Below are 72,089 nucleotides of genomic sequence, written 5' to 3' on the forward strand. Positions count from 1 at the left end.
CATGAAATAAGGAAGAATGTTTGTCTCAACTAGTCCAGACAGACATTTTTTCCCATGACTTTGTTACAAAATACCTTTCATTTTCCCTTACTTACCATCAATTCCTTTCAAGTTCAACTAGTAGTCAGAATAAATTCAGCAATATGATTTTGCGTTGTACTGTAGATTTCTGAATAATTGAGATGTTCATATTTAATTCAGTATCATGTGTTTAATTAACTTTTATTTTTGGGCTGTGATTTCTTTGGTACATAAAACTCCCTTAATCAATTCAAATTAACAACTGCTTCATACTTTATAGTCTTAGAGTTGTCTGGTGCATAGAAAGGTTAAATGACTTTCCCAAGGTAATAGAACCAGGATGTGTAGGAAGTGGGACTTGAATCTCAATCTTCTAGACTTCCAGGTGGGCTATCTACTATGCCATGGTGCCTCTCAATTAACCACTATACACTATTATATATATATATATATATATATATATATACACACATATACTATATAGTACATACTATACTATGTATACATACACTATACTATATATACTATAACTTTTTTTCTGCCTTAAGTCCTAGATTAATTTGAAATAAATTATTTTAAAATCTTCAGAAATGTCAGGCTGTATTATTGTGTGTGTATGTGTGTATACCTTAAGCAAAGGGAGGTGCTACTTATGTATACATAAAAGAACAATACAAAGATCTTCAATGAAATAATTGGATATATCATCTATGATGAATTTATGGGAAAACATGAAGAAGAATTATACAGGATGTTAAGGGGGCAGAGGGACAAGTGACTGCTGCACTGAAGGAGGGAAATTTCATAGCAGTGAAATCAGGATCCTACCAAGGTCAATCCGAATAACAAAGAGTAAGGAACAAAAGGAGGGAAGTCATAGGAAATAGAGAAGGATGAGGAAGAAGAGCCTTGCCAACATGATGTCATCAAATTTTGATAGGAACAAAAGGTAGGTGTGACTCTTTAGAAACAAACAGATGATAGCATAATATATGTGTAATTAAGTAGGTCACAGAATCACATAATTTGAGATAAATACCTGTAATGGAAATGGGAATTTGAAGATCTTCCCTGACCCTCCCTCAATAGACGTGAGGGGAGTTTGAAGACCTCCCCTGCTTTGAAAGTAAACTCTGCCTCCTAATAGGCTGAATGTAATCACATGGAGCCTGTGATGGAAAGAATTTCCTAAAGGATGGAGCAGAGCCCACAGGAAGCTTTCCTGCTATGAAGATAAACTCTATCCCCTCATAGGCTAAATATAGTCACATGGAGCCTGTGGTGGGAGGAGTTTGCTGAAGGGAAACAGAGCCCACAGGAAGCTGGTAAGAGCTAGCCAGATGGTAGGGGACAGAGGAGCTCAGGCAAGGAGACAGAGAGGTTTGTGAGTAAATATTGATCTTGTATTGGTTTGTGGGGAGGCTGAAGGATGGCATGGCTCTCAGTGTTATGGCTTCTGAATATCTTTGGTACTATGATGGAATTGGCTCCATGGTTTTGGGATTCTGTTTTCTGGTGTTTATTTCAGTTCTGTCCTCCATCTGGAGAGTTTGGTATATTTTGCTGATACTTATAGTCATGGTCTTTATTGTGATTGTGGGTGCTGTAAATATTACATTGGCACTACAATATCATATTCTCTTTCCTTTCCCTTCTCTTTCCCTAGATTTCAATGGTATACTTGTGGAATTAGATGATAGATGTAGAACTAAGTTATAAATAGAGTCCCACTAGGTTCTCTAAGCATATGGTCAGGGAGTTTATACCATGATGGGAAGAGGACCTCCCTCTAAGGGAGGGAGGCTCATTTCAAATAGGCTGAATATTAGGTGACTAATTCTTTGGTCATAACAACTCATGATACTCAAATTGGTCTGTGATTTCATCAATTCATATTTCCCACAATAATGCATATCATACTCTATCCATGCCTATCCCTCCTATACAACTTTTGTCCATGTTCTCCCATATTCATGGTGTCTAAATAATGTTTTGAGGGCCTTCCTTAATTTCTTCTAACATTCTGAGGTCTCCATCTAGGTGGTGCAGTGAGTAAAGTGGTGTGCCTGGAATCATGAAGTTGCTTTGTTGTTGTCATCTGTCATTTCAGTCCTATTTCAGTCTTCATAACTGAGATCCTATTTGGGGTTTTCTGAGCAAATATCCTGGAGTGTTTTGCCATTTCCTTCTGCAGCTCATTTTACAGATGAGGAAACTGAAGCAAACAGGGTTAAGTGACTTGCCCAGGGTCACATAGCTATATGTGTTTGTTAATTCAGACAAACATATTTATTAAACCAGGAATGGTGGAGAGCCAGAGAAAATGAATAGAGCCAAGAGCTAGAGTGGCTTGTTCATGAAATAGCAAAGAGGCCCATGCCACTAGGTCAAAAAGTGCGTGGGGGAGTATAAAATATAAGAAGACTGGAAAGGTGTGTGTGTGGGGGGAAGGGGAACTTAACAATATTAACAATTGTTAATATGTTTGTCTCAATTTCTTTGACTGCAAAAATCCTGATGATATCAACATCTACCTTCCAGGGTTTCTATGTGTATTAAAAGATATGATATTTGTAAGGTACTTAGCATAGCATCTGGAAAATAGTAGGTGCTATGTAAAGTCTTATTCTCTTTCTCTCCCCCTTGTCCTTCCTCCCCTGAGTTGAGCACTCTGTCTTCCCTCACCATGTGATCAACCCATATTCTCTTTTCATACAATTCCTTGGTGACATCTTTTATCTCCCCTTTCTCCATTTAGATTTCCTAGTTGTTGTTTTTTTGGTTGTAGCCTGCTCATATTCACCTCTCCATTGCCCTCTGTGTAATATTCCTTTTTAATTCCTTGGAGATTGTTGTAGTCAATGTCTCTTTCTAAACCTTGAGTCCTCTGTGGTACAATTATGACTGTGGAATGGTAGGAAAGGGGTAGAGGGCAGTTGTTTTAAATCACAGTTTTTAGATTGTATAATTATTCACAGTTGATATTCTGAGCGTGACATCTTTGTCTAATGACCAACAAATAGAGCTACTTTGGGGGAACTGAATATTAGTATTGATAGTCTCATGATAAATGAAATTAGGAAAAAGAAAATTGCTGCTAAATACAATCACTTTCAAGTTCTCCTTAGAGAGGAAAATGAAGGATTTCATAGAGTTGGTTTCATCACAAGCCCAAAGGCAATAAGAAATGTCATTTTATGGGTCATCTCATCTTGCATTGCTTGCAATGAACATAGGAAAAGGAACACCATGAAGATAATTGCGGCTTATTTCCAACATCTGTTGCAGGGCGTAATAGATAGAAAAATTCTATACAGAAGTTAATGAAATGTTTTAAACCAACTGAATATATAGCTTGATACTTGGGAACTTCTTGCAAAAGTGGGCAAAAGGAGAGGTAAAGGACCTGTAGACTACTCAGAAATTTCACATTTATACATCATAATACTTTCTTTCAGAAGAGTCAGCCTGTGTTGTATACATCAAGTACTGGAAAACATAGCAAAATATGAAATTGGCTATAGCTAATAGATGTGGTAGTAATATCCAAATAAGCTGGAAGTGTGTAGTCATACCATCAATTAATTAGATTAAGACTCAAAATCAATGTAAAATTATATGAAAGGTTAAAGATAAAATGATTATATATTGAACAATTGCATGAACGATTGCATGAGCAATACTTGAGGCATCCGAAAGCATCATGGATGAATGATTCCTTCTCAAGCCATGAAAACGCTACCTTCAATGAGTCTTTCTTCATTCTCATTTTGTATTTATTCTCTTTATATTAATTCTGCATATACTAATATTTGTTCCTGTTATCACTTGTATTTGAATCCTGAGGATCTAACAGTGCTTAGCACATGGTAGCACTAGGAATAAAGATAAGGATCTATAATTTTATTGACTTAGGTCCATATTTAGTCACAGAATTGACTGAAAGGGGCATAGAATAGGAATTCTCATTGTGGTTATTGTATGCTAATTACAAAAAAAATTTATAACTCAGTAGAGCAAAATAGTCTTAAAGGTTCTTTATCAAGAATAGTTTTACCTACATGTTCATATCAAACATGATTCCAATGAGAAAACTATGCAGTGATCCTTTAGTTATTAACATCAAGTGAGAATTGTAGAATAAGAGCTAGAACAGACCTTTGTGGTCATCCAGTCTAAACCCCTCCTTTTATAGTTAGGAAACTGAATCTTGAAGAGGTTGAATGAATAGTGCAAAGCCACATAGGAAGTAAACTAGGCCATGATTTGAATTTGGTTCATTTAATTTCAAATCTAGCACTTTCCACCATAGCCACAAAACATAGAATTGAGGGCTTGCTATAGTGTTCACAACTATAACTGGGAAATATTCAAATGGAAGGGGTATTCCCTAAATGTTGAATTCTTCCATATGTTTCTCTAAAATGATTGCCTCAAGTCCCTAAACATGACAGGTCTAGAGCTTATAATGCCCATGTTGAATTCCAAACACAAAATCTTACATATATATTAAAAAAACATGAATAGATCATAAATATAGAGCTTCCCTAAATCAAAGACTTTTCATAAGTTAGGGAATTGATTTGGTGTGAGTTTGTACATCTTTGTATGTATACCTGCCTATGCCAAATATTTTTTAACAGAGTGGTGACATTACAACCCATCTTTCAAATGGGGACATTATCAAGGAGTAATATGGATAGGGAATGGACCAGGAATTTCTTACTCAGAAACTTCCAGGTCAGGAAACTCCCTCTAAGGTAAAGGGCAGTACCTGCTAAGCAGTGAAGTCTTGCAGAGCTCCCTGAGGCACTAAGAGGTAAGGTGAATTTCTCTGGGTCGTAAAGCCAATATAATGAGAGACCTAACTTGAACCCAGATCTTTCTGGATCAGAAACCAGCTCTCTGTTCATTATGTGACACTGTCAAGATGTGATTATTTATGTTTTCTATTTTACAAAAAAATAGTTATGTAACATTAACCTGTTTTAATGTGAACCTCCACATTTGGAATAAAAAACAAACAAGTAAACAAATTCAACTGGATACCTTGCCTTCTGTCATCTGGGCCAAACTGTGGGAAAATTTCCACTTCTCTCACCCCCATGCCTGGACAGCCAATGGGTGATACAACAGCAGGGTAGAGTCAGTACTATTCCCAAGGCACATTTCCATATCTGGATATTTCTTTGCTGTTTTTGTTAATATGAGCTACACTTATTCTCTGCCAAAAGAAGTAGAATCTATCTAAGCCTCCAACTTCACTCTCTTTGCATCCTTACATTAATCTCTAAAAAGGGAGATGTTACTCATTCCTTCCTGTTGCAGAATGCTCAAGCACTCCAGATCATAGATCTGAGACAGGAAGAGAGTCTCTCCTATCCTAATTAATGTGCTTGGACTTCATACACAGGCACCCCATTGGGGAATGAGGTTTGATATTATTTCCCCAACAGAAAACTATTTTGCTAAATTGGCACTTCATAGCATAGCACAGCTGTCATTTGAAATCCAAGGCTAGGATAAAGTAAGTTCTTATATCTTCCTTAAAGGCAAAAATCTAGCTGTTTTTATGTGGTCACAAGAATTTCACACTAAGTAGCAAAAATGATTGATTTCTTCCCCCCCCATAACTTTTTTGAAAGTGGGGGTGGATGGAAGGAGGAAACAAGGGATGGGGAGAGGCAGTAAGACCGCCTGTGTCCTACAGCCTTGTCTGTTAAATAAAAACCATTCATTGCCTGAATCTTTCTCCTTTACACACACGCGGGTTGGGCTTATGGGTATGAATCATAGGATTCCAAGTAACAAGTGCCAACTACATTTTATTAAAAAAAAAAAAGTGAACCCTGCAACCCAGCCTTCCACCCATCCTGCCCCTCCCCGTCCCTCTCTCTCTCTCTTCCCTTCTCCTCCCCTCCTATTCCCTCCCCTCCCTATCAAGCTCCAGTCTGACTAGCCCAAGGGGGGAGCAGTGGAGGAGCTATTAAATCAGTTCCCAGGAGGTTTAACACTTGCAGCAATTTGTAGTGAAATTACCAGCTGAACTCGGTTTGGAGCCTGGCTCTAACCCTCCTTGAAGGGTGTGGTGCCAGAGCAGAGTAATTTGCTGTCTGTAAATGCCTTGAATTTGATTATTGTGCAGAGTATGAAGCTAAAGCAGACAGGAGAATGTAGCCGACCAGCCCTTAAGTTCAAGGCACTGTGGTTAAGGTCACCCTGGCTCCTTTCCCTGCCTTATGAAATGCATTGTTGTTAACTTTGGCTAATCTACAAGATGTGCCAACTGCCTGGCCAGTAAAAAACTGTATGCGACCCTATTTGCTTGGGATAAAGCTGTCTCCTGTAAAACCAGTGTACACAGGGTGCCTCTGTATCTACCTTCTCCTTGGAGTTGGAGAGGCACAATCTCCCTTCTAATGCAATGAAGAAGTAATGTTTCCAACAGACTGGGATGCTTATGTAACTGAAAAGGACTGTTGGAAATTGTTGCAAACTCTGTTGCCCTTGCTTCTTATAAGGAATCCTTGCCGGGAAGTACACCAGCGTACTTTCCTCTGCTGCTCCCCCACCCCCCTTCTTTCTCTTGCAATATAATGGGAGTGTTGTTGTTCAGTCATGTCCAACTCTTAGTGACCCCATTTGGGGTTGTCTTGGCAAAGATATTGAGGTAGTTTGCCACTTCCTTCTCTATCTTATTTTACAGGTAAGGAAACTGAGGCAAATAGGGTTAAATGACTTGCCCAGGGTTTCACAGCTAGTATGTGTCTGAAGTCAGATCTGTACTCAAGAAAATGTCTTCCTGAATCCAGGAGCATTCTATCCTCTGTGCCACTTAGCTGCCCATAATGAGAATGCACATTTGTATGACCTTTTTTAGGGGTCTTTCTCCATCCAGCTACTCTAGGAGGGAGGTTGAACAAGTAATATTATCTTCCCATTTACAGATGGGGAATATGGGGTTGAGAGAGAGTTAAGCAACTTGTTCACAGTCATAGGGCTATTAATTGTCAGAACCAGAAAGGGAACTCATTGAATTCTCCAACTTAAACTGCTTTTGTCAGTCCTGGGCTCTTGCTACTAGAAAGAATGACTGGGCTGTGACTGCTTTGGTTTGTTATTATAGCTGTGCTTTGGACAGGGTGGGGGGGGGTAGGGTAGGTTTAGGGAAGAGTGGTTACTTATGCCAACAGGTCAAGCCTACAGTTGATTTATCATGGACATCTGGTCTAGGAGTGGTTGATTGCCTGGAATTGATTTGCTTTATTAGAATAAAACCCTTATATCCGTTCATTTAGTTTTATGTCAATCTATATGTACATTTTTATAAATACATATTTACATGAAATTTGTAATTATATAGAAAAATAAAAGGCAATATTATACATATTCAGTCAATTATTAGGTCAATTCAATCATTTTGTTTGTACAAATGAAGGTATCATTTTTGGAAGGGTCTTTAGTATTTTCAAAGCAGTTTCATTTTTTTTTTTTACTCTATCTCCCAGTTCTGTTGGCTATAGTCTTTAATCCTCAATTCAAGTCTTAAATAGCTGTTTGACATGTCTGAATTTTATTTCCATAAATGAGATTTTGCTTAAACCCTCTTATAATCACTGAGCATCTGTAGAGCAGATATTTTGCTGGCTGCTGTTTTGAGGGTAGAACCACATTACTCCACACAAACTACTGTTGATAAAATTCTGCCTTTTATGAAAACATCAACAACTCTGGTGGTAGGACTGGGTTGTGGGTGAACCTAGACCTAAGCCAGAATATCAGAGCGGAGGAGTTAATGAGGAATGCTCATTTTGTTATACCTGGTTCTTTTAATGACTAGAAATCGGGGCATGATTGGAAGACAAATGATCTTATCGAAATACCCTTTAATGTTGGATACTTGGTCCTAGTAAGTATGTCAAGTGATGTCCACCAAGAAAAGTTACAACCGAAAAATTTCTCTCTGTTTAGGGATAAAATTCATCACCCAAGATATCTTGACTTTTCAGTTATATTTTTGTCTCCATTCATGTTTAAGCTCCTTGTAAACAGAACAATAACTAAGAAGGATGCAAGCAGCAAGCACCATAGAAACTCCACCAATCCTGTCTTCACATCAATGTACTTATTAAAATATGCATCTATGAAAAGCTTTAGTTATCCCACTAGGGGAAAAACCCTGCTTCATTATCTGGGCTGGTAGACTGTCCAGTTTGACAGCTAGGAATTTCTTTTCTCTAAGTAGTATTGAAAGCGATGTCTTGGATGACATCTTGTTACCTTGGAGTCAGATAAGTCTGGGACTCTGAGCTGGGTCTGGTGGTAAAGACAGCATTCCTTTTTAATATCAATCAAGTAATTTCTTTCTTTTCTCACTTCAATTTCCACTTATTCCACTCTCTCCAAATCCATCCTGAACATAGTCACCTGAAGAGTCTTCCTAAAGCATAATTTTTGTCAAGATTACCCCACTCAAAAATCTTCAGTGACTCCCCTTGTGGCATTAAAGATAATTCACAACAATCTGGCTCCTTACTGGTTTCTTAAACACATCAAAACCTTTGCTCCAATCAGACTGGTGTCCCCATACTAGGACATATACTTTCAATCCCTAGTTCATGGTGATAGTCACTAAGCTATTCTTATTCTAAAAGATTTAATAAGAGGCAAATTAGAAATTCACTCTGATGACTATGCAATTAGCCTTGCTGGCTGGAATTGTTAAGGAAGTCCCATAATCTTGATAGTTACCACAGAGAAGTTTGTCAGCTATTCCTGGTTCTATCTCTCTGGTGGTTGGGTCAACTTGCTATCTAAAGAGTATGGATTAACCATCAGAATGAAATTTTGATTCCTTACCTTTGGTAAACTCTACCTCTTCTATATTCTTACTATATTTTCCTGAACCCTAAGCATCTGATCTTGGCAAAATGGTGTTTAGGAGCAAGCACCCTACATACCCAGGATGGCTCCTAGCACAGGTTCTTTGAGCTGCTTTTCTAAAGGAAAGCAACTCAAAAAGTGTTAACAATCTTAGTTTAATCAAACATATATCTTTTACCTAGTTCAGGGGGAAAAGTCAGCACCCTGAACTTCAGAGAAAATACAAACAGAAGTTACAACCAGACAAAAATACAGACAGAGAAAATAATACAATTAAGCAGACCAACAGACAGGGTTTTTAGCTGTCTGATCATCACATACATACAGTTGGTCACCAGAGAAAGAACCACCAACATCTGGGTTTTCAAAGTTGGGTGTCTCAATGGCTTCCCAGTGTCTCATCTGGTCAAATCACACAACTCTTTCCAAAGTGAGCCCCAAAGTAAAACCTCCTCTCAGAGGTTTAAATAGCCTTCTCCAGGGTCAGAGAACATTACAACCCTCATGACCCACTTGACTACAAAGTAACCAAACTTGTGCCTTCCTGAAAAACAAGCCTTCCTCACAGCCAGCTTCTCCTATAGGTTCTGCTCCACCCTTCAGCAAACTCTTCCAGGCACAGGCTCCATGTGACCACATGCAGCCTATTAGGGGGCAGAGTACATTTTCAAATCAGGAAGGTCCTCAAGTTCAATTTAGGCTTATTAAGGGGCAGGGAAGATCTTCAAATTCCCATTCCCATTACACTCCCAGAAAGAGTAAGTACAATTATGTAGAGTTCTTTTGACATAGAAGCTATACAATATGAAAAACAAAACCCTTATCAAAAAATTCAATTTCCTCCCCCTAATTCTCCACACACCCTTGTTAACCTCTCTAAGACAATATAGAAGCTGTTCACCCCAGAAAATGCACAGATCAGTTTATTTACTATCCCTCTGTCTACATGAATCAGAATTCAAAATTGATCTTCAACTTGTAACTCAGTAACAGTAACTAGGAATTGATATGTGGGACATAAGGATAAGATAGAGACTCCTGTGGCCAATGTGTCTCTCAGGTTCAGTTATTTTGTCACAGGTAACAAGCTCTAATTTCTTCTCACTCTGGCTAGTTCATCTTCAAGAAGCAAGGATATAGATAAAAGCAGGCCATGCAGAGAGGGGAAAAAAAACCACATACACACACACACATCCACATACACACCCCTGATACAAGCCACCTATATCCTGTTGCCATATGACAACATTCCCCCTCAATCTACCTAGCTACCATTAGTAGCATAAGCCTGAATTATCTTAACACTAGTTGGAGGGGGCTGCTACTACTGCTACATCATTTATATAATGATTTACGGTTGACAAAGTGCTTCACATATGTTATCTAGTTTGATTCTCAAAACATCCTTGTGAAGTAGGTACTCTTATTATTCCCATTTTATAGGTAAGGAAGTTGAGGTAGAGAAGATACAAGTGATTTGCCCAAGGTCAAATATCTAGTAAATATCTGAGTCAGTATTTGAACCCAGGTCTTCCAGACTCTGAGTGCAATTTGTCAATGGACATTCATAAAATGCCTTCTATGTGCAGGAACTCTGCTTAGTGTTTGAGGAAAAACACACACACACACACACACACATACACACCTGTCCCTTTACTCCATGTTCTTAGAATCTAATGGGGAAGAGAAAATGCAAATTCTGTATTAAAAGATTTAGAAAGGAAAAACTGGAGATACTCAACAGAAGGAAGGCAGTTTTAAGAGACTTAGGGGAAAAGGGTGAGGTTTTCACCAGGACTTAAAGGAAGCCTAAAAGTCAGCAGATGGAGAGGAAGAGGAAGAGTTTTCCAGGCATGTGAAGAGTCAGTGAAAATGCCAGACATCAGAAAATGGAGGATAGTGTTTGAGGAATTGCAAAGAGGTCTACCTCAAAGGATCACAAATGAAATGCAAGGGAGCAAGGTGTAGGAAGAATAGAAAGGGAGGGGGTCAGGTTATGGAGCTCATTGAACTCCAAATAGAGAACCGTATGTCTGATTTTACATAGTGGTAGGGATAATGATAAGGAACCACTGGAGTTTATCAAATGGTGATGATGTGGGGAGAATTGTGACATAGTCAACTTGCTGTCCTTGAGGGCAGGGATTATTTTTGGCCTCTTTTTGTATCCCCAGCACTTAGTACAGTGTCTGGCACATAATAAGGACTTGATATGTGTCTATTAAATACACGAATGGTAGCTGAATGAAGGATATATTGAATTGGGGAGATATTTGAGGCAGGGAGGCCAATCAATGGGCCACTGAAATAGGCCAATGTCCATTGCTATTCTCAATATGTTAGATTCAAAGTCCTGGGCTGTTTCTATCCAGAACTGAGGGGACATGATGTTCAAGGTCCTGGCAGTGTTTGGTGGTTTGATTTTCCTGGTATATAATGCATCCTGTCTCTCCCTCAAGGTGTCTTGTTAACATCAGCTAGGTTAGTTTTCCTGCCTTGGAGGGGAAGGCAATTTATCACCTTTTTCTTATCCCCAGTGCTTAATACAGCTGTCTGACACCTAGTAAGCACTTAATAAATGCATGTTGACTGACTTTGTTGTTGAGCTTTTAAAGGCCTCACAACTTATTATTTATACCATAAAATCATATTTTAGCAGTCCCCCATTTATGAATAAATTGTTTCTTAAAGTCAATTTCTAAGTCACTTGTTTAGAAATTGGAATACTCATTCTCCCTGTGAAGGAATAATGTTAAACCTAGTGCCTAAAGCTCCCATACTAGGTCATAAAAGCCCATCTAGTCTGTAATGAACCTTTGGGCCTTGAGCCAAAAGTTCTATTTCAAAACCCTCATTATGGCATGGAAGCAAGCCGGGGTTTTGAAAGTAGAGAGCAATTTCTGCCAGATCCAACAAATTAAAATGGCTTCACATTGAGCAAAGCTATCTATAGTCATATGAAAAAATGCTCTAAATCACTATTGATCAGAGAAATTCAAATTAAAACAACTCTGAAATACTGTGCTACACATATCAGAGTGCTAATATGATAAAAAAAAAAAAGGAAAATGTTGGATGTTGAAGGGGATGTGGTAAAACTGGGATGCTAATGCATTGTTGGTGGAGTTGTGAACTAATCTAACCTTTCTGAAGAACATTTTGGAACTATGCACAAAGGACTATAAAACTGTGCATACCCTTTGATCAACAATACTGCTGCTAGATCTATATCTCAAAGACATCCAAAAAAGGGGAAAGGACCTATTTCTTTTTCTTTTCCTTTCTTTTCTTTTTTTTGCATTTTGGAGGGCAATTGGGGTTAAGTGACTTGCCCAAAGTCACATGGCTAGTAAGTGTGTCAAGTGTCTGAAGCTGGATTTGAACTCACATTCTCCTGACTTCAGGGCTGGTGCTCTATTCACTGTGCCCCCTAGCCACCCCTGAAAAGGACCTATTAGTACAAAAATATTTATAGAAGCTCTTTTTGTGATGGCTAAGAATTGCCAAAGGAATGCCCAAAGGAATGGCTGAGCAAACTGTCATATATGGTTGTACCGGAATATTGATTTTGTGCTATGAGAAATGACAAGTAGAATGATTTCAAATAGCTGGAAAGCTATTACACAAACTGATGTATAATGAAGTGGGCAGAATAAGGAGAACATTGTATACAGTAACAGCAAAATTTTAAGATGAAAAACTGTGAATGACTTAGTTTTCTCAGCAAAACAATGGTACAAGATGATCCCAAAATATTGATGATGAAGCACACTATCTGCCTCTAGAGAAAGAACTGATATTGAAAAAATATCAAATGAAGCATGCTATTTTTCACTTTCGTTTTTTCTTTAATTTGAGTCTTCTTGTACAAAACGACTAATATGGAAATGCTTTACACAATTGCACATGTATAATATATATCTGATTGTTTACCATCTCGGGGGGAGAGAAGGGAGGAACAGAATTTGGAACTCAAAACTTCAAATAAAAATGTTTAAACAACTGGAAATATAGCTTCACTTTGGAACAAGGACCATGAACTTTTGTATCTGTCATCTACAGATGAGACTACATTGGGTGACAAAGGCTGTTTATGAAGAGGAAGAATATTATGGAGAGGAAGCAATCCTGCTTGGGGGAGCACCCCAGGATATAGGAAGAAGCAATCTAGAAGCAGGTTTGCCAGCTATTGAGGATAAGCTGAGGGAGCCAGTTCTTGGCAATAGAGTAAATGCCAAAAATGCTTGTTGATTGATGCTGTCCTAATCCCAGTCTACTGTCCCCTCCCTGACAATGGTCTCCATGAAATATCTTGGAATCTTTATATTTTGCTTCCTGTGGGTCAGTGTCACAGAGTTTCTCTCCTCTTCCTGTAGAATTTGTCGTTAAAAGATGATTTTAGGTTGCACTTTATACCACTTGAGAAATCTCATGGAATAGTTGGTAGAGTCTAGCCTGATTCAGAAATACTTGGGGATAACCCCATCTTCTGGCAAATACAGGCTGAATTAACTGAGGATGTCAATTAGACTCTCAGAGCTATAGGCCCCTAAGATTATGAATTACAGAGAAGATAGCAACCTGTATGGATGGAGGGAGTTTTCTCACTTGGAAGTTGTCTATATCAGTGAAATTAGAGATGCACTACCTCATTCATACTGCTTCTCTTGGGTATATCTTGTGATGCTTTTCCAGTGTTAAAAAATACTTATTTTTTCTCTGTCTAGTATATTATAGAATCACAAAATTTGGGAGTTGCAAAGGACTTTGGGTATCCATCTCTTCCAATTCATACATGAAAGGAATCCCATCTACAATATACATGACAAGTCCCCATTCAGTCTCTGTCTGTGGGTCAATAAGGAGGAGGAAACCACTAGCTCTTGGGGTAACCTAAGTCATGTTTGGAATAATTCTAATATAAGGTTTGTTCTGACATTTCACCTACATTAGCTTCTTTGTAAATTCTACCCAGCGGCAGTTAGGTTGCCATAGTAGATAGATTCTATGGCTTGAAGTCAGGAATATTCATGTTCCTGAGTTTGAATATGGCCTTGGACACTTACTAGCTCTGTGACCCTGTTTGCCTCAGTTTCCTCATCTATAAAATGAGCTAAAGAAGGAAATGGAAAACCACACTAGTATCTTTCCCAAGAAAACCCCACAAGGGTAATGAAGCATAAGACAGGATTGAAATAATTGAACAACAAAACAAAAATCTTCTACCCATTAACCCTTGTTTCACTTTCTTGGGCGAAAAAAAATGAATTAAATCTCGTCTCCATATGACAATCCTTCAGTTGCTTACAGATATCTGTCAGCTCCCTTACTCCTTCTCACCACATATGTCTTGTTTTTTTCAAGCTAAAGATTTCTAGTTCCTTCAAACAATTCTGTTATGACACGGGCTCAAAGTCCTTCACTATTCTTCTTGTCCTCCAGACATTGTCCTGAATGTTTTTTCCCACTATAGTCCATCCTTCACTCACCTACCAAAGAAATATTCCTAAAGGGTAAGTCTAACCATGTCACCCTTCTCCCTGCCTCCCCCCTCCTCATTCAGTAAACTATTACCTCCTGCCACATTGCAGGCACTTAATAACTGAATGTCAACTAACTCTCTTGTTTAGCAATGTCCTTAAATTGTGTCACTCAGAAAGGAGTGGGGTACTCCCCATGAGGTCTGATGAAGGCAGAGTAGTAAGTTGGGACTATCACCTCCAGTTTCTGGAAGCTCTGCATCTCTTAAAGCTTCCCAGAGAGCACATTAGATTTTATAGCTTTCATGTCTCACTTCTGACTTGCTGAACATGTAGTTCATTAAAAACTCCAGACTTTTTCAAACTGTTATAGGGACTAGAAGGTCTACAGCCCAGGGACTCTAGCAGGACCTGGCAAAGTTGTGATCTCCTTAAGGGCAGGAACAGTGTTTTCTATCCCTTTAATACTCTTCACCACTCCTGGATAAATTCAGCTCCTAATAAATGACTACTAATTATCAGCAGAGAAGATAATAGAAGATTCCCAGATATTTGTCTGTAGACTTATACCAATCATACATAGAAAGGGGATAATTGAAATTAAGATAGATTTGGTTAGGGTAGGGAAATTTGAGTGTAATTACAAGGTCTTCAAATGACTCATTGTATGTCCTTGGTTGTTCGTGGTGATGGTGACTCACGTTTTTTTTTAATTGAACTTTAAGGTTTATAGAGAGCACTTTTCTCACAACCACCCTGTGAGAAAGGAAATAGAAGTACTATGACCCCTATTTTGTAGATGAAGAAACTGAGGCAAAGACAGGTTAAATTACCCAAAGCCACACAACTTGTTATTGGATGAGCTAATAGTTGAACTCAGGCCTCTGACTTCAAATTCATTGCTTTTGACTTCTTTTGCCAAAATAACTTTAAAATGGAAAGCTCTCATTACCCCCTTTCTCAGATTCATTTTCACTGCTACCATCTGGGATTTAAAAAGATTTTAAATATATATATATATATATGTGTGTGTGTGTGTGTGTGTGTGTGTGTGTGTGTGTATGTATACATATACATACACATACACACATATGTGTGTGTGCATTTCTCCCTTCCCAAGTCTATACCCCTGGCTTAAATTTGTTCCCACACTTTTTCTCCTTCCCTGGCAGTATCTCTTTTCCATATGTACACTTCAATATAGTATCTTCAAAGCCCATTCAAGCATATGCCTAATTGTCATGATGAAAATCTTGAGATTATGCAGTTGAAAGTTATTACAAAATCTGACATTATTCAATTGTATTTCCACAGATTTAAAGGCCCTTCTTCCTGACATGGTCTCAGAGACCTTTCCTAACCTATTTGTCTTCTAATTACTCTCCAGAGTGTCTTTCCCCACTCTAGTCCATGGTGCACTCAGATTTCATTTTACCATTCCAGTTCCCTTTAAATAACCCCACTTTAGCTCCAAACTAATAATTCATTCTCCTTTCTTATGAGATCCCCCTACACAGGACTAGGTTGAACTCTTTCCATTTTCAAGGTTCCTGAGGAATGGAAATCTTTCCCTGCATGAGCTCCAGGTCTACCCCACTTTGCCTTCAAGTCAAAACTCTTTTTCCAAGTAGCCACATGATTCATTAATATGACTGGCATCCCTAGAACTTTGCACAATGGAAATCTCAAATTGTAGACATTCAGCCCTTTATTTAATTTATCTTAATTACCTAACCATTTCCATCAAAGCATCCTGGGTTCCCTTTTTGCCATTAATTGGGTAGTTTCATAGAATTATGGAGTATTATAGCTGACAGAATCTTAGATTTCATCTAGCCCAACTCTCCCTCCCATTTTACCCACAAACAGAGCAAATAAAAGCTCCAAGAAGTTAAAAAAATAATCCCTATTATAGTCACCTTACCCAAGATGACACACTAGTTAGTTATAGTCAGTATCAGACCTCAAGTAAGTTTATTTATTCCCTCCTTGCTTACCTTTTATTTTAAATCTTTTTCTTACCCTACTTGACTCATCCCAGCTTTGCTTAGAACTCCCACTTCTCCACTTAAACTTCTTAAATTCATGATATTTTTTTTCCATTCAGTTCTATCTCATCCTATCTCAGATCGCCTGGTAGAATGTTGAGGGTTCCTTCCCGCCCCCAATACAGAGCATGAATCAGTTATGGCCCATCGGTACCTAATTATCAGATTAATGAACTTCCTTTTTAATCCATGTGTATACAATATTAGTTTCTAACACCAATTACTTTGAATCCCTGCCTTTGCCAAACTGTTAGGACTTTTGAATAGGGGGTTTTGCCTTATTGCTAAACAGTGACATAATGCATACTTCATAAAGTTTTCAAAGCCAGCAAAACTAAAGTCATCTTAAAACAGTCTACCGACTACAACCAGGAGTCACTTACCTGGAGAAATTGAGCATGATACTTCAAACTTAAAAAATGGTCATTCAATGAATTAGAAAGATTTCAAGTTTTCAAATGGGAAGATCAGAATGGAAGAAAAAAATCAACCTCCAATATCAAGACCCAGAGAAGCCTAAACAAGGGAAAAAGGGAAAAGGAAACATAAGGGATTTAATGGAGCTAAACAGTTTTCCTACTTGGGTTTTCCTATGGGGGAAGATTATACTTGTATTTCTTAAAAATTATAGCACTAATAGTATAACTAGAAAGAATACACAAAGACAAAGGACATGGGTATAAGGTGAACTTGAGGGAATGACATATAAATAATTAAGGGATGAGACAGAGGAATACACTGGGTGCAGAAGGAAGGAAAAGGTAGGATGGAGTAAATTATATTGCATGAAGAGGTATGAAAAACCTATTATAGTGGAGGGAAAGATGGGAGGGCAGGTGATGGGCATCCCTTGAACCACACTCTTATCATTATTGACTTAAAGAGGGAATAATATATGCTATCAGTTGAATATAGAAAATCTATCATATCTGACAGGAAAATAGGAGGGGAGAAGACTCAGTAAAACAGTAGCGGTGGTGGGGATTGACAGAAGAGAAAGCAGACTGGGGCAGGTGTGATTCACAGAAGTGAATCACTGTCAGGGATGGAAAGGGTGAAAGGAGAGACAGGACAAAGAGGAGGAAGAATAGGATGGAGGGAAATACAGTTAGTAATCATAATAGTTAGTGTGAATGGGATGAACTCTCTCATAAAATGGAAGCAGATAACAGAGTGGATCAAAAACCAGAATCTTACAATATGTTGTTTATAAGAAATTCACTTGAAACAGAGAGACACACAGAGTAAAGGTAAGGGGTTAGAGCAAAATCTATTAAGCTTCAGCTGAAGTGTAAAAAAACAAAAAAGCAGGGGTAGTAATCCTGATCTCAGACAAAGAAAAAGCAAAAATAGACCTAATTAAAGTAGATAAGGAAGGAAAGTGCATCTTGCTAAAAGTTACCATGGACAACGAAGTAATATCAGTACTAAAAATATATGCACCAAGTGGCATAGCATTCAAATTCTTTTTTTTTTTTTTGGCTTTTTGGAGGGGGGAAGGCAGGGCAATTGGGTTAAGTGACTTGCCCAAGGTCACATGGCTAGTAAGTGTTAAGTGTCTGAAGACAGATTTGAAATCAGGTCTTCCAGGGCTGGTGCTCTATTCACTGTGCCACCTAGCTGCCCCCATCAAATTCTTAAAGAAGTTAAGTGAGTTACAGGTTCATGACCAAATAAGAGACAGTATGAAATATAAAATAGATAATTTTGATTATATTCAATTCAAAAGCTTTTGCACAAACAAAACCAATGCAACCAAGAAGAAAGCTAGGAAACAATCTTTACTGCACGTGTCTCTGATGAAAGCCTCATTTCTCAAATATATAGAGAACTAAGTCAAATTTATAAGAATACAAGCCATTACCCAATTGATAAGTGATCAAAGGATATGAACAGGCAGTTTTCAAGTGAAGAAATCAGAGGTATCTCTAGGCATATGAAGAAATGTTCTAAATAACTTTTGATTAGAGAAATACAAATTCAAATAACTCTGAGGTACTATCTCACACTTATCAGTTTGGCTAATATGGCAAAAAGGAAAAAGTTGGATGTTGGAGAGGATGTGGGATAATTGGGACACTACTGCGGTGTTGGTGGAGTCTATGAACTGATCCAACCATTCTGGAGAGTAATTTGGAACTATACCCAAAGGGCAAACAAAACTGTTGCATATCTTTTGATCCAGTAATACCACTACTGGGTCTGTCTACCAAAGAGATCAAAGAGAAGGGAAAAGGACCTACATGTGCAAAAATATTTATAGCAGTCTTTTTCATGGTGGCAAAAATTTGAAAATTTAGGTGATGCCCATCAATTGGGGAATGGTTAAACAAGCTATGGTATATGAATGTAAAAGAATACTACTGTGCAATAAGAAATGAAGAACAGGCAGATTTTAGAAAAAACTTGGAAAGACATATGAATGGATACAAAATGAAATGAGCAGAACCAGAAAAACATTGTGTGCAATATCAGCAACATTATATGATGATCAACTATGAATGACTCAGCTCTTCTCAGCAACACAATGATTCAGGATAAGTACAAAGATTCACAAAGGAAAATGCAATCCACATCCAGATAAAGACTGATGGAGTCTGAATACAGATCAAAACATATTATTTCACTTACTTTATTCTTTTTTGTTTTTTTCCCCTTTTGATCTGTTTCTTCTTTCATATTACTGTAATGTGGAATTACATTTTACATTATAGCACCTGTATAACTGATATTTTAAGAAGAGGGGAGGGAGAAAGAAAAATTTGGACTTGAAATCTTGCAAAAATGAATACTAAAAATTGTCTTGCCTTGTAATTAGGAAAAAATAAGATATGATTAAAAAATATTACTTCCTAGTTTGTGTATGGGACAGGATTTAAGTCTGGGTCTTTCTTACTCCATATCTGACTCTTATTCATTGAACCACTGTTAAATTAAAATAGAAACAGATCCTGGGGCATATTGACTTAAAAAAACTCAGAAAACCACAAATTAGCATTACCTATGTTTTATTGAATTTTATTTGTTTTGTAATTTTAATCTGGTTTCCACAAGGTGTTGGGGACCTAGAGATTGATACCTCTGTACTAAATTATGCTGCCTCTCATCTTTGGTAATGTTGTAAATTTATATACAAACTGAAGCCTCAATATAATGCTACCAGCTATGAGATGGAATCTAGCATAGGACAGGTCTTCCTTAACCTCAGTAAAAAAAAATCTCAGAAGGACTTTGCCCAAATGTTGCTGTCTCATTTTTAGCATGATCCCATACCTTATGGTCCAGAGACATTCTCTTCATTACAAATTCTATGACTGGGATGATTTAATTCTTACTTTCTTACTTGATCTATCAATTAGTGAACACTCACTGTTTTTTCCCCTCAACTGGTATGTAAGTCTTTAGTCTAACACCCAGATTTACCATAACACCATATCCTGAACTTTTCATCTTGGAGCAATGACTTATGGGTTCTCTTACTCCATATGCACTTGTCATAGATTCATTTAACCTTAGTCACTTTTAATTTCATGTCAGTAAAAAGGCTCAGCAGGTCCATGAATTCAATTTTTTTTCTTCTTTCTTCAAAGGCCTTTCTGATACATGCAGGGAGCCCTGAAGTCTCACTTCCTATTTATATCACTGCCTGAATTTAATTTGAGCAGATGCACCAAGAATGATAAAACCAAACAGCCTGAACATAGTGACCCAGCCCTTCCAGAAAAAGATAAAATCTTATTAAAAAACAAAAACATTGTTTTTCTAGTACTTCTAATAAACTCAAGAAGAAGGGGGGAGGGAAACTTGTCTGTGACTGATAGATAATTTGGAAATGATGACATCCCCTTGTTTTTATCCATAACAGTTTTAAAATGTGTTTTGGATACAAAATAGTGCAGACAAAGCATGATTGTAGAGAAATTTCTCATTGTCATGTTCCACCAACAGAGGCAGAAGCCACCTAGAAGAAGGCCTCCTTTGTTTTCTCTTAATGTCTTTTCAAGCCACTGTTCTCTTTCTTTAGGCCTGCAGGCTATTTGGTATTAAGACAGAAAGTAACCAGAAAGCAAGCTCCTGATCTTTTATAATCACCAATGATACAACATAGATTTCCTCCCCCTTCTCCAGCTAGAGGATTATGGGTGTTCTGCAACCCTTGTGTCCTGGCCAAATTCCAACACATCATTTCATGCTGCCTCCTTATGTTCTCCTTGAAGTTTCAATTGGATGCAGAATTCCTTTTCCCTTCCTGTTCCAGGCTGTTGTGGCTGTGCTACTCTCCAGCTGTGTGACAGCTGTCACATTCCAGCCCAGAGGTAACGTCATTCCAGTGACAGCTGAAATGATTACTCTTTTGCACAACACAGTGCACAAACCACTCTAGGCTTCTTTGTTCTGTGAAAAGTTCTATAAATGTCAGGTATTATTAATTGTCCTAATTAGGGATGGGAAAACCAAAAACATTTCTCAAGGTCTGGAGAATTCTGGAGAAACTTTTTTCCCCTGTGAAATATTGCTTTTCCAGCTGTCAGTTTCAATTTAAAATTCCAGAATGGTGAGCAAAAGGACTAAAACAATTGCTCCCATAAATGTGCAAGGGGACCCAAAAATCTGGAAGCCTCAAGCACCTCAAAAGTGAAAACTTTTGTTTGCTTTTATATTTGCATAGTATGATGAAGAAAGATGAACATAAATTACCACTGCTTCTTAAAAAAAATTTTCTAGTGAGAAGCAATACTTGCCAATTGACATGGAGGCTGGGTTCCTTCGAGAATCTTCCAGTTGGCTACCAGAGGATGCTCGTGTTTTCCATAGAGATTCTTTGTATCTCATTAGATTCAAGATTGCAATCACACTGAGTAATTTGGGAATTCCTGGGTCCTAGTGAGAAATTCCTCTAACCACTAATTATTTACATTTTAAATGCTTTATGACTATTTAGGAGCTCCCAAAAGTACAATATTCCTGCTGACAGTACTGAATGGGTTAAAGTAAGAAACACAAAACTCATCCCCAATCTAACTTAAACTGATTTCACCATAAAAAATTATTTAAGTTCATAGATGTTCACCATCTAAAGTCCTTTCCATGTTACCTGGTCCCATTGAACACTAAGGACTTTGTTGCTTCAGTAGGGGGAGGGGGGAGGATAAAAATAATGGTCTAGAATCATAGAAGAAATGGAAATGGAGTGAGGATAGGGAGAGGAAGAAGATAGGAAGGTGAGAGAAGCCATCCAGATGAAATTTTAACTCATCACTAGCCAGAGTAGGGGACTGGGTGGTAGAGAAAGAATTGTCAAATGATTATCCTTAGTACTGTTTATTCTTGAATCCATTCACTTCTAACAACAACAACAATAGTAAAAATTTATATAGCACTTACTATGTGCTAGACATTGTGTACTTTCTAATTATACTGCCATCCCTACCTCTTAATAAGAACTATTTCCTGCTGGTGTCATATGTCTGCAAATTATAACTAACATGCCCCATGGGGGCAAGAACTCACCCTTTACTTCCCCCCCCCATCAACATCCTATGGCAAAACTCAATTAACCCAATGCTTATTATAGACTTCTTATTCCATCAGTCAACAAACATTTTTTAATTACCTCTTCTATGACAGGTAATGTTCAGGGCATTAGGCATACAAAGATAAATAGGAGACAGTTCTCCCATTTTCCTCAAGGACTTTATATTCTATAGAGGACACAGCATGTACATAAGAATCTAGAAAACAGTGGATAAGGACAAGGCTGGCCCTGTGATTTTATTGGTTTAGGGAAACTCCTAGTTGAAACTCCCTCTACAAACATAATCTTTTCTGTAACTTATACTATTAAAGTGTTGCCTAGATTGCTAGGAGGTTAATAACTTGTCCTTGGTCAAGGCAGTTTGTATAAAATACAAAACTTGAATCCAGTTCTTCCTGGGTCTGAAGCCATCTCTTATTCTAGCACACCATGCTGCCTTTCATATCGTATCAGCAAGCACCCCAGCGTCCCCAGGGTGGCTGCCAACACAGGTTCTTAGATCTGCTTTGTTAAAGGAAAGCAACTCAAAATGGGTTAACAAGCTTACTTTAATCAGGCAAATATATATTGTTTACCTAGTTCAGGGGAAAAAGGTCAGTACCCCAAACTTCAGAGTATATAGACATAATTATCAAGACAGAGAAACTGATAAAGTAGACAGGTTTCCAAACTGTCCAACCATTATATCCATACCAAATCAACATCTGGGTTTTTCAAATCTGGGGGGCTCTCAACAATGGCTTCCCAGAGTCTCATCTGATCAAATCACAGAACACTTCTCAAAGTGAGCCCCAAAGCAAAGCCTCACATCAGGGATTATATAGCCTTCTCCTGGCTAAGAGAATGTAACCACCCTCTTGACCCACTGCCCAATCACACAGCATCAAGGTGTGGGCATTCCTAAAAATTGAGCCTCCTGCTACAGGCTTCATGTGACCACATTCAGCCTATTAGGAGGCAGAGTACATTTTCAAATCAAGGAAGGTTCTCAGAGTCTCTAAAGCCTATCAAAGGGCCTAGGGGCAGGGAAGATCTTTAAATTTGCATTTCCGTTACACATATCTATTGCCTACATGCAAAACAAATGCAAGGTACTTTTTTTTTTGTGGGGAGAGCACCATCAGTAGCAGCAGTGGATTTAGTAGAGATGTCATAAAGAAGAGACCTCTGATGGTACAGAATTTTAAAAGAAACTGGATATTTTTTAAAATTTATTTTTTAATAATTTATTTTCCCCAATTACATGTTAAAACAATTTTTAATATTTGTTTTCTTTTTAAAGCTTTGAGTCACAAATTCTATGCCTCCCTCCTCAATGACACAGGAAGCAATCTGATATGGGTTATACATGTGCAATTATGTAAAACATTTCCATAGGAGTAATTTTGTATAAGACTCAAAAAAGAAAGGGAAGAAAGAAGAAAATAATAAGCTTCAATCTATATTCAGACAATATCAGTTCTTTGTCTGGAGGCAGATAGCACATTTCATCATGAGTCCTTTGGGATTGTCTTGGATCATTGTACTGCTGAGAATAGGTAAGTCATTCATAGTTCTTCATCTTATAATGTTGCTATTATTGTGCACAATGTTCTTCTGTTTCTCTTTACTTAATTTTGCATCAGTTTGTTTAAGTCTTTTTAGGCTTTTCAGAAATCATCCTGCTTATAATTCCTTATAGCACAATAATATTTCATCACAATCATATAACACCACTTGAGAAACTGAGTATTCTTAGAATGAAGTATTCTACCACCTTCACAATGTCCTTTTGTGCTCCTAGTAGTTTGAAAACCTATTGAGACTAGTAAAGGAGCAGCCTGAATTATTATTCTAGTTAAATGGAAACAGCCTATAAGCTCATACTTCCAAAAGCTGATTATTTATTTGAACCAGTGAAACTACACATATAAAATTTGTAAACTTTGAGCAAAGGCAATGCCTCATTTCTGGACCAGACTTTAAATGTTTTTAATAGAATTGACATTATAGACATGCCTAGAAATGGGTACTTATTTATTTAGCAGCAATTTGCATATAAAATTAATAAGAAATTTATTTTTGAGTGTGTCAATCCAAGCCCAGAGCTTAAGTAATCAACAACTCAAATTCATATGTATTAATCTTCTGCAGACATAGCTGATGAAAGCAATAACAGTCAGCTGTCTGAACACTGTAACCAATCAATGCATTTCCCTTTAATTGATCTCTCCTGGAAAGGTTTCAGGTGGAACTGGCTAAATTCCAAAACTGCTAGATTAATAATACCAAACCCAGGCTTGTCCCTGAGGGACCGCTGTCTTGTAGAATAAAGGATTATTTGCCTCACACTAATTTATGAAAGTATTTTTTTTTCAAAATTATTCCAATAAATGCAGTACTTTGTGGAGGTCTCTAGGTGCGACTGACAGTTTGCTACGCACTCAATTTTAGATTTAGTATATATATATATATTTTTTTTTAAGCAATCGGGGTTAAGTAACTTGCTCAAGGTTACATGGCCAGTTATTTCTGGGTGTGGTGCTGAGTATCTGAGCCCAGATTAGATTTAGTATATTAATAGACTTGGTTGAGGTTTAGTGTTTGAGCTCAGTGTTTGAAAAACACATAGGGTCAATTTCTTGAGTGAGCTATAGCAATGAGCTACCCAAACACCCAAGGCCGTTGATAACAGAGGGAGATGAGTTGTTGGACTAAAATCCTGCTCTTAGAGATGGAAGGAATTTTAGAGGTCTTTTACTCTCTCTTTAGAAGTCTTTACTCTTTCATTTTATAGATAAGAAATCTGATGAGAGAATATATATAAACTATTTTGCAAACCTTTGAGTGCTATATACACATGATTATTCTTGTTATTGTGATTGTGATAATGGTGATGATGATGATGACTTACCTAAGGTCACATGGTTTCTAAGTAGCAAAGCCAGGATAAGGAATACCAGGTCTCCTCATTCCCAGTTCCATAGGAATTGTGCTGCACTGGCATCTTCCCCCAATCCAAGCTTTCCCCTGAAATCCTAGGTAGCAAAGCGGTTCAATGGACTTTGAGTCAGGAAAATCTAAGGGCAAATCCTGCTTCAGTTACTTAGCTCTGTGACCTTGAATAATTCAGTTAACCTTTCTTGCCATCAGTTTCTTCATTTGTAAAATGAGGGCATTGGTCTTGATGCCTCTAAGTTCTTTTCCAGCTTTAAATCTATGGTCTTCATATCTTTCCTCTCTCAATTTCACATGCATATATTTTGTGGGTTTTGCGTAGTGGGGTCAGAGCCCTACATGTATGGCTAGAGTGATTAGTAGCAAAGAAAACTCAATGTATTACCTTTATATAGGGTCACTGATTTAGCAGTCAAGGGACTTTATATATCTATCTATATCTATATCTATCTATCTATCTATATATATATATATATATATATATATCTATAGTCCAACCCCCTTGTTAACTTTTTTTATTTTTTAATTGTATTTTTTAATTTGTAAATATCTACAAAACCTATTCTGGGGGTGTCTATAATGCCAATTCTATTACAAACATTTACAGTCTGGTCCAGAAATGAGACATTGCCTTTGCTCAAAATTTACAAATTGTATATGTATAGTTTCAGTAATTTGAGTAAATAATCAGCTTTTGGAAGTATGATCTTAAAGGCTGTTTCCATTTAACTAGACTAATCATTCAGGCTGCTCCTTTACCAGTTTCAACAGGTCTACAGAATCTACAAAAATCTAAGTGTAACAGGTTCCCCACCCCTGGTAGGACAATGACTTAAAAAAAAGTAACGTAGCAAGAGGGGCAGCTAGGTGATGGAGTGGAAAGAACACCAGTAGTCAGGAAGACTGAGTTCAAAGCCAGCCACAGACACTTACAAACTCTGTGACCCTGGGAAAGTTACTTAACCCGAATTGCTTCCCTCTCTCCACCAAAAAATAATGTAGGAGAAATAGCTGTAGCCCATTTTTTTCCCACATGGCTGAAAGGGTCCTAGACGCTATCTAATACATCCCATTCATATCATATATGAGAACATGGTGGCCCAAGGAGGTGAAGATCACAGAGACAGGAAGTAACAGAATTGAGAACACTTTTCATTGAACTATTCTGCCGTGGCTGGGTAAAAACTTCTAAATTTTCTTCCTGGGACTGCTTCACTCTCTGTAGCCTTAGCTCAGACATTCTTGAGAGATCATGGAGAGGGTCCTGAGAGCCAGTGGTGAGAGGAGAAACAGCCAACGAAGAGGAGAAGTGACTTTTTCAAATGGATACATTTTAAAAAGTGAAGAAAAATCTGTAACACTGAGTTTTGTACACTGACAATAACTGGAGAAGGGTTGGTCATACAGGGTTAGAAGACATTGCTATCTCATCAGTCTTTCCATCAACTTTGAGATATCATCAGTGTTCATTTATGTTTATCCATCTCTGTGTCTCTGTTTTTGTGTCATTCTTTCTATCTATATCTCTTTCTCTCTGTTTCTTTGTCTCTGTCTCTCAAAACTGATAAGAGTAAATAATATAAAAGATCTATTGTTTGATCACAGGTGGTCCATTCCTTGAAGGCAGGTACATTCTCTGGGGCTTTGCCTGTAAATGTTGCATGATGGAGATTTTCACTAGTTATTTTTTTAAAGAAAAATATTACACATATCAAGAGGCCTCACCTGCATTTGCCTTGGCTCAGCTTCTTGTGGTGGGAGGAAACTGTCAGTGTATATGAGTAGCACCAGTGGAGTGAGAGTTGGATCTTTGCATTGAGGTTTCAGGGAGCTGATGGGCTAGGGTTGTTTATGTAGCACCCTTCATACTTCTTGAGATTGCAAAATGAGGCATTCAAACCAAAGTTTCTGACTCAACACTCTCTTGAGAACAGGAGTTCAGAAAACACAGGTGTGCTGTCTACAAAACTGGTGGTTTTATTTTATAATGTGTAACTCTAGACAAGTAAACACTGGCTTTTCTATTCATTGGCTTATAGAGTTCTGACTCTTAGTCTGTAAGAAAATGACAATGGCACAATGTAAGAATGCTCTAAGCTAATTTTCTCCCTGGACAATTCAACATGCATTTAAGTGTCTACTATGTGCAAGGTACTGTGGCTAACACTGAGGATATAAACACAAAACAATGAAATATGGCATGGGGTTACCAGAACCAAAGGACTCAAGAATCTAGAAGGGACTTTAGAAATCATTCTGTTCTGGGAGAGGATTCTGGGAAAGTGGCAGAATAGGTCAGAAAATTCCAAGCTCTCAAGATCTTCCCCCCCAAATAGGTTAAAATACCACCTTAGGGCCAACAAAGTGTGGGTGGAGATAAAGAAGTACAGGGCATAACCTGGGTCCTCCTGGGACAATTTGAGAAGATCAGAAAAAAAAATCCCAGGACAGGTTTGGTCTGTGTAAAGAGGGAACACCTCTCAGGCTAGGTTCCATTTTAACAGCAAGCATCAAGCCTCTTAAACAACAAGGGGCAAGCTGTGGGGTTACTTGGTTCAAGAGTCTGCCCCAGCCCCAGCCACCTGAACTTTTACTCCTGGATAGTGAGGAGAGTAGGGAATTTGAGCCTAAGGTCAAGAGAACCTCCGCTGACCAGGAACACCAGACCCAGCTGTGCTGTGAAGAGCTGCAGGGGTGAGAAGGAACCAGCACACCAGGTGAGTGCAGAAGCAGTAGGGCAGAAAGCCCCTGCTTGTGGGCACTCACAGGAGGCTGGAGGTTTGGCTTTGGTTTCAGACTAGAGGAAAGAACTGAAGATCTGGGGCAAGAGGCACCATTTCCCATAACCCAGGGCTAGAGATGACTACAAATAACTAAGCTATCACCACAAAAAATGCACAGGCAGAGGAGAAAGAATCCAACTATAGAAACCTATTATGGGAATAGAGATGACCAGGGTTCATCTTCAGAGGAGGAAATTGAAGTAAAGAAACCCTCAAAGAATAATGCCAAATGGTCACCTGCCCAAAAAGAATTTATAGAAGACTTTAAAAATCAAATGACAGATATTAAGGCAAAACTAAAAAGGAAAATAAGAGTAATCCAAGAAAAAAAGGAAGGGTGTCAAAGAAAGGTCAACTAACTAGAAAAGGAGATCCAGAATCTTAAGGAAGAAAATGATACCTTGAAAATTAGAATTGGACAAAGTGAAGCCAGTGAAATTATAAGAGATCAAGAAATGATTAAACAAAATATGAATAATGAAAAAATAGAAGAGAAAGTGAAACATTTTATAAGAAAAATAACGGATTTGGAGAACAGATCAAGAAAAGAAAATATAAAAGTAATTGAACTACCTAAAAGTTATGATAAGAAAAAGAATCTTGACACAGTAATAAAATAAATAATTAAAGAAAATTGTCCTGAAGCATTAGAGCAAGGGTGGGGGGGAGTAGAAATAGAAAAAAAAATTCATTGATCACCACTTAAAAGAGATCCTATGAAGAAAACTCATAGGAATATCATAGTCAAATTCCAAAATCCCCAGCTCAAGGAAAAACTATTAAAAGCATTAAGATTAAAATAATTTAAATATGTTGGTGCCACAATTAGAATTACACAAGACCTAGCAACTGAAACATTAAAGAACTGCAGGTCTTGGAACACAGCCTATGGAAGAGAGAAAGAACTGGGGTTCCAATCAAAAATATCATACCCTGTTAAGTTTCTTGAATGAAAAAATGGACATTTGAGAAATCGTTCTGTTCAGGACCTCCCTTTTTCTTTTAGAAATCAAATAATTTGCCACTTAGTACTTTTGCACCTTTGAAAGTGTTTTGAAAGGACTTTTATTCACTATTCTTCACACACACACACACACACACACATTGTGAGATATGTTATAAGAATCATTTAGTAGGAAGAAATCAGAGGTTCAATCACTTGACCACAGGTGCATAGCCCTTGAATTTTTATTGCTGCTTAGGTCAATGAAGCATACTACTTCTCAAAAGCAACAGAATCAGGGAAACTGAATCTTATAATATTTTTTGTGGGTTTCTAAGTGTTAGCAGAGTAGCAACTGTAGGGCTATAACAGCTAAGCTTTATTTAAGGAAGCTGGGAAAGATAATTGATCCAATTGTCCACTCTCCCAGTGCTGTTCACCTCACACAACACTCTCCTTTACATGATACATTTCTAGTTGCTATTAACTCAATTTCAAGTCTTTGTATCTTTGCCCCTGCTGTACCCTGTGCCGGGAATGTTCTCTCCCTTCTTGCCTCTGCCTCTCAGAATCCCTGGCTTCCTTAAGAGCTGGCCAAATGCCAACCTCCTTCAGGAGGCCTTTCTCAATTCCCCAGATATTAGTGCTTTTTACTCTAAGGGTACCTCGAATCTGTTCTATACGTTTCTCATACAGGTTTATTTATGTATGTGAGGGTGGTGTGATGATAGAGTAGATCAATCAGGTCATCCAACCTCAGGCCTCAGACACTTATTAGGTGTGTGACTCTGCGCAAGTAATTTAACCTTGTTTGCCTCAGCTTCCTCATCTGTCAAATGAGCTAGGGGAGGAAATGGCAAACCGTTCTAAGAAAACACCAAATAAAGTCAAAAAGAGTTGTACACAATTGAAACAACTGAACAACAATAGAAAAAGCCTTGGACCTAGAATTACAAAGGAATAGTATTCAGTTTGGATGAGGAAATTTGGTCATACCCTAGGGGTCTTCTATAAAATATCAAACTAGTTCAGAACTGGAGTTATCCCAGAGTTTGGAGGGAATGTAGCATTCTAGTAAAATCCCTGAGGAGAAACCACTTGGTGGGAGGGGAAGGGGGGAGGAGAGGCCTCAACTTTGACCTCAGTCCAAGTGTTTAAGTGGCCCACCCTTCCCCACCATTGGAAAAGGACTTTGTAACCTTTAGAGTATCTAGAGGACTTTGGACCTCCCATCTGCACATCCTAGCTTCATTCCCCTGGAACAACAGCGAATGAAAGCAGTATCTACATCAGAAGCCAAGGACATAATGGGTACAGCTTCACTTCTCCACAAAGAGGCCAGCAAAAAATCACCCTATGAAGGGGATCAAAGGATTTCATGAGGTGCTCAGTCTTGTTTTCCCATCCTCTTTCTTAAATGGCCACAGGGAGAAAGTGAAGTCTGAGATCTGGGAGTCACTCTTCACCATACCAAGAGAGAACTTGTAATTGATGTTTCATGAATCCCATGTTCTAACAAATTGAGTAGGAACATCTTGTACAAAATATCTCCCTACAAGTCTGTTACATACCCTCCTACTATTATACACACCGTGTAGGAGAAACTGTACTCTCTAAGCATGAGCCCACTCTATTATGGATTATGTATGTACCAGTGGGAAAGTGTGTAATAGACTTTGCGGGAGATGTTTTATAACAACTGCTCTGACTATACCACTTTAGTTGTCAAGTTGTTTTTCAGTCCTATCCATCTCTTAGTGACCCCATTTGGGGTTTTCTTGGCAGGGATACTGGAGTGGTTTGCCCTTTCCTTCTTCAGCTCACTTTACAGATGAAGAAACTGAGGCAAATAGGTCTAGGTGACTTACCCAAGGTCACACAGCTAGTAAGTGTCTGAGGTTGGATTTGAGTTCAGAAAGATTTCCCGAGTCCATGTCCAGCACTCTATCTGTTGTACCACTTAGCTGCCCAATTTAATAAATACCTCTTCAAAAAGTTATTGAGGCCAGCTGAATCTCAACAGAAAATCTTGGAAAGAAGCACACCAGTGACTGTTTATGATTTATTAGTCTTAGAAAATATATGCCAAACCCTTCAAAGCTACTCTTAGAGACTTGAGGCGGGGGGCAAAGTAGCCAGAGTCCAGGGATCTGACTCATCAGTGTGTGAATTGGATTAGTAGTTTCAGAACATGTGTTACATATTCTGTCTATGTGTTCTCTACCCCGCTAGTATTTAAAATCCTTGAAGTCAGGGGCCATTTTTGCTTTTTTCTTTGTTAAATCCTAATGGTGCTTTTTCCTTTGTATCCTCAGCACTCAGCCCAGTTCTTGCCACACAGGGAAAGGGACTGAATTTGTGATTTCTTTAATATATAGAAAGCTTAGATGAAGAAATTCCTTTGACCAATTTAAATGAGTTCCTTCTAAACAAATTTTAGTCTTAGAGAGCTGTCTAGTGCAGTAAGAACTTAAGTGACTTGTCCAGCATCACACAGCCCCTATGTGTCTGGAGTTAAGATTTGAATTCAGAACCCAGCCTATCCTGGTTCTGAGGTCAGCTCTCCATACGTTATGCCATATATTACTCTATAGTGCTCCCCACCCCAAGCAATGAGGCAGGGTTCCATGGAGTCATTCATATTTGTTCTCAACTCATCCTTTTTGTCAAATGACTATAAGGAGAAAGTGAAGTCTGGAATCTTGGAGTCATTTTTAAGTATACAAAGATGGAACTTATAACAGAAGCCTCATTTATCCCATGTTCTAACAAACTGAACTAAAGGAAAGAGTATTTGTTATCTCAGTGTGAAGTAAAAGGGCAAGCCCAAAGGAAATAACCACTTCCCTCCCTTTGCCTCTATATACATACCCATGTTTACATATTGATCTCATACCATTTCAGGGTTAGGAAATAAACATGAGTTAGTCTCATCTTCTGAATCACTGCTTCTCTCTCAGCTATTCTAACCCTGAGCGTCCCCAATCTGACATTTTTTAGGTTTCACATTTGCAAATAATTTGCAAAACTCATAGTGATTTTTGTTTGTTTTTTTTGTTTTGTTTTTGGTGTGGAGGTAATCGGAGTGAAGTGACTTGCTCATGATCATATAGGTAGTAAGTATCAAATGTCTGAGGCTGGATTTGACCTCAAATCCACTTGACTCCAAGGCTGGTGCTCTATCCCCTGTGCCACCTAGCTGTCCCCATCAGTTTCCTAGTGCTTTGAGAGATGATATCAGAGCCTGGAATTGGGTCTAAATGGAGCTCTGCAGTAAACACAAAAAGCTATAGATTTTTTTATTTGGGAGCAGGGGTAACACAAAAGGAAAAAGACCCCATGGCTTAACTGTAGGCACCCCAAACGAACTAAGCCGAGGAAAGAATATCAGGACCTACAAATGAACCTCTCACACTGGCCCAAAGAATGCCTGGGGAGGGCTAGGAAAAGGGTACAATTATGATTATTGTCAGGGGTATGGGCCACGCTGAAAAGGATCATAGATTTAGAACTGGAAGGGACCTTGGCGGTAATTTATTCCAAGTTGATTGTTTCACAGTTGGAAACTGAGACCCAGAGAAGATAAGGGACTTAACTAAGGAATACAGAAAATAAGAAGCAGAATTAGAATTTGAAAACAGGACTTCTTGGTTCTTGTTTCAGGGACAAGGCAGATGCTTAGCTCAGGGGTCATAGCCATTCTATATCGGAGCAATCTGGTATTTTATAGCAGTGGGGAAGGTACCTGTTCAGACAAGTCTAATTTGATTCTCACCAAAGATTACAGATGGGGAGACACCAATTAGCTAGGAAGCTTGGAATTTCTAGCTGGGGAATTTCCAAGTATGTGTGTATAGAATTGAAGATTTTGAGGGAAGGAGATGGACAGAAAGAAGTGGGTAGTAGGAAGGAGAGGTGAAGTATGGCTTGGAAATAGGCAGTCGATTAGATTAAGAACCAGCGTTGGGGAAAAAGAGGTTTTATTTTCTTCTTGATTATGACTGTTGCACAATAATTTAGGACATAAAATCCTACAAATAACTTATTTAGGGGGCTGAAACCAAGTAAGGAGAATGAAGACATGGACAAGTAAATATGGGATGATTATGATGTGGCAAATCAAGACATCTCCCAATGAAAATAAGACATCAATAGTGACATTGATCATTTCCTTTCCAAGTTTACCATTACTTCTTTATTCAAAATTCTCTTTTCTAGTAAAGTTAAGAAGGAAGCAAAGGAGAAAACCAACCAATGACCATCTCACAGCAAGAAATTGAAGCAAATAAATAGTAGAGTAGAGGATCAATGGAATAGATCAGATACAAAGATACAGTAGTAAATGACCATAGTAATCTTGTGTTTCTTAAACCCAAAGACCCCAGACTCTGGGATAAGAACTCTCTATTTGACAAAAACTTCTGGGGAAAATGGAAAACAATATGGCATAAACTAGGCATAGACCAGTACATCTTATACTCTATCCCAAGATAAGGTCAAAATGAGTATACTTGATTTAGACATAAAAGGTGATACCATAAGCAAATTAGAAGAGCAAAGGAATAGTCTAACTGTCAAATCTATGAAGAAAGGAAGAATGTATGACCAAAGAAGAGACAAGAACACATATATCACTATAGTTAATCTCAGAGGAAATGTTCTAGCATTAAGGGCTATTGGGTAAGGCTATAGGAAGGAAGGTAGGACTTTAGCTGAGAAAAGAAAGTCAAGGAGGCTAGAAGGTAGAAATGAGGAAGGCATGAAGAACAACCAGTGAAAATGTCTGAATTGAAGAGATTGAGTATTTCTTGAAAAAACAAGGTGTCCAGTGACACTTGATCACAGAGGAGCAGCTGGGTACAAGATGTAAGAAAACTAGAAAGGTAAGATCTGCTGTCTGGTTAGAAACCCTGGGAAAGTGAAAATTAAAAATTTTGCTCAAAATAGCTGTGGTTCCAGTAACATACAGAGGGTGCTAGGGAGACCAAAGCCAAAAGTTAACATTATTGTCTACCCTCCTCACATTCATATATCACAGATCATAGTGAAGGCCTTTGCTGATAATAACTTCATATTTTTCTTTCTCTTTTGGATTGGACACTAGCCTTAGGTTCGCTATAACTTGGAGACAGTTCAAAAGGCTCAGCAAATTACAGGGCCATTATTTGCCTCTTGTGTACTTTTACACTAATAAATTCCTCCTAGGACCAAAGGTAGAATGTTCAAATACCACAAAAAATCGTTCTGGTTACACCAGGAAGGGGCCAGTACTGACCAGAAATAAGGAAAAGCCAAGCTCTTAAATCAATACGGCAGAGTCTGGAACAAGGAGTAATTTCCACTGGGGCTTCACATTAAAATGCAACAGATTTCTAACTGCCTTTTAGATTCCTCTACTAAATAGGATACCTGTGATTCATTTCCTTTTATCCTGATGGTGTTGTTTTGAGTTATGGGAGGGGGCACATATCGCCAAGGCAATATTCATAGTACCAATGACAACTATGGATATGCTAGCATAGTTATGAATCACCAAATATAACAGACTCTCCATATAGAAGACAGAAACAAAACATTTATTCAGATACCAGAAAGCCGAATCCCAATACCAGAAAATAGAATCCATAATAGCAACAAAGAGGTTAACGCACCTTATCACTGCAGGAAGCAACACCATCCCAAAGCCAACCTCCTGCTCTGGCCATCCCACAAAAAAAAAACACTCACAATCCTAGCTGTCTCCTTGCCTTTGTCCTTCCCTCCCTCCTTTCTAACTGTTCTGACCCATTTCCTACTCCACCCATTCAGCAATCTTCTTCCACCAGAAGCTCTATGAGATTATATTTGGGGCAGGGAAGATCTTCAAATTTCCATTACCATTACATTCCATTATCTAGGGGCCATTTGTAGTAGGATAAGGGGAAGGGGGACCCACTATGGTTGTACAGAAAGGCAAGTCCCCAGTCCCAGAATCACAAAAAGTGGCCTGAGACCTTAAAAACTTTCAGTGTCATTATTTTGTATATGTCTTTTTCCTTTTCTCTGGACTGATAGCTGTGTTGGAGGTGTGGTTCAGTGAGAATGTACATTTGGAGGCAGAGGTCCTGGGTTCAAATTTTATCCCTGACACTCAGTTGTATAAATTTGGGCTAGTTTCTTAATTTCACTAGACTTCAGTTTCTCTATCTATAAATAAAGGAGGCTGGTAATAGATTACTTTTTCACTTGTAAATATATAATCTTATGGTGCAAAAAGTATAAAACTCTATCAAGGAATGCAATATGTTGTTGGTCAGTTGTTTTTAAATCACGTTCAACTCTTTTTGACCCTATTTGGAGTTTTCTTGGCAAGGATACTAGAATGGTTTGCCATTTAATTCTCCAGCTCATTTTACAGATGAGTAACTGAAGCAAATAGAGCTAAGTGACCTGCCCAGAATCACACAGCTAGTAAACATCTGAGGCCAGATTTGAACTCACCAAGATTAGTCTTCCTGCCTCCAGGCACAGAGCTCTATGTATTGTGCCATCTGGGTTGTCTAAGGAATGAAATGTGTGATCACTAAGAGTTACTTGGTACAGAAGAAAGAAGGTCTGGAGCCAAAGGACAGGAGTTCATACGCCAACTTTGTCATTTACTATTTGTGTGACCTTGGCTAAAGGACTTGACCTCTCTGGATTTTGGCTTACTGATCTATAAAATATGAGAAGGTTGGATGACCTCTATGGTCCTCTTCAGTTTTAAGTATATGTCCTATGACTTGCCAGTAACCACACATCTTGAATATGTCATAGGCAAGACTTGAATGCGGGTTTTCTTGACTGTGAAGTCAGCTCAATACTCAAAGAAAGCTACTACTACCTTTCTCCAATTTTATTAAGAACTACAAGTTTCCTGTGTCCTTAAAAATCTCCTAATTTCTAGAGCCATCAAAAATACATCTTTTCCCCCACTTTTACTAATTTCAGTGAAACAAAAGGAAGATTTATCATATTTCATTATATTGTGGATGTTTTATGGCAGTTCATTTATTCTTCTGACTTGTTCTTCTGTGAACTTTTTTCATTTTAGTGTCTTTTTTCTGTGGTAATGTTTTGTGGATATTAGTCACCTTCCAGAAGTGACTTAAATAAATCCCCTTAATGTTATAATCAGTGCTATGTGTAAAGGATAGCTTTGAGATTTTGAGGGGAAAAAAAACAGTTGACAAGAATTTTCTACTTGGATAAGATTTCATTTTAGTCCAGCTGAAGTGAAAAAAAAAAACAACACATTGATTCAATTAACCTATAGTCATAGGCTGATCTTTTGGTGATAAAACGGGAGGTTTTCTTTTTCTGAATGATATTTCCCTTGTCACATATCTAACATGAATAATAATTTCTAATTCATATAACAAGCACTAAAGATAGTAAGGACAACTTGGTAATAGTGAAGGAGCACATGACCTTTTGTCTCTTAATAATAGTTACAATATACTTAGGGCTTTAAAGTTCCCAAAATGCTTTATATATACACCATCTCATTTGATCCTCTGCCCTCAGAAAACATCCCACAAAAACTCTGTGAGGTAGTTCCTAAGGACATGATTATTCCCATTATATATATATATATATGTATATATGTGTATATACATATATATATATATAAATGGAACCTCGAATTAATTAACAGAATTCTTCATGCTACTAGAACTACTAAGTTTCAGATAGGATTTGAACCCAGATCTGTCCTGATTTCCAGTCTTCATTAGGCCAAGCTCATTCAGGCCCTGTTCTCTTCCTTTTGTGTTCTGTTGTTTTCCCTTTGTACTTTTTAAGGGTTCCCACATAGGGCTGGCCACAAAATTGTCCAGCTGCTGCTTTGCTAAGTCAGCAACTTCAGAAAAGAGGACATATTAAACTCATTATTTATAGACCACAATAAAAATTAAAATCAATAAGAAAAATTTGAAGGAAGATTAAACTGGAGACCTAACAATACCATCCTGAAGAGTGAGTGGGTCATGGAATAAATTACAGAAAAATAAGCATTTTATTAAAGAAAATGATAACAAGGAGACACTTCCATCATTGGGGATTTCCCTTCATTCTAGTTATCTCTCCTATTCCATTTCTGGCCTCTTTGCATACCCTATGCCTATCAACTACTTGAGCCATTTCCTGACTTTCCCAGTTGTTAGTGTTCTCTTCCCTTTGAAATTACTTTGAATAATTTTGTATTTGCTAATCTGTCTACATCATTTATCTTCCCTAAGTATAATCTATGTTTTCTGAGGGCAGGGGCAGTCTTATTTATTTTTGTTTGTAAAACTAACACTTAGTACAGGACTGAACACAGTGAGGGCCTTATAAATCTTGAATTTATTAAATTGGACAGGGTAGATCCTCCCAAGGAAATGTAGCCAAGGCGGTGGATGCTAGTAATACTAGACCTCAAAAGAAAGTTAATGACAAGTTGAGGTTTGGTACTACTGAGGGAAGGCAGAATTATAGGGGCATTTTTAAAAGGCTCAAAAAATCCTTCTTATGGGAACAATATGTTGAAAGATACCAGGTACTTTAAAAATCATTGAGTACAATCTTATTATTTCATGGATAAAGAAACTGAGATTCAGAAAAGTTAAGTAATTTGTCCAAAGTCACACAGGGTAGAACTGGAATTTGAATCCAGGGACTCTGACTACAATCCAGTGTTCTTTTCGCTGATATATACTGCAAGGCAAAGAAAAACAAAAGGAAAGGAGTCCAGAGCAATTAGACACGAACCCTCCAGATCCAATAAAAATAAACAGAGATGTAACCCAAATCCAACAGTAGAGTTCAGGCATATGAGATTCTCTTCTGGGAAAAGACAAGCAACTGGAATCTCAATAATCAAGGACAAGAAAATCAATGAATAAAATTGAGGCAGAGTCCCCTTCCATGGGAAGCAAATTAGAGCAGGATCAAAGTCAAAGCTACACTTTAGCTAAATCAATGTTTCATGTACATTTGCACATACCGATATTGGAATGATGGTAGATTGATCACACCCTTTCTTTTCCTTTCCTTCAAGTCTTAATGTAACTGTGACTTGCAGGCAATAGACAAAGATATTTTCAGGGGGATAGTTTTTTATAAGCAGGAAATGTACATAGCACAAAGATACTGATATATTGGTGGGAATGCAGAAAATCAGTCATCAATCAAGGAAATTTAATGAACTGGTGACAGATTTCACCTGTGTCACAACTTGCCCAGTTCTGGCCATCATGGTTATACAGAAAAAAGGTAGAAGAGCCAACTATGTGTATGTATTTATATACATAAATATATATACACATACATATGTGTATGTGCATGTATGTATGTATGAATATATATTTCTGAATGTAAGTATATATAACATATTGTTATACATGCTTGTGTGTATATATACATATATATTAATATTTACAAACTGGGAAATTTGTATAATGTAGCTCTGGGTTGGGAATCTAAAGAAAACACTGACTTGGAATGATATAAGCAGGCCTTGGTACATTTGTTGAAAGAGCAAAAAAGTGATTTTCATCTCCTAGACCAATAGAGGTAATAGTCATCAAAATGAGAAAGTCTGAACCAGTCTAACCAGAAGTAAAGTAATGATATTAACATGTATAAAAAGCCAGTATATCACCACATGGTCTTCCCCACTGAGTCATTTAGCCTTGATGGAAAAACAGATTTTGATCACAATTTTCAGAGCAACTTTCCACTGGACCTCTACAAAGACTTTCACTTTTACACCTTCTCCATTACCCTTTAATGAAAACACATTTGTACTAGACTCTTAAAATAAGAAACAGGTTACTCACAGTTATGATTCAACTAGGCAATTAATTGCACATTAATTGTTTCCATAGCTACTTAAAAAGAAATCATTGGACTCTCAAGCTATATTACCTTTAAAAATGATCTCTAAGAATGTGCTATATTTATTTTTATGATTTTTCTCCTCTTTATACAAATACTTAACAGCTAAAATGGAAGGGATGATAATGGTAGTGGTAATGATGATAATGATTAATAGACAAATTACTAACAAGTATCATGCTGGTTTCCTCTTAGATTTAAGTCTTATCCTGCCTTTCTTTCTTTCTTTCTTTTTTGGAGGGCAATTGGGTTAAGAGACTTGCCCAAGGTCACATGGCTAGTTTTTGTGTTAAGTGTCTGAGGCTGGATTTGAACTTACCGTGTTTCCCCAATAATAAGACACTGTCTTATTATTTTTTTGGACAGAAAAACACCAGAGGGCTTATTTTCAGGGGAGGGCTTATTTTAATGAACATTGACAGCAATTTTAATAAACAGGTAAATGTGAACAAAAAAATGTACCTTCATTCAATAAGCAAATCACTGGGGAAGAACAGGATGACGCGCTCACTGCTGCAGCTCTGATTGGATGCAGCTCGGAGCGCGGTATGCGTTTCACGGGGGGGGACGGAGGGGGGGACGGTGCATACAGAGGGTACCGTAATGTAGCGTGTAGCACAGGGGATCACCTTCACTACAGTAGCAATCTCAATAGGGCTTATTTTAGGGGGAGGGCTTATTTTAGAGGAATCTTACACAGTAAGGGGAGGGCTTATTTTCAGGATAGGTCTTATTATCGGGGAAACACGGTAGGTCCTCCTGACTCCAGGTCCAGTGCTTTATTCACTGAGCCACCTAAGCTGCCCCTTATCCTACCTTTCTTAATGGAAAGTATCACATCAATTATTAAAGGATAAGAAATCTAGCCACTCCTCCAAATAAAGGCCAATTATATGTTGATATAACATATAAAAAGTACACAACTTCGACATATAATTTATGTATGTTTATATAGAGAAATATATATCTATACAAGAAAACCAAATATTGCTTGAAGAATCAAAAAGGCTGTGCTTAAAATGTCCTAAGTTTTTAAAGAACAACTTGCTATCAATCTGATAATAATTGAACAAATTGAAAAAAAAAAATTGTGACTTATGTGAGGTCATACAACTAGCAAGTGCTGGAGGCAAAATTTGAACTCAGGTCTATCGAAACTCTATTGTTGTTCAGTTGTTTCAGTCATGTCCACCTTTTCTTGACTTCATGAGGTTTTCTTGGCAAAGACAATGTAGTGGTTTGACATTTTCTTCTCTAGCTCATTTTACAGTTGTGGGAACTGAAGCAAACTGGGTTAAGTGACTTGCCCGGTATCACAGAGCTAGTAAGTGTCTGAGGCCAGATTTGAACTCAGGTCTTCCTGACTCCAGGCCCAACACTCTAACCATTGTGCCACCTAATTTCTAACTCTAATTCTAATGCCTTATGCACTATGCCATCTAGCTACAGACCAGGTTATTCCCATCATAAATTATAGGAGAGAAATGTTTAAAAAAAACAACACAGAGATGGTAATTAATGGAGATTATTCAAGGAAATAATAGCTGTAGTGCAATACATCACTATATGTTATAAAGTATAGCACCTACTGACCACCTGGCAAAGACTTGGTGGACAAAATTATTCATCAGAAATTAATTATTTTTCATGGATCAACAGATGATAAATCCCCATATTACAAATATAAATCTCAAAATATTCTGGAGAATTCATCCAAGAAACAGTACTTGAACTATACCATTGTTACATATCAAAATGTTGTCCACAACTGCACTAATGTTAATTCATAAAATCTTTAGAATATTCTAATAGATGGACCATTCCAAATATTCATCATCTTAAAGCTATAGCATGAAAAACTATAAAAATACAGAAACCTGGCTGGGAAAATCAAAATCATGTGGGAATAGGAAAGAGTATATAGCATACCTTTTGTCCTCTCTGCCATTAGATTTGTGTAAAAGACTTGGAGAACTCAATCAATAAATTGTGCCATACTGGTTCTGAATCTTGATTCTAGGCATCTTAGATCCCCAGTCGAGGGCTCTTTACCATTTCACCACAGTGCCTCTTAACCTTCCACGAGCTGCAGTTATCAGATGAATGATCCCTCCATGGAAACAACCTATTCCATATAGTGGATGCTTTCCTTTTTTTTTTAAGCTCTATGTATAATAAATAGAGGCAGTCCATTGTAGTGGAAAGAATATCGCACTTAAAAGTCCAGACAGTAGTATTTAAATCCTGACTTTACCACTTCTGTGCTAAATGAGGTTTGCAACTTTTGGAAAATAATATAACCTCCTTGAGATTAAATTTCTTCATTGGTAGAAAAGGGTTACTACTTGGGATACCTTAGTGCGTGAGGGTTGTGATGAAGCTTAAATAAGATATTTTAAAGCCTTTTTCATCATTTTGAAAACCCCTATATAAATGTAATTTATTATTGTTGTTTGGTTTTGGGGGAAGCTACCTAAACGATATGAATTAAGGGGTGAAAAGAAGGCTGCTCCAAACAATATCTCATTCAAGAATTTCTAAAATTTCACTATTACCTAGCAGATAGTAATTTGGGGGTTTAAATCTTTCCACCCAACTCCTCCACCCCCACCCCCACCCCCATTGAGTGCAAATGCCCCTGAGAGTGATGATACATTAAAATACCTAACATCTTGTGGCCTAGGAGAGGAGAAGGCAGTTTTAACCTGTGGAAGATAGTCTATCAAGCATTTATTAAGAGCTTACTAGGGTGAAAGATGTTGTTTGGCCTTCATTCTTGAAGAGGACCAATGACATCAGCAGGGTGATGTCGACTTGGGTGTGAATTCTGCCTTAAGTGAAGCAGAAGTGCCTGTCATCCTTAGAAAGAAGTCAAAGGAAGGGCTAATCAAAGAGAAGTAAGAAGAAACTCCACGTATTTCATAATTTTGCCCACGTTTATGACCCGGATTGCAGTTCTGTGAACTATGTACTGATTTAGGAAAGAGAATTACAAATGTTGAGGAATTATAAATCATTTTTACAAAGTCTATGTGTGTTTTCAAACTGACTTGAAGCATTCTTGGTGCTGCATCTTTGTTCTAAAAATTAATTTATTTCAGAGAGGAATTTATCTATTTTCATAATAAATAGGCAAAAAAACCCCACCAAGGTTATTAGAGATAATGTGAAAAATATCAGCAGGAGAAAATATAATTTTATAAAGATAAGTGATTACTGAACTTCAAAGGACTGTTTCATTTACTGGGAAATCAATAGAAAAGCTGCACTGTATTCAAAAGTGTATTAATCCTGGTATGTGAGGATCTGGTTCATTTCTCCCTTCAGTATGATTTTGGGCAAGTTACCTAATGACCTTTATGGACCTGATTCTTTTCTACTACAAAGAAGTTGGGAAACTAGCTGCTCTTCCACTTTCCTTCTAGCTCTCATTCTATGATCTTGCTACTTTTTTCAAATACCTCCTGCTTTCACTCACACCCTTCCCCAGGAACGTTCTAGAGAATGCTGCTCTTTGAATAAAACACGTATACCACCATACTTTTAATTTTATTAGGCATCATTACCATTTTCTCCATCACTTTCTTCAGTCATCATCAAAACAATAAATCAAGCCCTGATTTGTAGCATTTGCAGATTTCAGAGGAGTAAATATTCACACAGAAAATGTTAACAATCAGTTCTCACAAGATGATAGAAACTGACTCCAGCACATGTCTGCCCTTACCCCAATCCCTTGCCTACCTCTGTCTAATTTATGGGAATTAATATGTAGGGGATTATCTAAGCCTAACTTGATAACCTTATAGGATAATAAACCTTTGAGTCTCTTCCTATGAAAGGCAGTAATATTCACTTTAGCCCCCTACCGATGGTTCAGTAATTGCAGGGGAACTCATTCTTTGAATTTCTGTATTGGTGATATTTTCTGACAAAACCCCTGAAATATACTCTCTAGGATAAACAGCAGAGAGATACTCTGTTTAATCCGTGACTTTATAATCTAAATATATTAAAAAGCCAAGTAAAATGCGACCCACTTTGGGAAGATGGGCACATTTAATTACCTGACAAAACACAGATTATTTCCTTCATTGCCTTATAATAAATCTACAAAATACTACAGAGCAGTGGTAATATGTTTCTTAGGTTTGCCTAGAGATTTATCCCCTTCCCTTTGTTATACATAGACAGAGTTGCTGCAAAGTCTGTTGGTATAGACAAAACTCTGAGTTATACTAGCTATTGAGTCTGCCACAACCCTGAATTCTCTTGTGATTTTTTTCGGCCTTTGGTGACTGCAGATATGAAAGTGGGAATCTTCATAGAGTTACCATATCATTTTGTTCTCCAGAGAGAGGTATTTCATAGGATATATATATATATAATTGAAAGAGACCTCAGAGGTCACTTAATTCAACTCCCTTATTTTATAGATGAGGAAACCAAGGCCTTGGGAGGCTCAATGACTTACTCAAAGTCACACATGCATTAAGAATCAGAAGTAGAGTTCATGTTTGCCCCACCACTTGGGGACCATGACCATACTTACTAGACAAGAGATCTTACTCTAGTAACCAACATATAAATTCATCAGTGATCACTCCCTTATTAAAAAAAAAACTTAGTGATAATCCTAAAAACATAAAACACATAGTTCTTAATAGGTCAAAACTTTTCCTTGACTCTTTGGAGTCCCCTTGAACATGAGGCCAAGTGGAATTCCCAAAGCTTAACAGAAAGAGAGAAGAGAGAGACAAGAAAAAGAAGAAACAGATTTTTTATTATTTCCCTGATCACCAGAAGAGAGTCTTCAAGGAGGTTATAATCTACTGGAAAAATAAGACATGTATTCACATTATTACAGTACAAGCCTTTGTATGATAAGTATACATAAGTACATGTTACAGGTGCTTAGTCAAGCTGGGTTACTGAGGAAGACAGGGGTAGAGACTGAATCTGTAATTTCATTGGAATAGAGAATTCCCAGGTGATGAAATTCTCTCTATCAATGTCGACTGGCACTTTCTCTGCAACTTACCAATTTAGAGAGTTGCCTAGAACACGGAAGTTAAGTGACTTGTCTAGAGTCATATAGTCAATAGCTCAAAGGTAGCCTGAAACCTAGCTCTTCCTAGTTCTTTTTTGTTTGTTTGGTTTGCTTTTTTTGGAGGGGGGAGGGCAGGGCAATTGGGGTTAAGTGACTTGTCCAAGGTCACATGGCTAGTAAGTATTAAGTGTCTGAGTTCGAATTTGAACTCAGGTCCTCCTGACTCCAGGGCTGGTGATCTATTCACTGCGCCTCTTAGCCACCCCTCTTCCTAGTTCTAAAACAAATTATCTACCCACTGTCCTTTACTGCCTCTCTTTAAAGAAAAATGGTTTCACCAATAGTAAATGTTCATTTGCCTTTTACCATATTGTTATAAACCTAAAAACTTACAGCTGAACTCCCTATAAAACATCCCTGACAATGGCTAAGAAAAACAGTATGAAAAATGAGATTTCAGTTAGTGGAATCTCAAACTTTAATGCTTTGCTGGATGTTAAATGAAGAGAAAGATGTAAAAATCAAACTTTAATAAATTAATATACTTGAACTTGAAAAAAATTCCATTGTATTTGATTTGAGTTTTGTTACCATTTAAAGTTGTCTTCAAACTCTTCAAACACGTAGCTTTAGTCACTGTGTGTATTATTTTTTGGGTTCTTTGCTGTGCAAAACTTCATCCCAAAATTCCTTTCCATATTCCTCAGAGTAATGGGGAATATCTTTGATGATATGAGAAATGTCATAAGAAAGAGGAAACATGCAGTAATGAATAATGAACAGGCGTCCTTGGAGTCGGGAAGATTTGGATTTAAGTCCTATTGCTGACCCATGCCATCTGTGTGGTCCTGGCCAGGTTACTTTACCTCTCAGTGTAACCAGGAAACTGTCTAGGACTCTAATTTATAGAGCACATGACAATCTCCATTGGTAGAGGGAAACTTTCCACCAGGAACTCCCTTTCCCAATGAAATCATAAGTCCCATTAAAAGAAATAAGATTATTTTTGTGGTCCAGGACAGCTGGCTTGAGTTCACCTGGATACGTCCACACTATTTTTTGTGAGTTGAGACTCTGTGAACAGACTTGGGGCATTTTGAGTTAACTTGCCCATGAGTGGGTTGATGTGGAATCCATATGTGGGTCCTTTGGACAAAGGGATTAGGTCTTTATAGGGGGTATTCTTGAGACCCTAGAGAACTTCCCTGATGACTGTTTTCTTTTCTTTTTTTAATCTATTTATTTTTTAGTTTTCAACATTCATTTCCACAAGATTTTGAGCTACAAATTGTTTCCTCATATCTCCCCCCCCACCAAGAAAGCAAGCATACTGAATACCTCTTTCCCCAATCTGCCCTCTCTTATATACTCCCCACCCCCTTACTTTCTTGTAGGGCAAGATGAATTTCTATACCCCATTGCCTGTCTACCTTATTTCCCGGTTGCATGTAAAAACAATTTGTTTTAACATTTGTTTTTAAAACTTTGAGTTCCAGATTCTCTCCCTTCTTTCCTCCTCACCCATTCCCACTGGGAAGACAAGCAATTCAATATAAGTTATACATGTGTAGTTATGTAAAATATTTCCATAGTAGTCAAATTGTGAGAGACTAACTATATTTTCCTCCATCCAATTCCACTCCCCATTTATTCTATTTTCCTCTTTGACCCTGTCCCTTTTCAAAAGTGTTTGCTTCTAACTACCCTCTCCCCCAATCTGCCTTCTCTTCTATCATCCCACCTCTTATCCCTTTCCACCGTACTTTCCTGTAGGGTAAGATCCCGAATTGAGTGTGTATGTTATTCCCTCCTTAAGCCAAATCCAAAAAGAGTAAGGTTGACTCATTTCCTTTCACCTTCTTACTCTTTCCCTTCATTGTAAAAGCTTTCTCTTGTCTCTTTTATGTGAGATAATTTACTCTATTCTATCTCTCCCTTTCTCCTTCTCCCAACATACTCCTCTCTCACCTCTTAATTTTATTTTTACATATCATCGCTTCATGTTCAACTCACCTTGTGCCCTTGTGTATACATGTACACACACATATATATCCACCTATATATACATATATACATATATATGTATCCCCTTCAACTATCCTCATACTGAGAAAAGTCACATGAGTTACAAATATCGTCTTTCTATGTAGGAATGTAAATAGTTCAGTTTTAATAAGTTCTTTGTGATTTTTTTCTTTCCTGTTTACCTTTTCATGCTTTTCTTGCTTCTTGTATTTGGAAGTCAAATTTTCTGTTCAGCTTGGGTCATTTCATCAAGAATGCTTGAAAGTCAGGGCAGCCAGGTAGCACAGCGAGTAAGAGCACTGGCTCCAGTGTCAGGATGACCTGGGGATTGAATCTAGGCTCAGACACTTAGCACCCACCCAGAAACACCTGGCCGTGTAACCTTGAGCAAGTTACTTAACCCCAATTGCTTAAAAAAAAAATAAAAAAACAATGCTTGAAAGTCTTCTATTTCATTGAATATCCATATTTTCCCCAAAGTATTATACTCAGTTTTGCTGGGTAAATGATTCTTGATTTTAATCTTAGGTCTTTTGACCTCCAGAATATCATATTCCAAGCCCTTCAAATCCTTAATGTAGAAACTGTTAGATTTTATGTTATCCTGATTGTGTTTCCACAATACTCAAATTGTTTCTTCCTGGCAGCTTATAATATTTTCTCCTTGACCTGGGAACTTTGAACTTGGCTATAATATTTCTAGGAGATTTATTGCTGGGATCATTTTCAAGAGGTGATTGGTAAATTCTATCAATTTCTATTTTGCCCTCTTATTCTAAAATTTCAGGGAAGTTTTCCTTGATAATTTCTTGAAAAATGATGTCTAAGCTCTTTTTTTTATCATAGCTTTCAGGTAGTCCAATGATTTTTAAATTATCTCTCCTTCATCTATTTTCCAATTCAGTGATTTTTCCAATGAGACATTTCACATTGTCTTCTATTTTTTGATTCTTTTGGATCTGTTTTATATTATCTTGATTTCTCATAAAATCATTATCTTCCATTTGCTCCAATCTAATTTTAAAGGAATTATTTTCTTCAGTGAGCTTTTGAAATTCTTTTTCCATCTGGTCAATTTTGCTTTTTAAGGCATTCTTCTCATTGGTTTTTGAACCTCTTTTGACAAACTCAAAGTTAATTTATTTGTTAAGGTGTTATTTTCTTCAGTATTTTGGGGGTCTCCTTTAAAGAGACCCACATTGACTTGTTTTTTATGATTTTCTTGCATCATTCTCATTTTTTTAGCAGTTTTTCCTCTACTTCCCTTTCTTGATTTTCAAAATCCTTCTTGAGCTCCTCCACAAACTACAACCAGTTCATATTTTTCTTGGAGGCTTTTGAAGCAGGAGTTTTGACTTTGCTGCCTTCTTCTGGTTCTGTTTTGATAGTCTTTGTCACCAAAAAAACTATTGTTTAGTTTGATTTTGCTTCCTCTGTTCATTTTGCCAGTAAATTACTTGACTTTTGAGTTCTTTGCCACAGTAGAACTGTGCTTCCAGAGTAGTGAATGCTATGTCCCAAATTTCTGGGGTTTTGCACAGCTGTTGTCAGAGCTTATTCTAGGAAACTATCTCAGAACTGTGAGGAGGACTGCCTCTCCACAACCTCAACAAGCTCTGTCATAGCAGCGCTCCTCACCCCAGGAACACCAACCAAGACTGCGACCCAAATCCAAGCAGGAAAAGCAAGACAATCCTGCCTCAGCACCAGCAAAGAGAGTCCTGCAATTATCCTCTGGACAGTCACTTGTTCCCCCCCACCCCCAATCTGTGGGCCTGGAATTCAGGAGGAAGCCACTGTAGCAAATGTAGACCCTGCCACCTCTGCCACCCCTGGGGACAGGGGCCTGACAGTGTTCTTCTCTCACCCAGGATCAACAGAGTTCCCCCAGTGACCTTTTACTTCCTTTTTTTGTTGTTTATGGGCTGAGAAGTCTGGAAACTGCCACAGCTGCCATTGTTTCAGCCCCTGAAGTCTACTCTGGGCAGGCTGTGCCACGAGTCTGTGCTGGCACAGCCTATGTGGGACTGAGCTCCACTCCAGCCCAATGTGATAGACCCTTTCTGTCAGCCTGTCAGGCTGCCTTCAGTGGGATATTTGTTTCTCTCTGTCACTTTGTTGGTTCTATAGCTCTAAAATTTGTTTAGAGTCATTTTCACAGGTATTGGAGATGGTTGGAGCATAGGCTCAAGCAAGTTCCTGCTTTTACTCTGCCATCTTGACTCTGCCCTGATGACTGTTTTTCATCACCTTTCCAGTGATTTTTATCTGCTTTTGTCTTATTGACAGATTTTTACTACTTTTGAGGGCTACTTTTACCTGTTAGTTTCTAAATATTTCTATCTGAAACCTCTGGATTTGAGTGATCAACTAAACCAGAAGAGGTAACTTGGACTAGGACAACTGTCTTCCTCCTTTCTAAAATGAGCGGTTTGCATTAACCTAAGCTTAAGATCTGTTGTGGCTTAAAAATTCTATGATCTTCAAGGAAATAGGACAATTATGACAAAATGTGTAAAAATTATTTTGATGAATTGTCCACCACTGGATAAATTATTGATTCCTATGAAAGACATTGCATAGAAGATGGTAACATCTGGTATCAGTTTTGGGAGATCCCTAGCTAAAGGGATTAGAGGAGAAACTGTGGGATAAAGAAGGGGACCAGACTGATTTACAAGACTGTGTTGAAACCTTGCATTTGATTGCAGAGAACTTCAAGTATAATACATTGGAATTTTACTTGTCTAAGCTCAAAAGCTTCTATTATAAGCTGGTGCTGAAACCTTGGTTAATGAATTCTGGGCTTTGCCTCAAGTATCTCTCTACTCTCATCTATCTTCCACTCAGCTGCCAAATTGATCTTCCAAAAGTACAGATCTGACCATATCACTGCCCTTCCTCCTACCCTATTCAATCAATTCTGGTGGCACCCTATCACTTTAGGATCAAATAAAATCCTCTGTTTGGCTTTTAAAGCCTTTCATAAAATGGCCCTTTGCTCCACATGCTTGTGATTCAGTGACACTGGCCTCTTAGCTCTTCCTGAACAAGACTCCAGAAATTTTCACTGGCTGTCCCCCAACCCTGGAATGCTCTCCTTACTCATCTCTGCCTCCTGGCTTCCCTTGCTTCCTTAAAGTTTCATTGAAAGTGCCATCTTCTGCAAGAAAGCTTTCCAAGTCTTAACATCTTCCCTCTGAGTCTACCCTCAATTTATTCTGCGTGTATTTTGTTTGTACATAATTGCTTGGATATTGTTTCCCTCATTAGACCATGAGCTCCTTGAGAACAGGGATTGATTTTTTAAAATCTTTCCTTGTATTCTCAAGGACTTATCATAATACCTGGTCTATAATATGAGGTTAATAAATTATAATCAACTGATTGACAATTTCTCCTGGACTTGGGTATGTTCCTGGTTTTGATGGATTTTTTTTTCTAGAAACCAGTATTACATCTGGTCCTTTGAGCTCTGCAATTGACCAATCTGGTTATCAAATTTTACTTTTGCTATAGACAACTACCTGACTTTTTCTATTCCCAGTCTTTTACTACTGATCGCCTCTTCTTCTCTTATACCACTCTCTCACCTCTAAAGCCTGCCTGCTGCAGACTGTCCAGATTGACATCTCTCCCCTGTCCCTGAATGTAAAAAGGCTTCTGTTAGTGCCATGGACCCTAGCTGTACATTATCCCTCCTCCTGTGTAAGGGTTGAGGTATATGAGTGTTGTTTTAACTTTATCTTAACTCAGCATGCACTAGAAAGTTCTTGTGAAATGTATAGTTCAAGTATGCTAAATCAAAGATCTGAAGTAATGTTAGTGGCATGAAGGATATGATCTAAATATCAAATACCTGTAACCCTACCCAGCACATCACTAAACTCATTGAGATTATACAGATCTCTTTGGGTAATATTACCTTCAGGATAGTTAGTGTCATCTACTTTCTCTAGGCTTTGTGGTTGAGAAATCTTTATTTCCATTAGTATATAGCTAATGACTATTTGTGTTTTAACAACAACAAAAATTGACATTTAAGGCTTGCAAAGTACTTGAATAATCTTTCATTTGATTCTCAAAACCCTGTAAGGTAGGTGCTATATTAGACATTTTATTGATGCAGAAACTGAGATGGAGAGTGGGTTAAATGATTTGCAAAGAATTACATAACTAGTGAATATCTAAGGTAGGATTTGAAGCCAGGACTTCTAGACTTTTTTTCCATCACTTTTTTGAGCTGATCTAAGATATTTATATTTCCAGACCATCTAACTGGAGTCAATAAACCAGTAAAGTGAGATGGATACTTAGCGCACTCAGGACATTCTTGTCAGGGGAGAGTATTTAATGCTAGACTTTATTACATTTTTAACAATTAGCCCCAAAGAATTCACTGGGAAAAGAAGTAATTTTTGTTTTAATATACAATATTTCAAATGCTATAGAACTGGATTCCCAATATTTTATAATGAAAGAAAGGGATTCAGAGAACTTAGGTCACTTGATGCCTGTATTATCTAGTAACATCAAAATCTTTCTGTGAGTGATATTCCTTATCTATAAAATGAAGACTATGTTAAAAAGATCTCCAAAGTTCATTAAGTCTTAGATCTTGTAATCTCTTGCCACCTTCTCTCTGGGCCTCAATATTCTCACCTGTAAAATGAAGAGCTTGAGTTGTGTGACATGTAAGGTCTCATCTCTCTAAATTGATCCTATGATCTCCTGTATATTACGAATATTCATTCTGCCTATGTTCCATCTACTCTGCTCCCAGGTTGAAACAAAACTTTTTTTTTTCTGTGCTCAGTAAAATGAAAAACTTGGACAGCTCCCATGAAAATGAAAGCAGGTTATATATAATAAATTCACTGCGAATTGTGCCTTGAAATTGTTTATTCAGTGAATGGAGATAGTCTTTTTTGGACACAGAGCAGATCATGAACCTGTCACCTAGGACACTTTTAAGCATAGATTACAGTTAAATCATTTTAATGATAACAAAAGCTGCAAAGCCTGGAACCATCTGAAAAAGCACAACACATGTTCTCTTGTGTTTTTCTTAATGTAAGCAAAATAACTCATTTATCTCCATGCCCTACATTCAGAGTCATTGCTTATCTGACCCTGCCCTGTCAATCCAGTTTTATTTGTGACTATACAGTCTCCATTCCATTTTGGTCAGCCTTCTCACTGGGTTTCATGACTATGTTTCATACCTATGTTCATTCGTGCCTCCTGAATTGTGTTATTATTTCTAATTCCTGTAATCCCTTCCATTCAAAGTTCTAGAAATCACAAACTTCTCAACCAAGTCTGTTATCTCCTTCCTCTTTAGTTTAGTTGTCTTGATTGTCAGAAAATCATGTAATTCTCCAAGTATTTACCACACAATACTGCCTTTATATAGTTCTTCAAAGATTATAAATTGTTTTCTTTACAATAATCCTTTGAAAGAGTTAAAAATGGAGGTAGGTGGCAATGCAAACAATGATAACACACTTTTCTATCACCCTTTAAAGTAAGAACTCTTCCCACAACAATGTTGAGATGTCAACATCACAATATTAGGCAATAGTACAGTAACAATTGTTCATAGAGACCAGTCATCAAGAAAACATTTTATCAGTATCATACTAATCTCCCCAGTTAGAGTGTAAGCAACCTGTAGGTATTTCTTCTATTTGATTGCATTTTCATTTCTCTATCTCACTATAACCTTCTATCAATCCTCCTATGCATCATCCCTCCTAAACTTGTTCATAATTATCACAACCTCCAATCCTGCTATTCTTCAATACTTTTTCAAGTCAGTGCCCCTGCCCTGAAGTCACTTTCATCTTTTCTTAATCAGTACCATATAGTTAACTAATTCTCTTGCTTCCTTGTCCTATAGCCACTCATTCTTTGCCAAATCCTAATCCTCTATAATTTCTACCATCTGCCTCATAGTGCTACTCATGTGCTGCTAAATAGGGTTGGGGAAAATCCATAAAAGCAATGACTGGGAAGAATGTAAATTAATGTTATCTAACCTCTAGTGGGTTCTCACTAAAGCAAGACAATTCTTTTGCTCCTCCCTTATTGATTTCATACCTTATTCCCTATGGAAACTTCCAAACCTTGTCTTTTTCTCCCCTCAATCTTCCCACAGACCCCACAACCCAATCTTTTTAGCTTAGGACTTTGCATCTTTACTAAAAAATATATACCTATTCACCCTGCATTCCCCTCTTCTTCATTTCTTTTCATCTCAAAGCTCTTTAAGATTTCCTTGAGTGGGCACCCTTGCTCTCCTTGATAATGAAGTGGCCATTCTCATTGTCCTATGTATATGCTTTTAATCCCATTTCTTGCTGTCTTTTCTACTAGAATAGTTATTAAAGCATATCCCCTTCTGTCTGATCTTTATTCTTTCTCTCTTTGTTTATTGGTTTCCTTCTCTATTACCTTCAAATATAACCACATCTCATCCATTCTTAAAAAAAAAACACCTTTGTTATACTTTAACACCTCTCAATCTATCAATTTATATTTTCTTCCCATTCCCAACCAAATTCCAATAAAAGGTTTCTATACTTATTGCCTCTATTTTCTCTGCTCTGACTCACCTCTTAACTCTTTGCAGTCTGTAGCCCAACCTTAGTACTCAACTGAAACTACTCTCTCCAAGGTTACCAATGATTTCTCAATTGCCAAATATGTTGGTATTTTCTCAATATTCATCCTCATTGACTTCTCTGCTGCATTTTATTTTGTTGACCACCCCTTTTTTCAATTCTCCCCAAGATTTATTTTCCCTGTTTTTTAATTTTTTTGATGATATCAATCCTTTATGGTTCTTCTCCTACCTTTCTGAATTGCTGGCTCAATATTCATATCATATCCCCTTACTATGGATTTTCCTACAGAGATTCTGGGCCATCTTTTTTCCCCTCTGAGTGACCTCATCAGATTCCATATACTAAATTATTATCTCTCTCTAGAAAATGAACATATCTCTATACCCAGCCCCAATTTCTCTCAGAACTTTAATGCCATATCACAAACTGTTTATGTGATATTTCAGACTATATATACTCCATGTGGTATCTCAAACTCTATACATCCAAAACAGGACTCATCACATTTTCACTCAAACCTCCTCTTCTTTTGAATCTCCCTATTCCTGTTGATTATATAAATATATTTTTAGTCATCTGAATTCTCAACCTTGGCTATAGCCTCTAATGTTATCTTTAAAATATAGTGGCATTGGGGCAGCTAGGTGGTGCAGTGAGCAAAGCACCGGCCCTGGAGTCAGGAGGACCCGAGTTCGGTTGCGGCCTCAGACACTTAACACCCACACACACACACACACACACACACACACACACAAAACTAGCCATGTAACCTTGGGCAAGTTACTTAACCCCAATTGCCCTCCAAAAGGCAAATATATATAGGCATTTTATATTTAGGTAACATACACATTTGAAGCTTATTATGAATAATGTAGTGCTCTAAATCTAGATTCTTCCAAATCTTTTCCCAATTTTCTCAGTGATTGTATTCAGAGAGTCATTACCTGAATAGTTATTATTCTTGTATCTATCACACATTTGGTTACTATGTGTCTTATATTAGAATTCAGTGTGTACAGATCTTTTGTGTTGTTCAAGTCTTGGGTTTTAAAAATTATATTGTATTAATGTCACCTTTATAATTTTACATTCACAATCAGTTATTCACTCTCCCCCACCCCCAAGGATGTACATACTTTTGGAAAGTTTCTCCATTTTTCCTATCAGTCTCTACTTTCATTTGTTTTATTGATTTCTTCCTTGAGAACTCCAATTTCCACCCTAATTTCTTTCATTTCTTCTTTTAATTCCCTTATTGATCTTGTGAATCATTTTGGAGGTTTTTGCAGTGGTTGTACTCTTATTTCCACACATTCCTTTTTCTCAAGTATTTCCTTGTCTCTGATGTATTTGCTATTGCCATTGGCTCCTTTTCTTGTCTGGTTAACATTTTTACTTTTTTAATCATCTCTCTGTTGGTTTTAATATGATTACTTTGTAATGAGTCCCCCCCACACAATTTCCCCTCTTTGTCATTTATTATTATTCCTTTACTCTTTATTCCATTGATTGCTACCTTGAGGCTTTCCCTCAGCCATCAGTCACTCTTTCATTTTTGCCATTTTTTTTTTTTTGCCTTTGGAAGGCAATTGGGATCAAGTAACTTGCCCAAGGTTACAGGCCTAGTTTTTTTTTTTGTGTGTGTGTGGGTGTTGTCTGAGGCCGGAGCTGAATTTGGGTCTTCCCGACTCCAGGGCCAGCACTTTACTCACTGTGCCACCTAGCCGCCCCCCCATTTCTGCCATTTTTGTTGTTGATTTTTCCCCTTTCATTTAATTGGATCCCGTTTTAACTGTATTGGGGGCTATTTATTTCCCACTTTTTACTTACCTATCTTGCTTGCAATTTGATTTGTTCTAGGAAACTTTATGAGTTGCCCTAACCTGCTGAGTTGCACTGTGTGCCTCAGCCACCAACTTGATCCAGACCACCCAGGCAGGGTGAAGTCAAGAGTGGGGAGCTCACTCACTGAAGAGTGGAGTTCTGAGACTTTAAGAAACCATGAGAGACAGACAGACACTGGTCAGCTGGAACATGGTCCAGAATTCAAGGTGTTGGCTTGGTGTGCAAGTGATGAGTGGTTAATAGCGGCCATCACATGGTGAGACTACAGTGCAACCCTTTGTTATTTATTTCTGTGATCTTTACCTTTTGGGGAATTAGATCCCCTCTCCTTTTCTCCTTCATTTTGTCCTCCTTGTTTTATCTTGTGCATTGCTTTTCATTGAGAAAGTAGTGGCAGTGGAACAGTGTAAAACAAGAGCCAGACACAACCTCTCCTTTAGCCATCTTGTCAGACATCCCAAAGCTTTTTCTATTATGCCACAGATACTTCTGAGGGTCTCCCATCTAACTTCTGGAATATGTAACCCTAACTCCTTTAGATTTTTTTCCATTGTCCAGGTTTTCTAAGACTTTTAAAACATTTTGGACAAAGATATTTCCCATAATGTGACCTATGTGGGGGGTGGAAGGAGGATCAGAAGAGATTAAATCTTCCCTTGATTGAAAGTTGAAAATCACTATTTATGCAGCCAGAATGTTTAAAATTTAACAAAGTCATAACTTTTGAGAATAGTAAGTTACTGTAACACTCTTCGCTATATGAATGGCCAAATCATTCATTTTTATTTCTGGCTTTCAGGACCAACAAAGTGACTTCTTTCTTCATAAAAAAGAGTATATCCTTGAGAATGAAGGATAGATAGTTCCTCTCTGGATATCAGCGCAGAACTCCTGAGCAAGGTCACCACAGGAAACTGTATCTAAATCAAGCGCATTATCTAAATGAGACTTGGGCTTTCTTCAGTGTTCCCTATTTGTAGCAGCAATTATGGCTTCCAGGGTCAGACACTTTAAGCAAGATAATGACCAGTTTGACTAAAGGTCTATCTGCTATCTCACCATTCATTAACTGCTAGCAAATGCCTGACCCCAAGGTCATTCCTGCTTAGCTCAATCATGTTTTGTAGTGTATAGAACTTCCCTTTTCATGTTCAATATTATTGATTGACATTTTCTGGGTACTCCATGGCGCATTTAATTTGGGGAGAAAACGATGTGTAGAAAAGCACCTTCAACTGCCAAACAGGTGACATCATCTTTCCAATGGCATTATGGGAATTATTGCAATGATGAAAACTCAGCCCAAAGAGATTCCCCTTCAGGCATGGGATTTCACTGCTGCAGCATGGCTACAAAGTTGTTCAAAAGACAGTGAGAAGTTGGAGGAGCAAGAAATCCCACAGTGGAAACTTTCAGAGAAGTGCTTAATAAACTACTATTGCCACTTCTAGCCACAATGCTTCCATCAGACTGAAATAGAAGAGTGTATATGACTAATTCTTCCCTCCACCATCCAAAAATAAATCACAGCACCCAGCAGAAATGAGACATAGACTTTTCCAAAATGTGAGTTTGGGATGAAGGCTGAGACATAGGAAACATTCTGAATAAATGCCAGATTGGAGAAACAGAAGGTGGTTGAACCAGCTCCTCAAACCAAGCTTTTTCCTGAAAAGCTAAGTTGTTAGAGGAAACTGTGATAATTCTGGGGTTCCAGTGGCATTTGTAGAATTTGAACTATTCATTGTCATTTCCAATATGCCCCTTATTACTATGTTGACATATTCCTTTGCTTCTGAAATTGTAGTATATAAAGTTTGATGGATGTGCAGTCATTGGAGACCTGGGTTTAAATATCTGCTCTCACATAGGAGTTCTATGGCCCTGGAAATTCATTTGACCTCAGGTTCCTTACCTGTCAAATATGGAGAATGATACTGTTACCTTCTTCACAGAGGTGCTGAGAGTAATGCAATTTGTAAACGTTCAGGTGTTGCATAAATGTAAGTTATTATTACCTTCACAGATTTTGCTCATGTCTTAAGCACTATTGCCCTAAAATGTGGACCTGTGAGCAGTAGTTATTCAGAAATGCTCATTCTTTTGCTTGAGGCATAGCTTTAGTTACCTGTGGTAAAATGGAGCTGATGAATCATTTGATTACATTTAATTCTGCCATGTTTGTAAAGAGAGCCCATGTTGGCATCACAGAATTTGAAAACAGTTCAGTGGGGAATGCTTCTACTATGAAGATATGGTTTTATTTTCCATGTATTTCTAAGCACTCGACTATTTCATTCCTTAACACCACAATGGAAAGTTCATTGGTGGTAGTCTGGGTTAGCCTATCCTGTACTTTCCTTAACTTTCCCTGGCTTTTGCCATTCTCACTCAATTTTGGGTTGTCTCACTAAAGCTAACACCCTTGGCAAACCTGACCTATTTGAAACAAAACACTGTCTCACCAGACAGGTTTTCAGAAATAACATATTGAAAGCTTAGCCAATGCTACTGAAGGCCTTTAGTACCTGTCTGGTATACCCAAAGTAATGAAGTCCATGGTGGCATGCTGGGACATAGTTTGAATGGTCTGAAGTTCATGCATCAGCAATAGAGTCATTTTCTTTTATTTATTATTCATTTTATTATTATTATTTATTTTTCTTTTCAATAGAGTAACACCATTTTCTTTTTTCCAAAGTGGTAGATCCCTCTGCTCCTTCAATTCACTTATGCTATCCCTGTAAATCTGGCCACACTCACTGTGACTGATCTAAAATATTCCACTTTTAATTAGTTCCAGGCCACTAAATGTGATTGCTCCATCTGTACAATGTAGCAGTGCCAATTCAAAGTCTGAAGTTGATGAACTAATAGAGCCAGCTGAAGACCTGTTGAAGGAGGCAAATAGGGCCATGCTGCTGGAAGATCTCCCTGGAAAATACGCCAACACTACAGTCCTTTCCAAGCAATACCTTATACCATAAGCCTCTTACTAAAGGATGTGCTGAATTCCATATTCTTCCAAAAGTCTGCACTTATATGGATTTTTCTGAGGTTTTTAAAAGATCTAAGACATAAGAATCCCCAAATTTTAACATGTATACAGTGCTATTGGTAAAGCACATGTTAACAGTATAATCTTTTTTTTTTATTTTTAGAGAGGGGAAGGTTGGGCAGTTGGGGTTAAGTGACTTGCCCAAGGTCACACAGCTACTTTTGTATTATGTCTGAGGCCATATTTGAACTCAGGTCCTCCTGACTCCAGGGCTGGTGCTCTATTCACTGTGCCACCTAGCTGCCACCTAGCTGCCCCCTAACAGTATAATCTTAAGCTATGATCCAGACCTCAGAAAGTCCAGGAGAATTTATAATGGTACCAATTTTGTCCAAATGTCCTTCAAAGTGTGTTTTTATCTGATTTTTTAAAAAGGTCCTCTTTTTTTCAACTCTCAGTTACATCATACTCTCTTACCTTTAGGGATTTTTTTTGAGGGTGGAAGGCAAGGCAATTGGGATTAAATGACTTGTCCAAGGTCACACAACTAGCTAAGTGTCAAGTATCTGAGGCCAGATTTGAACCCAGGTCGTCCTGACTCCAGGGCCAGTGCTCTTTTCACCACCTTTAGGGATTTTTGTGTCAAGACATTACAACCAACTGACCCACCTTCCAAGTTTTTATTTTTGAAAGAGGAATAAAAGGTGGTAATGAAATTGTTCTTCTATGATCCTTTTATTTTATCTGGTAGAGAAAGTAGATGGAGAAAGGGACATATGAAAAAAAAATATTTGTGGATGCTGCTAGATTCCAACCAATTCCTTTATATTAGAAGTTGTGACTTTCTCCAATGTTTCAAGGTTCTATAGTCTCCTTAGTAGAAATACTGCCTATGTTAATATACAGAACAGCCTCACTGTGAATTGTTAGATGACCTTTGAAAGTGACTGTGGCTGAAAAAACAATCTCCATTGTACAACTAGCTTGGTGATGAAACTCTCTAAATTCAAGTAATCTGGTCTTTACAAAAAAAGATACACAGAAAATTGCCAGGTCTTGATAACCAAGAAGGTTTCAACTTTTTAGGATCTGATCTGCCAGAATCAGGCAAAGCCTTAGGGGGAGTCCAAGTTTATCTCCCAACTATAATGAGTCAGACAAATATGATCTCAGTAGAGACTGAGGTAATACACATTCTATTTTTAAAATAATTTAACATTTTAATTTCCCCAATTCTATGTAAAACAATTTTAACATTAATTTTTTTTTAATTATGAGTTCCAAATTATCTTTCTCCTCTCTCACCTCCCCGCCCCCATGGGGAAGACAAGCAATTTGATAGAGGTTATACATGTGCAGTCATGCACACCTATATCCATATTAGTCATATTGTGAAAGAAAATATAGACTAAAAAAAAAACAAGAAAAATAAATAAATTTTAAAAAAATATACTTTGATCTGCATTTAGACTCTGTCAGTTCTTTATTTGGAGATGGATATATTTTTTTCATCATAAGTCCCTTGGAATTGTCTTGGATTATTGTATTGCTGAGAATAGTTAAATCATCCAAAATTGATTATTGTAAAATATTGCTGTTACTGTGTATAATGTTCTCCTGGTAGAAGGGAAGAATTTATGACCAAACAAGAGATACAGAGCATTATGAGATGTAAAATGGATAATTTTGATTATATTAAATTAAAAAGGGCTTTTACAAACAAAATCAATGCAAGCAAGATTAGAAGGAAAGAAGAAATCTGCAAAATAATTTTTATAGGATGTGTCTCTGATAAAGGTCCTATTTTTCACATATATTGAAAAATGAGTCAGAGTTACAAGAATACAAGTCATTTCCCAATTGATAAATGGTCAAAGGATATGAACAGGTAGTTTTCAGATGAAGAAATCAAAGCTATCTATAGTCATATGAAAAAATGCTTTACATCACTATTAATTAGAGATAAGCAAATTAAAATGACCAGTTAATACCTATCGCAGTGTCTAATGTGATAGAAAAGGAAAATGACAAATGTTTGAGAGGATGTGGGAAAATTGGGACACTGATGCAGTTTTGGTGAAGTTGTGAACTTATCCAACTATTCTGGAGAACAATTTGGAACTATGTCCAAAGGGCAAACAGACTGTGAATTATTAAAAAGGGGAAAAGGGATACATATACAAAAATACTTGGAGCAGCCCCTTTAGTGGTGGCAAAAAATTGGAAATTGAGGGGTGGACAATGATTGTGGAATGTCTGAAGAAGCTGTGGTATATGTGGAATACTATTGTGCAATAAGAAATGATAAGCAAGCAGATTTCAGAAAAACCTGGAAAGACTTAAGTGAAATGATGCAAAGTGAAGTGAGCAGAACCAGGAGAATATTGTCCCCAGTAACAGCAACACTGTGTGACGATCAGCTATGATTAACTTAGCTCTTCTCAGCAATACAATGATGTAAGATAATTCCAAAATCTTATAAAAATGAATGTTGAAAGCCAACTAATTAGAAAAATGCTATTTACATAAAAATAAATTATTTAATATTTATGGAAAGAGTTGTGGTTAAAGATTCTCAAATGGGCATGTAGATAGTGAGTTAGGTTCATATTGTGCTTATTATTGGACTGTAATACAAGAGAGTAGTTAGGTTGGTGAAGGAACTAGGAATATGTATGTCCAAGGAAGATTTATTGAAAGAACTGGGAATATTTCCCCTAGAAACTAAAAGACCTGGGGATGGAAGAGGAGCATGATGTTGTCTTCAAACATTTGATCTATTTCCATGTGATCATTTCCAAATGATTGAATTTAATTATTTAACTCTTGAGCAAAGAATCTCCAGTTGTGTGACCCTGGATAAGTTTTTTTAACCTTGTTTGATTCAGTTTCCTCATCTCTAAAGTGATCTGGAGAAGAAAATGGGAAACCATTTTCTTTGTGATGAAAACCCAAATGTGTTCACAAAGAGTTGGGCATGACTGAAACATGACTGAACAACAAAATAGAAAAATACTAGCATGAATAGGTGATAGCTAAAAGTGCCAGATTTCAACTCATTATAAGAAAAAAAAACTTTCAAAAACTGAGAGCTGCCTGAAAATGGAAAGGGCTGTCTTGAGAGTAAGGTATTTCCTGACACCAGAGGTCTTCAGATGGAGGCTAGATGATTATTCGCCAGGGATTTTGCAGAAGAGATTCAGGTAAATTATTGCACTAAATGTCATTGTAATTTCATTCGACTCTGGGATTTTATGATTATATGATGCTAAAAATCCAAGAACAACTCATCCCACTTTGGGAACCTTTGATTACTCCTTTGCAAAATGTCACTGATAGGATAATATTCTGTTTATTTACCTCTTCTAAATGAAAGATTAATTCACCTCAAGTAATTGAGCTCCTCAAATGATTCAAAATTCCAAGACTCAAATTAACTTTCCAATAGCATACTAAAATGCATCAGTAACCCTGAAACTGAAGTAGTGTCTTTAGTTTTTTTCCTGTGATGTATACATGTATATGGGTATGGATATGTATGTATGTATGTATCTACATGTATACACACACATGGCCGTGTGTGTATATATGAAAGAGAGACAGAGACAGAGAGTTTGTGATTGAATGAAATCTCAACTTTCCACATAATAAATGACTGATAAATCTTTTTCACAAGTTCCTAGTTTCATAGTCCCATTTATACATGGATTCTGATCGGGATAATGGAAGAAATTTAAATAATATAATAATTCTCCAATATATCTGTGATTTTATCAATGAATGTGGTTATTCCCTCCATAACCATGACTGCATAACCTGTTCATTCTTTAGCTATGTCATCTCATAAATGCCTGAAAAATGGTCTACCCACCATCATAGGGAACTTCCTCACTTGCTCTTAACTGTTCATTTACCAATGGTTCATATATGCTGCTCATTGTTTACGAATTGTTTATTACTTGTTCCAGATACATGATCAGCCCACATTTTTCTTTCTGGTCATAACATTCTCTTTTCTGGAAGTAATTTTTCAGTTATACCCTGATGATGCCCACCATATACTTCTCTGTTGTACTTTGATTGATCCTTAACTTCAAATGTTTTAATATTATCATAATCCAACACTAAAGCCATACAAGACTGATGGAAGAATAATTATGTTTAAAAGTTAGGTCTCTATTGCAGGTACAATATTTAATTAATTAAAAGAACTGTGTGCTTTCCAATGCAATTCAGCCTGCCCTTCTACAAATTCTGGCCCTGGCTCATTGTCCAAGAAATACAATGCATATACTGATGAATCAATTATATGGGTTATCGCTCCAATTACTTATAATAATCTATACCAGAGCTGACAAACCCCTGTCATGCCTATGGCAGCTGTGGCCTGCAACACTCCTGACTACAGGAACCAGGTTAAAATAGGACTGGAAAATACTAACAAAATAAATAAGGATACGATAGAAAATAATGTGAATGTGTGCTTTTTCAAGTTAACATGCAGCCTCAAGGGATCCTTATGTGCTTTTTAGGGACCCTGTTTCTATCTTATTTTGGGTGTATACAACAGGCATTCTGTATTCATCTATCTTTTCCTATGTGGATAACTAGGCTTAACTATTTTGAGAGGTTATGGATTGCACTTAGGAGACTCTGTCATGTTCCACTGTGGCAGTTGCATCATAATCATCGTCATCATCATCATCATCATGTAATAGTAATAATAGCTGCAAAGTTCTTTGCCTATCTCATTTCCTTTGATACTCATAATAACCCTGAGAGGTAGGTGCTATTGTTTTCTCCCTTTGAAGGAGAAGGATGTAAAATGGTTTGCCTAAAATCATACAAGAAGTGTCTGAGGTAGGGTTTGAACTCAGGTCTTCCTAAATCACAGGTCACCACTCTATCTATTATGTATGCTGTCTTCTTATCCATAGTCGTGCAGCTAGTGGATGATGTCATCTAATATTTTCTTTGATCTGAATAAATGATGGAATCAGTGGTGGTTTCATGTAAATGACCAGTTGTGGCAAGGGAACTGAAAGGGTCCTACTATATAGTCTCTTCATGTATAAAGTCAGCACATTTAACTAATCCTCATTTTAAAATTTTTTATGTTTCTTATTGTTGTGTTGCAATAATTTCTGGATACTTCCCATCCCTACTCTGACAGGAAGCTTCCCATTTGTGACAAATATACAGTTAAAGAAGAAGAACTAATGGAGTACTCAGCCTACAGTGTTTATAGAATTTTGCACCTCCACCAGTCTACTTCTTCAATGAATCAATCCATCGACATGCATTTAGTAAGCACTTCCTATATGTTAGACTTTATGCCAGGTATCAGGGTTTCAAAGACAATAGTGGAACAGCTCCTTCATTCAAAGAGCTTATATTATAATTGAGGGAGTTAGAGTGAAAAATAATGATAACACATTGCGTGTAGTCTATGGGGGCAGTTTGGACATTTAAGGTATACAATTACCAATCTTTTGTCTTATTTTATTAGTGCATTTCATGCAAAATTCCTTCCTTTAAATTTTTTCCTGCCAAGTTATGTGTTAAAAACAGAAAATTCCACCTTGCATTTCTTATGACTGTAAGTTTATTCTCCATAAAAGGTTACTAAGTCTTATTCTATAGGATGTAATATGCCCCCACCTCCACTCCTTGAACAGCCTTTCCCAGATGACTGTTTTCTAAGGAAAGGTATACTCATGGGGATGGGTTATGTTTAGCAAGAAGTCAGTTGAAAGAATAAATCACAGGCTGAAAAGGTTCTGGCAGGATTAACTTGTAGGGAATTAGTAAAGAGAGCAGAAGGAAACCTGGAAGGAGATCCTGCCCTTTGCTTTAGCTTCACCTTATTGAGATTAACTAGGCCTACCTGTGACCTGTGGTGTTGACCAGAGCTGTCAGTTAAAACTAAACACAGTTCTATGTGGCTGCCAGCCAAAAACATAAAACCTGCTAAAAACTAAACACTGAAAAAATGTGCCTCATTTCAAAACAAGCATGGCTAACCCTGCAAGAATATTGTGTTAGTAACTTTTCAGGGCCTTCTGGTACTGTAGGCAGCTGTCAGGACAGGACCTGGTAGGGTTTATCCACCTTCAGTGTTTGTTTTTCTCGTAATACTCTCTCCCCTCCTGGTTAGATCTGAACTGAACCCCATCCAAAAAATTTCAGTGTCCTTGGTTTACTTATCAACCATGAAGGGTTCATATCAAAAGTTAAAAGGTTGAATTCTCCAGTCCATACTAAAATGCCTACAAAGACTCCAGATATTCTGCCAGACCCTCAATGAAATGGTCTTAGAACAGGAGGAGATGATGAAATATTCTACAGTCTCAGGGCCATCATAATGTCTAACAGGTCAGCATAAAAGATCCAAGTCAGGCCCAAAATGGTTCTGAGTTCTCCCTGGCATTTCAAAACTAGGAAAGATTCTAAGAGACTTAAACTTAATGAGAGTCTTCCACATTACCTTGGAATGGCTTTAAATTGTTCAATGAAGAAATATGGTGACTCGTATTCATCAGTGGGCAGCTAGGTGGCACAGTGGATGGAATGCAGAACCTGGAGTCAGGAAGACTCCTGGACTTCCTGAGTTCAAGTTCTACCTCAGATATTTACTACCTGTGAGACCCTGGGCAAGTCACTTCACCCTGTTTGCCATATTTTCCTCACCTATAAAATGAACTGGAGAAGTAAATGGCAAACCACTGCAGTATCTTTGCCAAGAAAACCCCAAAAGGAGTCATGAAGAGGTGGATACAACTGAAAGATGACTAAAACAGCAACATATTCATCATAGCCATCCATAGTTATCAAATATGACACATACATCTCCATGGCTTCATTCGGACCAATGACAGTTACTATTGCTCCTCTACCCATTTTAAACTTAGTTCAGTTCAACAAACATTTATTAAGCTCCTACTATATTCTAGGCTCTATGCCAGGCTCTGGGTAAACCAAAATGGAAAGTCTATGCTTCAAAGGACTAACATTCCATATTAATGGCCTCACAAACTACACTATTAAAAGCATTATAGCATGAGTAATAATTACTCATTTATATTACACTTTAAGGTTTATAAAAGCACTTTCCTTACAAACCCATGAGTTGCAAATATATTGTAAAAATATATTCCCATTTTACAGATGAAACTGAGAGACTTTAAGTGACTTGCTCATAGTAACAAAGCTCAAAACTTTCTGAGTTATGATTTAAAATTACATTTTCTCATACTAGTTCCATCCTCTAAACCATTATACCACCTTGCCTCTCACTTGAGAACCTTTCTTCTTAGATTGCTGATCTGATGCTTTCATGGAAGAAATCACTGCTAGCATTGTAGTTTGCTTATTTCCATCATGTCCCTAATGAGCACACCTGATTAAAAATAATATTCTTTTTCTGGAACTGGTTTCATTGATGTGAGGAATTTCCATTGTTTAAATTTCTTCAACACATATGTGTTCATTACTGTATCATGGAGTCTTAAAGGTTGCCTGGGGATACCGAGAAGCAATATAATTTGCATGTGCCAATAGTCATATAACTAAAAAATATCAGAAGCAGGATTTGAATTCTGATCTTCCTGACTGGCTTTGAGAGTTAGTCTTCTAGCCACTATGCCATGCTACCCCTCACACTGATGATTTATAGTCTAAATAGGCTCAGGGAGACAGGCTTTGCTGACTTTGCCCAGGCAACAGAGAGTCTCATTGCAACATTTGTAAGAATGTGCTTTGTAAACCTGAAATATATTATAAATATGAATTATTATGGTACAACGTCCTAGTCCTCCAAGTTCACTATGATTAAAAAAAAAACTTGTCACTAACAAATCATGCTTTGAAAAAGCTAGATCTCAGGGTGGCCAGGTTGCTCAGTGAGTAAGAGCATTGGCCCCAGAGTCGGGATGACCTGGGATCGAATCCAGGCTCAAATACTTACCACCACACCCAGAAATAACTGGCCGTGTAACCTTGAGCAAGTTGCTTAACCCCAATTGCTTTAAAAAAAAAAGCTAGATCTCCTTCTGCACATGGATTGTCACTTTGCCTCTCCATAGCTTGTGGTTACCCATGGAAGCTATGAAAAGATTACCTATAGTCTACACCTCAACACAGCATTGCTAAACATGGTAGAACTCTGTTCTATAGTTATCTAGCATTTAGGACTCTGCTTCAAATGGCCAGATGGGGATTGCTATTCCAGAGAAATATTTCTGAGACACTTAAATTTCTATTACCCAGCAAGTAGTCTAAGAGGAAATGTAAGTCTCAATTCTGAAATCAATTCATCGTCCAGCTTTAGGGGCTATCCAAAATATGTGAACTCGCTTATGAGCTCTATGGGCTGTCCATCCAACTGCATATCATAGTCTGCTGAGTAAGTGTTCTTCAAGTAACTGGTTTCCTTCCTGAGTAAAAATCTTTTCCTTTCATTCCTCATTCAGAGATTATGTGGTGTGATAATTAGAGAAGCATCCTTAGATGCAGGAAGACTTGAGTTCAAGTCATGCTGCTGACATTCACTGGCTTTGTGACTTTGGGTAAGTCACTTAAATTCTCAGTGCTCTAGGTAACTAAGATTATAAACTGACTTGCACTGATAATGAGAATGCCCTATATGAAATGAAATCAATGAAATCATAGGTCCCTATCCATACCAACAAATTGACCAACTAATCAAAGGGGTTAGCTACTTACCCCTAATCAATTGTAGATAGATTATATTTCTTATAATTCAATTTAATATGTAACCAATTGTATCAACAATGTACATTATATGTAATTTAATGTATATAAGTATTTAATGTACATATAATAAATATACAGCTATATGTATATAAAGGAAATATATTGAGTGAATTATATAAAAGAATTCTAAAAGTTGAAAATGAACAGGGGGCAGGGGTTGACTCAAGATGGTGGAGTAGAAGCAGGACCTCCCCAGGGCTCCAGCTTCCACCTTCCCCTATCCATGTAAAAAGGGGAATCTAAACAAACTTTGGAGCTGCATAACCCACAAAATGACACAGAGAAGCTAACCTCCCACTGTGGACAGCCCAGCAGGCTGGCAGGAATCGGCCAGTGCAGCGCTGTGGGAGCTGAGCCCAGCCCCATGCCCGAGGCTTGAGCCAGAGCGACTCCAGATCAGCAGTAGCTGTGATAGTTTCCAGATTTATGAACACATAGATGCAAAGGACAAAGTGAGAGGTCAGTGCAGTCTGGACTTTGGGACTCAGTAAGTGGGAGTGCATGGCTTTTGCCCCTGGGGCAAGAAGCCACTGAGCCCCAGGCACCTAGCTCCTGGCCTGCAGAGTGTAGCAGGACCAAGAACCAGTCTGAGGGGTAATCCCTCTTACTTTGACCTGGATTGCAGTCTAGGGTGGAGGTCCTGGGGTGTGTGTCCAGCTTGCCAAAGCATGTGGAGACCTCAGAGAGGGCACCCATCTAATACCTCTGGCAGCTGAGACAACTCCAGTGTTTGGGACAAAAGCTCCCCTCTCTGGTGGCAGAGGCTTACTGTGGCAAAAAGCCCAGGGGTCAAGTGACTGAGGGGCGACATCACCAGGCAAAGGAAACAAAGCAGACAGAAGATTCCAACATTACACTCCTATTTTGGGGACAAAAAGGAGCAAAGCATGGAACAGGAGGAAGACAGTGAAGTCAGAACTCCTGCACCAAAACCTTCAAAAGAAAGTACAAGCTGGTTACAGGCCATAGAGGACCTTAAGAAGCAGATAAGAGAAGTGGAGGAAAAATTGGGGAGAGAAATGAGAACAATGCAAGAAAATTATGAAATGAGAGTCAACAGCCTGATTGAGGAAAATAATACCTTAAAAAATAGACTAACTCAAATGACAAAAGAGGCTCGAAAAGGCAATGAGGAGAAGAAAGCCTTAAAAAGCCGAATTTGCCAGATAGAAAAAGAATCTCAAAAGCTCAATGAGGAGAATAATTGCTTCAGAATTAGATTGGAGCAAATGGAAGCTAATGACTTTATGAAAAATCAAGATGCTGTTAAACAGATCCAAACAAATGAAAGAATAGAAAGCAATGTGAAATATCTCATGGGAAAAACCACTGACCTGGAAAATAGATCCAGGAGAGATAATTTAAAAATTATTGGACTACCTGAAATCCATGATCAAAGAAAGAACCTAGAAATCATCCTCCAGGAAATTCTCAAAGAAAACTGCCCTGATGTTTTAGAACCAGAGGGCAAAATAGAGGTTGAAAGAATCCACTGATCACCTCCTGAAAAAAGATCCCAAAAAGAAAACTCCTAGGAATGTTATAGCCAGGTTCCAGAATTCCCAAGTTAAGGAGAGAATATTACAAGCAGCCAGGAAGAAATTTGAACATTGTGGAAATACAATCAGGATAACCCAGCATCTGGCAGCTTCTACACGGAGGGATCGAAGGGCTTGGAATATGATATTCCAGAAGTCAAAGGAGCTGGGATTAAAACCCAGAGTCACCTACCCAGCAAAACTGAGTATCACGTTTCAGAGGAAAATATGGTCATTCAGTGGAATAGAGGACTTTCAAGCAATCTTGCTGAAAACACCAGAGTTGAATAGAAAATTTGACATTCAGATACAAGAAGCAAGAGAAGCATGAGAAGGTAAACAGAGAAAAGAAATCATAAGGAACTTATCAAAGTTGAACTATTAACATTCCTACATGGAAAAACAATAATTGTAACTTATGAAACTTTTCTCAGTAGTTGAAGGGAATAGAAATATATATATACATATATATATATGTCTATATATGAGAGTATATGGGCATATGAATACATATGTGAATGTGTGTATATATGTTTACAGATATACATGGATAGAGGGCACAGGACCAATTTAACAGAAGGGATGATACAAGGTGAAATTAAGAGGTGAGAGAGGAATATAATGAAAGGAGATGGAGAGAGACAGAATGGGGTAAACTATCTTATATAGAAGAGGCAAGGGGAAATGGTTACAATATAGGGGAAGAATAGGAAGGCAAAAGGGAAAGGGTCAACCTTATTCCCATTGAATTTGGCTTGAGGAGCGAATGAAATACACACTAAATAGGGTATCTCACCCTCCAGGAGAGTAGGGGGGGAAGGGGATGAGAGGGGGGATGATGGAAGGGAGGGCAGGCTGGGGGGGGAGGGAAGTTGGAAGCACCCACTTTTGAAAAGGGACGGGATCAAAGCAGAGAATAGAACAAGTGGGAGGTGGGATAGGAGTGAGGGAAATATAGTCACCCTTTTACAGTATATCTACTATGTTATTCTTTTGCATTAGCCACACAGGTACAACCTATACCGAACTGCTTATCTTCCCAGTAATGGTGGGTGACAAGGGAGGAAGGGAAGGAATCTGAAATTCAAAGTTTTAAAATCAAATATTCAAATATATATACTATTATTAAAACTATTTTACATGTAATTGGGAAATAAGATATACAGGTACTGGGGCATAGAGATCCACTGGAAAAGTCGAAAGGGGTATGGGAGAAAATATGGGAGACAGCAGATTGGAGGAGGGGATATCCTGTCGGACTGCTATTCTGGGGCGGTGGGTAGGGGAAGAACGGGGAGAAAATTTACAACTTAAAATCTGGCGGAAATGAATGATGTAAATCAGAAGTTAATAAAGAATTTTTAAAAATGAACAAGGACCTTATAGACTACTATTGTTGTTGCTGTACTTATTGTTGTTGTTGTTGTTGTTGGGCAACTAGGTGGGGCAGTGGATAGTAGGCTGGGCATGGAGTCAGGAAGACTCATCTTCCTGAATTTAAATCTGGCCTTAGACTAGTTGTGTGAACCTAGGTAAGTCACTTAAACCATTTTGGCTTCAGTTTCCTCATCTTCAGAATGAGCTGCACAAGGAAATGGAAAAGCACTCCAGTATTTTTGCCATGGGCTCATGAAGAATTGGAAACAACTGAAAACACTTAACAACATTAGATAGACAGACAGATAGATATACAAATAGAAGTAGATAGATAAAAAGATATATGCAAAAGAAATAGATTGAGCTATATAAATGAATTGTAACAACTCAAACATGAACTAAGATCTTATAGACTACAATCACCTGATATTTACTGTATGCTCATTATTTGCTAGGCATTGAACATATAAATGTAATAAGTAGCACAATCCTAACTCACAAGGAGCTACAACAAACTTGTTCGTGATTATATTATATTATACCTGTGTCCTGAAATGTGTCATATTGTACAAATCTCAATATAGTTTTTTAATCAATTAATTACACATATGTATTCTTTTTAATGTGGGGAATCCTTTCAACCAAAGATACTGGCCTATCACTTAATTAATACAATAACTCTTAGGAAGTTGCTTAATCACATGAAGGATAAATGATGTGTCTAGGATCACATAGTTCCTACATGTCAGAAACAGGATTTGAACTGGATTCTTCTTAAGTCCAAATTCAGTACTCTGTCTTTTAGACCAGGCTGCCTCTTTTGTATCAAACCATATACCATGGAATATATAAAAGAACTCTAATGGTATTTGCTGGCAAAGCAAATTGAAACTTTCTTCTATATTAATGTTATGTTAGTGCCAGGTTAGGAAGTGTAATATAATGCCAATATATACTCTTCAGGGTTAAATATGACTTGACAGCAGTCCCATGTTCTGAGTGATCAGACCCAAATAACTTTCCAGTTGAATGTAGATTCAACATTAGCATGCCAATGTTAGCATAGGTGGCTTCTGTAAATAGTACAGTCTGAAACATTTCCTTCAAAACTAGAAAGAACTTGGAATCTATACCAATGATATCCACATCAAACCTCTCAAATATGAAAACTAGCTCCCTAACTATGGTGGGAAAAACTAGGATATTGTCTGATGGAACCAGACTTAGAGGGTGCTGATGGCACTTGAAGTCCTTTAACAGGGTAGAAACAATGGAGTATCACAACTAATTAGCAAGACTAATGAGTTAAAATAGGAAGTTCTGAATTGCAGGAGTTTCTCTCCTGCCCTCCACTGCTCCTTACCATGCCAATACAGAATCCTTCAAAGACTGTCTCTGTCCCCTTCTGCACAGAGGGATGTCCTGTTCCTTTCCCCAACTGAACCAAGAATATAATTTATGCTGCTTTCACTGAATGTGGTTTGTTGTACTTTCCCCAGTAGCAAATTTTCTTGTTTACATTTCTTATAAAGACAGAAAACAAGAAAGCAAATACAAAATGCTAAAGCTAATTTTGAAAATGGTCCCATATGTTTTTGCTGTGTCTTTGTTCATAATATACACAGAGAATGGGTGAAATGAGTTATCATATGGCATGAAAGAACAGAGCAGGTATTTCTCTTTTAAAAAAAAAATCCCTGATTTATGGGAATGGAGCCAAGATGGTGGTGTAGAGAAAATACTCAGCTAAGCTCTCCCAATAATCCTTCCAACTACTTTAATGTAATGCCTGAGATCAAATTCTGGAGTGGAAGAGTCATCCAAAGGTCAGTGTGAGACATTCTTCTGGCCCAAGATAACTTAGGAGGTCAGAAAGAAAGATCTGCAGGGGTGGAGGTGGAGAATGAATCATAATCCCACATAGATACAATGCCAGTGGTGGGACTAGGTGGTGGCAACAAAAGCAGCAGCAGCTTCAGAAGCTCTCAAGTCAGTGCAGGTAAGGGGATCTGGCAACTTACCAGATCCTCAGAAAGAGATTACAAGGGACCTCTTGCTAGCAATGGATGCAGGACCAGATGTCATTTGGCAACCCTGTTCCATATACTCACTGCTGGGTCATTAGTTCAAGAGTGGAGAGGAGGACTTTTGGTCACAAAGGATCAAAGGAGCAATATCACTTCTAGTCCCAAGGGATCTTAGGGATAGTATTAAGTTTGGTTCCAAGGGAGCAGGAATCATGAAGAGGGTGTCAATTGCAATCGCAAGCAATCAGGAGTCCTTCCTTGGTAAAAGCCAGAGTACAGACCAGGAAAACATTGACCACATTACTTCCTAGATCACACTGAAACCTCCCAAAACCCCAGAACTAGCTTTGAAAAAAGTAATACAGAAACATCTAAAGCTTGAAACAGTGTACCTGTCCCCACTCCCTGCCAGTAACAGAGCCCAACTATAACAAAGTTCAAAATCAAGAAACAGGGTAGGAAAATGAGCAAACAATAAATAAGAAGAACCTGACCGTGGAAAGTTACTATGGTAACAGGGAAGATCAAAATACAAACTGAGAAGAAGACAACAGATTCAAAAGTACTCTAAGCAAAACAACCAAAAAAAAGTGAATTGGACATAAGCCTAACAAGAATTCCTGGAAGCATGCAAAAGTGATTTTCAAAACCAAATAAAAAAGGATTCTGGGAATATGGTGGAACACATCAGAAAACCTTCAGCTCTCCTAATTTCCTCCACAAAAAAAAGATAGATCATTGAGGGAATATACAGCAGAAGAAGCAAATGAAAGTTAGAGTAAAGCAGTTGTTCTCTTAAGACAACTCGAGAAGACCCCCAGGAAAGACATGACCTGAAGGGATGGATCCAGACTGAGTGAAGTACAAACACTTCTAAGCTGACTCTGCTAAACCAACACACAATAAGTCTTGGAAGTAGCTGGGATTGGGAGGCAGCCTCAGCCTTAGAAACTTGAATCTCATGGACAGTGGGTCTGATGGTTGAATAGGAGGAGAATGAAGGACCTTCCACTGTTGAGGAATGCCAAGGACAGCTGTGCTGACCAGACCCATCCTGTTCTGGATGGCTGTTTCTGGAGATAAAGAGCTAGGACACACCTGGCGGGTGTAGTAGCAGAGTGGTGGGGACTCTGCTGGCTGTGGACCCTTGTAGGGGAGCAGAATCCCTGGTTTTAGTTCCAGGGCAGAGAGGAAAGCTGTAATTTGCAACCACTCAAGAGACCACAGGGAGAAAGATAATTTAGGTGACAGTGTGGGTAGGGGCCCCAGTTATAGCTTAGGAACTTAGAGGACAGCC

The 72,089-nt window shown here is 37.8% G+C and overlaps 1 long non-coding RNA gene across 1 annotated transcript; it reads left to right on the forward strand.

Annotated features, from left to right (window-relative positions):
* The first annotated feature begins 23,062 nt into the window (after window positions 1–23,062).
* LOC138168579 (uncharacterized) lies at window positions 23,063–56,309 on the forward strand. Its single transcript, XR_011170149.1, has 3 exons — window positions 23,063–23,506; window positions 54,093–54,333; window positions 54,877–56,309. It is a non-coding gene; the product is annotated as an uncharacterized lncRNA (long non-coding RNA).
* Window positions 56,310–72,089: the final 15,780 nt, after the last annotated feature.

The sequence above is a fragment of the Petaurus breviceps genome, unplaced genomic scaffold (assembly GCF_028583685.1).
Source record: "Petaurus breviceps papuanus isolate PSGF00001 unplaced genomic scaffold, PetGlider_PUasm1.0 37, whole genome shotgun sequence".
Lineage (NCBI taxonomy): Eukaryota > Metazoa > Chordata > Mammalia > Diprotodontia > Petauridae > Petaurus > Petaurus breviceps.